This window comes from Lonchura striata, chromosome 25, assembly GCF_046129695.1.
Source record: "Lonchura striata isolate bLonStr1 chromosome 25, bLonStr1.mat, whole genome shotgun sequence".
In the NCBI taxonomy this organism is placed as follows: domain Eukaryota; kingdom Metazoa; phylum Chordata; class Aves; order Passeriformes; family Estrildidae; genus Lonchura; species Lonchura striata.
The window spans coordinates 8,379,556-8,444,814 of record NC_134627.1 but is presented as its reverse complement, the minus strand read 5'-3'; the positions used below and the strand labels follow the sequence as shown (position 1 = coordinate 8,444,814).

Genomic DNA, 65,259 nt, shown 5'->3' with positions numbered 1-65,259 from the left:
CGGGGCAGCTCCGGGCACGGAGCCCCGGGCATGGACCCCCGGGCACGGACCCCCGGGCACGGACCCCCGGGCACGGACCCCCGGACACAGACCCCCGGGCACGGAGCCCCGGGCACGGAGCCCTGGCATGGACCCCCGGGCACGGACCCCCGGGCACGGAACCCCGGGCACGGAGCCCCGGGCACGGAGCCCTGGCATGGACCCCCGGGCACGGATCCCCGGGCACGGACCCCCGGGCACGGAACCCCGGGCACGGACCCCCGGGCATGGAGCCCCGGGCATGGACCCCCGGGCACGGAACCCCGGGCACGGAGCCCCGGGCACGGACCCCCGGGCACGGAGCCCTGGCATGGACCCCCGGGCACGGAGCTCTGGCATGGAGCCCTGGCATGGACCCCCGGGCACGGAACCCCGGGCACGGAGCCCCGGGCACGGAGCCCCGGGCACAGAGCCCCGGGCATGGAGCCCCGGACACAGACCCCCGGGCACGAAGCCCCGGGCACGGAGCCCTGGCATGGACCCCCGGGCATGGACCCCCGGGCACGGAGCCCCGGGCACGGAACCCCGGGCACGGAGCCCCGGGCACGGACCCCCGGGCACGGAGCCCTGGCATGGACCCCCGGGCATGGAGCCCCGGGCACGGACCCCCGGGCACGGAGCCCTGGCATGGACCCCCGGGCACGGAGCCCTGGCATGGACCCCCGGGCACGGAGCCCCGGGCACGGAGCCCCGGGCACGGGCCGAGCTCCGCTCTCCGGCCGGGGAGCCCCGGGGGGCTGCGGGGGGGTCCCGTCCCGGTTCTCCGGGCCCGGCCCGGCCCCGAGCAGGGTGCGAGGGCGGCTCCCGGTGCCGCGGGCCGATGGTGTGAAGGAGATAAGGCGCGGTGCCGCAGCCTTATCGCCGCCTCATCTCCGCGTCTGCCCGGGCACGGGCAGGAAGAGCAGCCCCTGCCCACCGCCCGCGCCCCTCGCTGGGCACCGGCAGCTCCGGGGGACCGGAGGGAGAGGCAGAGCCGGGGAGGGGGCACAGGGGGGACACGGTGACCCCCCCGGGGAGGTGATGCTGCAGGGTCGGGTCCCCAAAGGCACCCGCGTGCGGCGGGGCCGTGACCGGATTGTCCCGCAGTTCGGACCGGGATGGGGGCGCAGCGGGGCCTGCCCGCGGTCCGGGGGTGCCGGGCCCCCCGCTTCTCCCTCCGCCCGCCTTTTCCCCCGGTTTTGTCTCTCTTTTTTTGAAATCACGTGATAAATGCCAAACGGCGCTGCCGTTACTCATCCCGGCACCGTCCCGGCACCGCCTCCCCCGGGGGCGGCTGCCGCTGACTCAGGACCCGCCCGGCTCCCCCCGCACCGCGGGGACCCCAAAACCGCGTCCCTTCAGGAGGTGTCACCTGCTGCAGCAGCGTCCCCGCGATGCTCGCCGGAGCCTGGGGGGCCCCGGCACCCCCGAGCCGCTGCCTGGGGGTGCCCCAGCTCATGGGGGGTCCCGGGGTGCTCGGTGGTCGTCGCTCGGTGCCACGCTGGCACCTTCCGCCAGCAGGGTGATGTCCCCGCGTCTCTGTCACCTGTGGGGACCCCCCCGTCCCCGTGGGGAGACTCTGAGCCCACCTCACTGCGAGTGGGAGCGGCTCCCACGGCTGCCGCCGTGCCTCAGTTTCCCTTTCCCACCCCGCCGCCTCGCACTGCCCAGCGCGGAGGGAAGCGGGGGTGCCCGGGGGGGGCGTTTGCGGCCCCATTTCCTGTGACCCCCCCGAGCTGCGCCCCGCCGGGGGAGCTGCCGACCGCAGCGCTGGGCTGTGCCTTCGGTGACAGCACCGTCCCACGGCGGGGGTGTCCTCCCCACGCGGCCACCGCGATGCCACCCCCACAGTGTCCCCAAAGCCACCCCGCAGCCCCCCTCAGCCGCCCCGAGGGGCTCCGGGGATGCGGCCCCGCTGTCCCCACGGTGCGGGGCGTGGGGCAAGGTGGCTTTGGTGGCTCTTGGTGGCGTCCCGAGTCCGGCCGGAGCCGGCAGGTCCCCCGCGTGGCCTGGCTGTGCCAGCTGCGGCGACAAGGGACGAGCCGGACCTGCCTCAGCCGTGACAGGGCCGGGCTGCGGGGCCTCCTTGCGGTGACAGGGGCCGGGGTTTGTCACCTCCCGCCTGTCCCGAGGGCGGTGGGAGCATCCCCGGGGGATTGTCCCCTCTAATTGTCCCCAGCAGTGGCACAGGGCACTGTCCCCAGGGCCACCCAGGGGTGCGCAGCACCCTCCCACCCCGGCTGTGCCCCCCACTCCTGGTGGGACACGCCTGGCTCCGTGTCCCCTGTGTCCCCCTGTGTCCCCCATGTCCCCTGTGTCCCCCTGTGTCCCCCATGTCCCCTGTGTCCCATGCGTCCCCACGCCAGTGGGTCACACCTCACCATTTCCTAGGTGATAACTTCATGGGTTTCTTTTGTTTTTCCCAGCAAAACCCCCTCTTATTTTGGGCACCTTTAAGGTTTCTTTTTCCAGCTTTCAGTTGGGTTGGGTTTCGGGTTTTTTTTCCCCCCTTTTCTCCGTGTTTTTATCATTTAGAGGAAAAAACGAAACAATTCTCACTGCTCGGGCCCCGCTGTCCCCTGCAGGGGGGAGGGACACGGGGACCGAGGGTGCTCTGGAGGGGTGGGACTGTCCTGGTCCCCCTGGCTGCAGGAGTCACTCAGGGGATTCTCTGATGTCCTCTGAGGTGAGATCCCTCTGGAATCTCATTCCCTCATTCCCTTTGTCCTTCCAGAGGGATCACCTGCCAGCACAAACCCAAAGCAGCGAATCCAGGGGGGCTCCAGGGACCCCCAGCTGGGCTCGGGGCACACGGCGGCACCTCGGCGTCCCCTCCGTCGGGGTTTATAGGAAACGGCTCGGCGAGGAAGTGCCCGGCTCTGGTGCCCGGGTGAGCGTTTTTTTCCTGCCGTGGGCGCCCCGAAAGGCCCCTGGCTGCGGGGGATCCGGCTGAGTCAAAGCGGAGCCCTGGGGTTTAACCACAGCCCCCAGAGCTGCCGTGTCATGGCAGAGCCGCTCCAGAGGCGTTTATAAGAAATGGAGGGGATGCCCTCGGGGGGAGGCTCCCCCCGGGACCCCCCCCCAGCTGCCACCGCACCCTGGGGACAGCTCCTCTGGCTCCGGGGCTCGGATCTCAGCCCGGCTTTTCTGCAAAGGGGCCGGCGCTGCTGCGCTTCAGCCTGGCAGCTCAGCCCCTCCCCGGGGTGCCTGGATCCCCCCAGAGTGCCCAAACCGCCCAAGGGTGCCCGTGTCACACTGAGGTGACCTCGGGTGCCTCATCCAGCTGGGTGCCTGGTGCCAGCATCACCCATGGGTGGCTGTGTCCAGGCTGGAAATGCATTGCCAGCATCACCCTGGTGCCAGCATCACCCTGGTGCCAGCATCACCCCAGGGTCCTCAGGTCGTTCTGGGTGCCTTCATCTAACTGGGGGTCCTGGTGCCAGCATCACCCATGGGTGGCTGTGTCCAGGCTGGAAATCCAATGCCAGCATCACCCTGGTGCTAGCATCACCCCAGGGTCCTCAGGTCCAACATCCAGTGCCAACATCGCCCCAGTGTCCCCTTGTCACCCCTGGGTGCCTTCATCTAACTGTGGGTCCTGGTGCCAACATCACCCCAGGGTGGCTGTGTCCAGGCTGGAAATGCAGTGCCAGCATCACCCTGGTGCCAGCATCACCCCTGAGTACCTGTATCCAGGCTGGAAATGCAGTGCCAACATCGCCCCAGTGTCCCCTCGTCACCCCTGGGTACCTTCATCTAACCGTGGATCCTCATGCCAGCATCACCCATGGGTGGCTGTGTCCAGGCTGGGTACCCACTGCCACCATCACCCTGGTGCCCACATCACCCCAGGGTCCCTTGGTCACCCCTGGGCACCAGCGTCCAGCAGGGTTGGGGGTTCCTGCACCATCCCTGTATCCAGCTGCGTTCCAGGTGCCAGCATCACCCAGGTGCCAACATCACCCAGGTGCCAGCAACACCCCTGGGCAGCTGTATCCAGCTGTGTTCCAGGTGCCAGCATCCCTCCAGGGTGCCCACATCACTCCCAGGTGCCTCAGTCCTGTCCCTGCCTCACCCTGGGGTGCTCACACCCCGAGCGGAGCTGCTCCTTGTGCCCCCCCTGTTCTCCTGCCCCCCGCCTGTCACTGCCCTGCTGTCCCCACTGTCCCTGTCCCGCAGCAGTGCCAGCATCTCCTGTCCTCTCGCAGATGCTCTTCCTGGAGGTTTCCACACCTCGGGGACAGGGACAGCGGTGGTGGCACCCGCGGTGCCCGGGCACCTCCTGCCCTTCCCAGCCGGGACACCGCGGCCTGGGGGAGGCCGCGCCGTGTCCCCTCCTGGCCGAGCCACCGCGGTGTCCCCGGTGCCCGTGGTGGGATCGGCTCCCTCCCTGTCCACGGCGGCCTCAGCTGACAGCTCGGGGGGGACGCGGAGCCCGCACAAGCGCGGCCCCGGCTGCCATGTGCCCAGCGCCATCATCAGCTGCGGAGCGACGAGCGCCGCCGGGCCCCGGGGAGCCGCGGGCCGCCCGGCCCCGCCGCCCCGCTGCGGGAGGTGACGGAGCCAACGCGCCGTGACACCGGGCTCGCCGACCCCCCCGCGCCACGGCCAGCGCCTCGCCAGCGCCCGCCGGGGGGGACTTGGCGGCTGTCACATCCCATCTGCGCTGGGGACAGCGTCTGCCGGCGCCGTAAGTGGGGTTAAACTCGGGGTCACCCCGATCGAGCATCCGAAGGGGGGGTCTGCTGGAAGGGCACAGCCCCCTCCCCAAATACCGCCGCGCCCCGGCACCCCCTGCCCCTGTTGTCACCAGGGGAGGGACGGTGAATGCGTCCCCCGGTCCCTGCGCGGCTCTCGGGGACAGCAGCGGTGGTGGCCGGGCGCGGCGCTGGCCCCGGGGCTGTCGTGTCCCCAGGGTGCTGCTCCTCAGCGCTCGCTGCGAGTCACCGCGGCCACGGGGACACGCGTGGCCGTGAGGGACATGACCCGCGGCTGGCCCCGCTCTGGCCGCCGGCCCAAAATCCGCCACCCGGGGGTCACGGACAGCGGCGGCCTGAACTCCCGGTGACCCGCCCGGACCGCGGCTGCGGCCGCCGCGGGGCCACCCCGGCACCGGGCCGCCCTCCCGGGATCACGCCCAGCGGTCCCGGGTGGGTCCCGCCCCGATCCCCCACGGGAAAGCCGGGGCTGTCCAAGAGCCCTCCAGGGCTGCGACAGCGGCGATTTGGAGACGATGTGGCCCCTCTTGGTGGCAGGAACGGGGTGCCAGCCGGGTGGGATTTGGGGCTGGGGTCCCACGGCCCTGGCAGAGCTCGTGGCGTGGGTGGCGCGTCCCCTTCCCCTCATCTCCATCGCCCCCTCCCTCCTTTCCGTCCCCCCCGCCACCGTCGGGGCTCTCGCGGTGCCCCGGGCCCGCGGGCGGCTCCTTTAAACCCGCGGCTGAAACGAAACCGGCTCCGGCTCCTTCCCCGCGACCTATTTTTAACATTTGATTGGAATTTGTTATTTGGCTCGGTTTTTTCTTATTATTTATTATTATTATTATTTTCTCCTCCTTTCCTTCCCTCTTCCCGGGTGCGAGCGCGGTGTCAGCCCCGCGTCACATCCATGAACGCGCGCGGGGCGTCATTTGTCACTTCGCATTTCCCCAAGGCCACCTCGCCGCGGCCGCGGCGGTGGCGGGGGGCGCAGCCGGGCTGGGGGTGACCCCCCCCGGGGTGACGGCGACGAGGATTCTCCTCCTGCCCCACGATTTTGGGAGGGGAGGGCCGGGACCCGGCTGCCGCTGCTGCTGCCGCCCACCCCGGCGGGGTCGCGGTGCTGGGTACGAGGGTCGCTGGCGGGGGCCGGGACACCGGAGTCCGGCCCCCCCCCGACCCCGAGCAGCCGGTGGCGACACCTCCACTTCCGTCGGCACGGCCTCCGCGGGTATTTTTAACTCTGCCGCTTGGCACGCTCTGAGCGTCCGTCCCCGCCTCCGGCCGCCTGGCCCGGCCCGCGCCGGGCGCTCCGGGGCAGCACCGGGCTCTCCGGGGTATCACCGGGCTCTCCGGGGTATCACCGGACCCTCCGGGGCGCCACCGGACCCTCCGGGGCAGCACCGGGCGCTCCGGGAAAAAACCGGACCCTCCGGGGCAAAACCGGACCCTCCGGGGCAAAACCGGACCCTCCGGGGCAAAACCAGACTCTCCGGGGCAGCACCGGGCTCTCCGGGGTATCACCGGACCCTCCGGGGCAGCACCGGACCCTCTGGGGCCGCACGGGGCAGGATTGGGACTGGTGGAGCAGGAATAGACCCCATCGGGGATGATCAGAGCAGGGTGCGACCCCACAGAGTGCGATGGGGACGTGCGGGACAGGGTGGGATCCCACGGGGCAGGGTGGGATCCCGTGGGGCAGGATGGGATCCCGTGGAGCAGGATGGGATGTTGTGGGGGTATCAGCCCCCAAAAAGTAGGATGAAACCCCACAGAGTGGGGCGGGACCCCACTCCCCAGGGAGTCAGGATGGCAGGACAGGACCCTGCAGCACAGGAGGGGAACGTCTGGAGCAGGACCGGACCCTATAGGGCAGGATGGGGGGCTGGAAAGCAGGAATAGAGTCCACGGGGCAGGATCAGATGCTGTGGGGGAACATGGGACCCTGCAGGGTGGGACCCTACAGCTCCTGCAGGGCTGGACCTTCCAAATCGTGGTGGGACGCTGGGACAGGGCGGGGTCTGACAGGTGGGACCGTCCCCCATGGGACAGGACCGGTACCTGTGGGGCAGGATTGATCCCAGTGGATCAGGATTGATCCCAGTGGGACAGGGCTGGTCCCCGTGGGGCAGGACTGGTTCCAGTGGGGCAGGACCGGTACCTGTGGGGCAGGATTGAGCCCAGTGTGTCAGGATTGATCCCAGTGGGGCAGGACTGGTCTCAGTGGGGCAGGACTGGTTCCAGTGGGGCAGGATTAATCCCAGAGGGTCAGGATTGATCCCAGTGGGGCAGGACCGGTACCTGTGGGGACAGGATTAATCCCAGTGGGTCAGGATTGATCCCAGTGGGGCAGGACCGATACTTGTGGGGCAGCATCCACATCTCCACCCCTTCCGCCGGGCAGGACCATCCTCAGCCCCATCCCAGAGGGGTCCAGCCCCACAATGTCCCCACGTCACCCATGTCCCCTAGCCCGCGGGACGCCTCCCTGGCCGGATCCCCGACCGGGGGGGGCTCTGGGGAGGGCGCTGGCAGCGGCGCGGGCGATCCCGCACACGCGTGTGCCCGCGGGGGCCGCGTGTTGTCAGAAGCTGTAGCCCGTGTCTCGCCCGCCGTCCCCCCGCCCGGGCAGCGCACATCACTCCCCGGCCTTCGCCTCCCGCTGACGAAGAGGAAGGGCCGGGGGCGCCGGCCCGGAGCCCCCCGCGCCCCCGTCACGCTAAGCCGGCCGGACAGGGGCTGCAGCCCCCCGGCGCTCCCCAGGGAGCCGCGGCTCTTCGCCGAGGATGCGGCTCCCGCTGAAGAAAATCGCCTCGTACAGGAGCGGGGCGAGGGGCCGCGGACGGCGGCGGGGGGTGACACGGACCCCCCGGACCCCCCCGGACCCCCCCGGACCCCCCGGAACCCCCCGGCCCGGCGCACGGTGTCGGCCTGATGCGCACACACGGGCACAGCTGCGTCCTTGCACACGCGTGGCTGCGACCCTTGCACACCCACGGCGGTACCCGGCACACCCTGACACCCACCCGGCCCCCTCTCACACTCGGGGACCCCCTCGCACACCCTGGCAGCCTCTTGCACACCCGAACCCCCTCAGCTCCCCTTTCACACCCCAGCCCGTGACACACCTTTGCACACCCGTGGACACCCCCAGCACGCTCTTGCACACCCACGCAGCCATTGATCCCCCCCGGTGTTCCCGCCCCACGCGCGGGGGGCACCCCGGCCGCGGTGTCACGGAGCGGGGACACCGTGGGGCGCTGCCCACGCACGCTGCCACCTCCCACGCAGGCTGCCACGGCCGGGGCGAGGAAGAGGAGGAGGGACCGGAGCCGAAGCACGGATCGGTCTCCGGGGCAGAGGGACAGGAGGGACCGGGGTCCCCCCGCCGCTGAGTCCCGGCAGCGGGACCACCCCAGGGAGGGGTTTTGGGGGGATCTCATGGCGGTGCCACCCAACGCCAGCGCTCCCGGGGGGACAGCGCAGTGACAGCGGGCACGGGGGGCACGGGGGACACGGGGGACACGGGGGGCACGGGGGGCAGCGGTGCTGGCGGCGCGGGGCTCAGCACCAGGAGGGTTTTGGATGGCAGCGGCTGGAACGATGTTAATGACTTTTCTTCCTGTCGCTCTCCTTTTACACCGAGGGCAGCTCCGTAACCAGAGCCGCTTCCTTCCCCGAGATTAAGGAGCCGTCTGCTCGCTCTCCCCGGGCCGCTGAGCCACCCCCCCGCCACGCGGAGCTGTCACCGAATTGTCACCCCCGGCTGGCCCGGGCCTGGCCCTGGTAGCGCTGGCGAAGCGACACCCACCCCTGTCACCCTTGGGTGCCCCTTCCCCGCGAGGTCCGGCGGGGCTGAGCATCCTCCCGGCGCTGCTCAGGACTTGCCCAGGGGGTTCGAGAGTTCTTTAGGGGCCTCGCCACGGCACCCCCGCGGGGCTCCTTCCCTCCGTCCCCCCGTGGGGGTCCCCCAAAGCGGGGCTGCCCGGGTGGGGCTGCGCGGGGTGCTTGGGGCAGGAAGAGGAGGGTGACAACGCCGGGCTGCAGCAGGAGGAGCCGCGGCGTGGGGGGGACAGCGGCTGGGACCCTCCACGCGGGGAGCTGAGCCCCCCCAAAACCACCACCGGCTCTGCTCGGCACCACCCGTGACTCGATTTCCCCGCTGGGACTCAGAGGACTTGGGGGACCTGGCCAGCCTCGGCAGAGGGGACAAAGTGCTTGGGGTGGGACATGAGGGGGCTTTGCAAGGTGGGAGCCGGGCGGGGGTCTTGGGGGGGCTCCCAGCGTCTCTCCGCTCCGGGGGGAAGCGGGGATGCGGCTCCGTCCCTCGCCGCCGGCGCAGGCTGCAGGTGGGCGGCGGATGCGGCCCCGGGCCGGGGGTCCCGCGGGTGGGTGGCAGGCGGCCCCGGGTGGGTGGCAGGCTGCCCCGGGTGGGTGGCAGGCGGCCCCGGGTGGGTGACAGGCTGCCCCGGGTGGGTGGCAGGCGGCCCCGGGTGGGTGGCAGGCGGTCCCGGGTGGGTGGCAGGTGGCCCCGGGTGGGTGGCAGGCGGCCCCGGGTGGGTGGCAGGCGGCCCCGGGTGGGTGGCAGGCAGCCCCGGGTGGGTGGCAGGCTGCCCCGAGTGGGTGGCAGGCGGCCCCGGGTGGGTGGCAGGCAGCCCCGGGTGGGTGGCAGGTGGCCGGGCCGGCCCGGGGGCCCTGCGGTTTGCAATTCAGGTTTCCATGAAGCGCTCGTCACCGCGCTGCCTTCGAGCAGCAGCGAGATGCAAATTCCTCTGGGGTGGGGGCAGTATTTTTGGTTTTCCCTGAGACCAAATTTAGCCCCCGCTGGTGCCCGGTGCCCTCGTGCTCATTTTAATAATGAAAACAGGAACAATGCCACTGACTAAGAAAATTACCGCCGAGTTTCCCCTCGTTCCCCAGAAGCCAAATTCCTGCCGCGTCCTTCCATGGCAGAGGCAGAACCTGCCCGGGGGCTGGTCTGGAGGGAGGGGACACTTTGGGGACACTTTGGGGACACTTTGGAGACTTCAGAATTGCAGCCCCGGCTGGGTGCGACCCTCTGCCCTGTCCCTCTGCGGGGTTTTGGGGACGATGCCCAGGAGCGGGGCCGTGTAGGATGCGACATTCCCCAGAGGTGACGGGGAAATCCGGGATAATCCCCCCACCAAGGGTCCAACCCCCATCCCGGCGCTGGAGACCCCAGGGATGGGGGAAACTGAGGAACGGGCGATGCCAGGCTGGGCTCAGGGATGTTTGGGATCCCGGGAATGCTGCCGGGCACGGGCACGGGCTTGGCACTTTGGAAGGGAGGTGGCCCGTGGTGACAAACGTGTCGCCAGCCCCGGGCGTGTCCTGCAGCCGAGCCACTTCCTCCTGGCTCCTCTGCGAGGGCGTCCGGCGAGTGCCAAAGCCACGAAGGTGGCCAGGAGGGACCGGGCACGGCGACCACAAGGTGCTGGCCTCGGCCACCCCGGGGACGCTCGGATGTGTGACGTGTGTGTCACCCACAGAGGGGAAACTGAGGCACGGGGCTGGGGAAGGAGGGGATTTAAGCCCGAGCAGGTCCCGGAGCTCTGGAAGGGCCCCGCGGGGGAGGACGCCCCTCTGCGGGGAGGGCTGGAGCCCAAATCCCGGTGGTCTCTCCTGGTGGAGGGCCGAGCTCAGGCTCAGAGCGCCCCATCCCAAGGGACGCTGTGTCCCAGGGGTGTCCGGGATGTCCCAGAGCATCCCTGTCCCCGGCCAATGGGACAGCTGGTGGCCGGTCAAGGTGATGCTCAGGACACGGCTTCTGTCCCTCCTGTCCCTCTGTCCCTCCTGTCCCTCTGTCCTTCCTGTCCCTCCTGTCCCTGCCGTTCCTCCCGTCCCTCTGTCCCTCTGTCCCTCCCGTCCCTGCTGTCCCTGCCGTCCCTCTGTCCCTGCTGTCCCCTCCTGTCCCTCCTGTCCCTCTGTCCCTCCAGTCCCTCCTGTCCCTCTGTCTCTCCTGCCCCTCCAGTCCCTCCTGTCCCTCCTGTCCCTTTGTCTCTCCTGTCCCTCTGTCCCTGCTGTCCCTCTGTCCCCTCCCGTCCCTCCCGGCCCTGCGCGAGTCCTCCCTGCACGGGGACACTTGTGACAACCATCTCCCCAGGAGTCCCGCCGCGCCTTCCAGTGTCCCTGGTGTCACTTTACCGTGGCAGGGGGAGACTCAAGGGCGTGACATCCTGAGGACAGGGCCACCACGCTCCTTGTCGCGCCCCTCCGGACCCCGCTGCCGGCGCCGTCCAGGACCGGGACCCTCAGGGCGAGGGGGACGCGGGGTGGCGGTGGCGGGTCCCCAGCTGCGGCCGCGCTGGGGACACTGGCGAGCCCGACACCCTCTGGGTGGCCACGGCGCTGGTCCCTCAGCGGGGGGGTGTCCCTGTGAATTCATCCTCGGCGGCGATGGCAAAACGGGAATGAATTAGCGCGCCGTGACGTTAGGAGCACTTGTGCCTCAGCGCTCGCTCCCCCCCCGTTAATGAGTCGCTCCCCCCGTCCTTAACCCCCCTCCGGCCTTTATGCTCCCTCCTAGAAAAAACAATTCTGGAAATTTCCTTGTTTTCCTTCTTTTCCTCACTTGAGAGCTCGGTGGGTGGGGAGGGGGTGGCAGCGCCCTGGCGGTCTGGGGGTGTCCCGGGAGGGTGGGGACAGCTGAACGGGGGATGTTGTCCCCCCTGCCAGCCTCATGGAGCCGGAAAAGTGTGGGGGGGGTCAGCAGGGGGGGCTTTGCATAGAGATTGAAGGCCGGGACCCCTCTGAACAACGGCAGCGCTGCAAAGCCGGCCCGAATGGCCGCTAAGCTGCGTCTGCTGGGCCAATCCACACCCCCCGGGACACCCCCGAGCCCCCCGCGTCTGCCCCGGCCCCACGGCCCGTCCTCCCGCCCGGCCGCCCCCCACGGCCGCCTCCTTAACTCCCCATTTCCTCCTGCCCCCAGCCGGGCTGTCCCCATTCCTCGTCCTCATCCCTGTCCCTGTGGCTGACCCGTCCCCGTCCCGGGCCACATCCTCATCCCTGTCCCCATCCTTAGCTGTGTTCCCATCTCCACCTCTGCCATCTTCATCCGTGTTCCTATCTCCAATCATGAGAGATCATCTCTGTCCCCATCCCTGTCCCCATTCCTGTTCCTTGTCCATGTCCCCTTCTCCATTCCTGTTCAAATCCCCATCCCTGTCCCCATTCCTGTTCCTTGTCCCCACCTCTATCCCCATTCCCATCCCTGTCCCCGTCCCCACCCCGCTGTCCCCGGGGGATCCCCACCCGTGACCCTGATCCCGGGAGTGGTTCCGGTGTGGGTTCGGTACCGACCCACGGCTCCCCCTTCTCCTCCTGCCCGCCCCAGCCCCAGGGGTGTCCCGGCGGTGTCGGGAAGGTGCCCAGCTGCCAGGAGAGGGGACAGTGGCAGTGCCACCCGTCCTGCTGCGCGGTGTGGGTGTCACCGAGCCACCGGGAATGGAAAGTATTGACGGGAGCCGGGCTGGGCAGCGGCCAAGGCCAAACGCCTCGGCGATGGCTCCGGGGGACACCGGGACTTCCCCGGGCACGGCGGGGTCAAGGACAGGTGCCGGGAAGGCCTGGCCTCGGGTGGCACGGGGTGGCACGGGGGGTGGCACGGCTCGGCTGAGCTTCGTGGGGATGTCAAACCACCCCAAAACCGACAAGGGGAGGGGGGACCAGGAGGCGCCGAGCTGTCAGCGCCACCCCTCAGGCGTGTCACCCCCCCAGCAGTGACCGCAGTGACACCAGGGCGGGGGAGGGCCCGAATTGTCCCTTCCCTGTGTCCCCCAAAACCCCGAAACACGGGCAGGAGCGTGGCCCCCCCTTGTCACTGCGTCCCCACACTGTCCCTGTCCCCTCCCGTGTCCCCACCCCCGCTCCCCCGTCCCGTCCCCGGCTCCCCGCGTGTCGCGGTCCCGCGTGGCCCCCTCCCCGCCCCCGGCCCGCCCCGCTCGGGGGTGGGGAGGGGTTGCAGGGCGGAGCTCCCGGTGCGGAGCCGCTTCTTTGGATAAGAGCGCGGGGCCGCGGGGATGGGCAGGTGGAGCGTGTGAGGCACCGGCACCGGCACCGGCACAGGGCACGGAGCCCCCCCACGCCACTTTTAGGGGTTTTCCGGCTGTTTTAGGTTAGTTTTTGCGGGGTTGGTTTTTTTCGCCCCCTCTCCCTTTTGGCTGTCCCCGGACCGCCGCCGCTCGGGGCTCCCCCGGTAGCACCGGGCATGGAGGGGGCGGCGGGAGCCGGTTCAGGCGGGCAGCGCTGAGCGGCGCCGCGTCCCGGGGCCGCCGCCGGCGGGGACCCCCATGAGCGGCTGAGCGGGGCCGGTGCCCCCCGCCCGTCCATGGGCGCGCTGGAGCCGGGCACCGGAGCCCCCCGGCCCGCCGCCCCCATGCTCAGCGCCGCCGCCAGCTTCGCCAAGGAGCCGCCGGGCCCCCGGGACGCCGCCGCCGCTTTCTTCGGTGATGGAGGGGGACCGGAACCGGGAGCCCCCCCGCTGCCTTACGGCGCTCCCGGCGGCTTCGGCGGCCGGTTCCTGGGGCCGTGCCCGCCGTACCGGGCGCCGCCGCCTCCCGCCGGGCCGGTGGAAGGTTACGCGGGCGCCGAGGGCGGTTTCGGCGGCGGGGGGGCCCCGCTGTGCCCCCCGCTCTGTGCCCTGCCCGGGTACCGGGCGGCCGGGAAGGTGCAGGTGATGCTCAACAATTACCCGCTCTGGGCCAAGTTCCACAAGCACCAGACCGAGATGATCATCACCAAGCAGGGCAGGTGAGCCGGGAGAACCGGGGCGGCTCCGGGCCGAGACCGGAGAGCCGGGGAGCACCGGGGAAAAGCGGGGCTAGGGGGCGGCGGGGCACTGGGAGGGACTGGAGGGGACTGCGGTGGGCTGGACGGGGGGGGACGGGGGATCGGCGGGACCGGGGTGTGCGGGGACCGGGAGCTGCCGGTGGGGACACCGGCAGTGAGGGGGGTGGGACAAGCCGGGGGGCTGGCACGGTGAGGGGCTGAGGGGTCCTGCCTCGTATCCCCAACGGGCTGGAAGGGTGGGAGGTGTTTGTGCAGTTGGGGGTGCAAGAGGGGGAGCCCCGTCCCGTGTTGGGTTTCAAGAAAAGCCTGCGAGGGGGAGGCAAAGCATCCCAGACGTCCCCTGGTGCTGTTGCCCTGGGGATTGAGGCTTGTGGGAAGGAGAAAAGGGTCTGGGGGTGTCCCCACGTGTACCAGGGAGGGACAGGGGGGTCCGGACCCTCGGTGTCAGGAAGGTGGCAGAGGTGCTGGCTGCTTTGATCCGGCCCCAGCCCACGGGCCGGATCCGGAGCTCGGCGCTGCAACAAGTGGCGAGGAGCTGCTGCCACCCCACAGCGCCGTGGGAGGGTGGTGGGTGACACCCTGTCCTCTCCCCGTCCCCTCGCTGGGGTGGGACCCCCCCTCTCTGTGGGGCAGAGAGAGCCCGGCCGCCCCACGTGTGCCCAGGGAAGGGGCAGCGTTTTGGCCACGTCCTGGCTGCCAAAAATGTCCTGGGTGACGCCACAGCCGGGCACTCGCTGTCCCCTCCGTGCTGGGCTGCAGCTGCCCGAGGCTGGGAGAGGACTGGGGGATTTTTGGGGTGTCTGCCAAACCCCAGTTTGGGGACTCTGGGTGTTCTGTGGGGCCGTGGAGTCGCCACAACTTGGCAGCAAGGGGAGCCCGAAATGCTGAACCCGTCCTTCAGCCCCACCCTGGGGTGATGAGGACGAGGGGAACCCCGCCCTGGGCTGCACTTTGGGGGTCTCGGTGAGAACGGGATCCCAGCAGGGATCACACACAGCTCCGCCTCCGCCAGATCCCCCCGAGGGGCCCCCAAAACGCCGTGCCAAGGGGCAGCAGGGCTGCCTCCCCCGCTGTGCCCTCGGCAGCTGGCACAGACCCCTCCTGCCGCGCTGCCCCCCCTGCCCAGCCCCATCCCCGCGCCCAGGGGTCCCTTTCTGCCCGGCGCCCCTCGGCTGGCTCGGCCGGGAGGCAGATGGTGTCACTTCGATGCTGAGCCCGACCTGCTGGATGTGCTGGAAGTCTAAACACGTTAGGGCCGCTCGGTTTGCCACGGCCGTGCCGGCCCCGCTCCGAGCCAAGCCTCGCCGGCACGGGTGGGGTGACACGTCCCCGGGGGGTGGCAGGGGTGGAGGGCACCCCAAATTGTTGTTTGTCGCCCGCCATCCCTCAGGCCTTGCAGGAATGTGCCGAAATTCTGCTTTTTTCCCTCTTTCCTCCGCTCTTTCCCGGCTGGGTGCTGGGGAAGTGTCACCCCTGCGGTGTCAGGACCTGCTGCTGAGGGTCTGGAAATTGGGGTGGCCCCACAGATCCCATCCCCCCTGCCCCGCTGCGCCTCTGCTTTCACCTCCCAGCCTGAAGCCGGCGGGTTTGGGGTTTTTTCCCAGCTCCATGCCCCGCGATGGAGGGGCTGCGGGCTGAGGGGGGGTTGCTCTGTGCAGAGGGGGCTCACGGCGAGCCCAAGCCCGTGGAGAGCGTCAAACCCAGAGCCACAGAACATCCGTTTCCCCCGACCCTGAGCTGCTTTTGCAGCGTGCAGGGCCGGGCTGCAGCGCTGCTGAGACAGGAAAAACCCCAGCGGGGCTCCAGGGGGACGTTGAGCCCCAAACGGGGACCCGAGGAGGGGACCTGAACCCCAAAACGGGGACCTGCCAGGCCGGGGGGCTCTGGGGCAGGGCAGGGGACGCGTTCCCATCCCGCTGTTGGCTCTGCAGCCCCATCCCGCCTCTCCCTCAGCACTGTTGGGGTGCAGCCCCCCCCGTGGACCCCCGGGGAGGAGCTGAGGCTGGGGGGGACGTGGTGGCACCGGGGCGAAGCTGGCCAGGCACTGGGATGGACCCTGCTGGCACCGTTCCTGCTGTCCCGTGCCATCCTGAGCTGTCCCGTGCCATCCTGAGCCATCCCGCCCTGTCCTGGGCCACCCCCCCCCAACCATCCCGGTCCGGACCATTCCCGGCCGGTTTCCCACGCCTGTCCCCGCTGTGTCCCCGCTGTGTCCCCGCTGTGTCCCCGCTGTGTCCCCGCGCTCTCGGGGCTGGGCAGGGCAGGATTCCTGCGGAAAGCCCCAAGGGCTCGCCGGCACCCCGGCAGCGACGGGCACGGGGAATTCCTGCCCTGGGGTTCTGCAGCAGGGCCGGGGCTGGCTCTGCAGTTTTGGGGTGACACAGGGGCTGGCCCTGCCCTTTGGGGTGACACGGGGCCCGTCTTTGCGTTTTGAGGGGACGCAGGGGCTGGCTTTGGCTTTTGGGGTTGCACCAAGGGCTGGCGCTGTGTTTTGGGGTTACACGAGGGGCTGGCTTTGCGTTTTGGGGGGACACAGGGGCTGTCCCTGTCATTTGGGGACACACAAGGGCTGTCCTTGCACTCGGGGGTGGCTCAGGATGGCACAGCCTCGCTTTTGGGGGCTGCAGGGCTCTGTCTGCATTTGGGGACACAGGGATGGCTTTGCCTTCGGGGAGGACACTGGGGTGGCTTTGGGGACACAAAGTCCAGCGGGTGGCTTTGATTTGAGGAGGGACAGCAGAGGTGGCAGCGCCTTTTGGGGACACTGGGGATGGCTCTGCCGGGCTGGCAGTGGCTGTGCCCGGCTGGCAGCTCGGCGGGGTCGGTGCAGACATGTTGTGACTTGTCACCGTGCCCGGCTGCGCTGTGACATTTTAGCTGTGCCCCGTCACCCATGCGGGCAGTGCAGCTGTGCTGTGCAGATGTGCCGTGCCAGGCAGCAGTGCCACCGGCGTCACCGGGACTCGTCCAGCTGTGCCACCGTGCTGTGGCACCACGGCGTGCATTGCCATGTCACCGTGCCACGTCCAGCAGCTGTTCCATGTCACCGTGCCATGCGTTGTTGTGTCACCACTGTGCCGTGTCACCGTACCGCGTCCAGCAGTTGTTCCATGTCACTGTGCCATGCATTGGTGTGTCACCATGTCATGTCACCGTGCCATGTGCTGGTGTGTCACCTTTCAATGTCACCACGCCATGTCCAGCAGCCATGCCATGTCACTGTGCCATGTGTTGGTGTGTCACCACTGTGCCATGTCACCGTACCGTGTCCAGCAGCCATGCCATGTCACCGTGCCGTGAATTGGTCTGTCACCACACCATGTCACCGTGCTCTGCACTGCCGTGCCACCACCGTGCCGTGCCACCCGCCCCTCCCGTGCCCGCCGTGCAGCGGGGCTGGCCCGTGTCCCACGCGGCCCCGGTGGCTCCCGCGGTCCCCGCGCTGCCGCCGGGGCAGGGGGAGGCTCTGACCCCCTGCACCCCTTCCCTCGCACCCGACACCCTCCCCGTGTCCCCAGTGTCCCCGCTGTCCCTTCGGTGTCCCCGCGCCGCCGCGAACCGAGGGGGTCACGCCGGGACAAAACCTCCGAGGGCGAACCCGGCGGTGCCCACCCGCTGTTTTTGGGGGGAGGGCACCTCCCAAACCGCAGTGCCCGAGCCCGATCCTGCCTCGAGCGCCGACGGGGGTTAAAAATAAAGGCGAGGCGAGCGCGGTTTGGGGTTTTGCCCCCACCCTGCCGTGCCCGGCCGGGCCCGTGCGGTTTCCCCGCGGCGGCGGCAGCGTGCGAGCGCCGGGGCTGCGCTGGCAGCGCCGGGGAGCTCGCTGTGGGAGCGGAGGGCAAAAAAAAAACCCCAAAAAAACAACCCCCCCAAAAAAAAGCTGTTTTTAAACTCTCCGCTCCTTGCAGAGCTGGGGCTGGTGCAGCAGCCGCGCTGCGAGCTCGGCGCGCCCGTAGCCGGCGCCTCGGCCGGTGCCCCGGCGGCTCCCCGGTGGTTTTTCATGCGGTCGATGTTTTCTCAGCGGCCGGAGCGCCCCTGCCCCAGCGCGGCCGGCCGGAGCTCGCTGCACAGAGGATGTGAGCCCGCGGGACGGCCCCTCGGGGCACACCGGGGGAAAAGGGGGCTCGGGGGTCCCCGGGGCTCCGGGATGCTCGGGGCCAGCGCCGGTCCCGAGCACGTGCAGCTCCTCGCCACGGCTGCCGCTTTCTCCGCTTCTTTCTCTTTCTGCTTCTCTTTTTATCCTAATCTTTCTCTGTATCTTTAGCGTTCTCTTTATCTTTTACTTTTTCGTTTTCTTTATCATATTTTCATTCTTATTTTTACTATTTCATGTTTTTGTTTTTAGTCATTATCTTCTCCTTCGTTCTCTTCTCCACCTGATTATTCTTCACTTTTCCTCTTCTTTTTTTTTCAGTTATTTTTCATTTTTCTCTTCCTTTTTCTTATTTTTATTTTTTTATCTACCTTTCCCCCTCCTTCTTTTTCTTAATCTTCATTTTCATCTCTTGTCTTTTTCTGTCTTTTTTTTTTCTTATTATTTTTTTCTTTCTCTTTCTATTTTTCCTTTTTTCTTCTCTTTCTTTTTCTATTCCTCACCCTCTCGCAAGGGCAATTTTGAGTCAGCCTCCACCCGCTGACTTTTCTTTCCACTGCTCTTCCCCCGGCGCTGCCCCAGCCCCGCTTCCTGCGGGGGCCCGGACCCCCCTTTTCCCCTCGCGTCCCCTCTCCCCCCAGGAATTCGGGGTGAATAATCCCAGTTTGGGGACACCCCCGTGTCCCCGTGCGGGTTTGAGGGGTGCCCGGTGGTGGCTCTCAGCGGGGGGACATGCCCGGGGTGGCCGGGCTCCAGCTCCGGCCATCGGAGCTCCAGGAATTGCCAAAATTCCACGGCTGGGAACCGCGTGGGGGCCGAGCCGCTGCCCGCAGCCACGGCTGGAGGCCCCGCTGCCAACCTGGGCTGGGGCTACTGGGGCTACTGGGGCTACTGGGGCTACTGGGGTACTGGGGTACTGGGGTACTGGGGTTACTGGGGCTACTGGGGCTACTGGGGATACTGGGGAGCCTGGGGCTACTGGGGTACTGGGGTTACTGGGGCTACTGGGGCTACTGGGGTACTGGGGTTACTGGGGAGCCTGGGGATACTGGGGTTACTGGGGCTACTGGGGTTACTGGGGCTACTGGGGCTACTGGGGATACTGGGGCTACTGGGGCTACTGGGGCCACTGGGGATACTGGGGCCACTGGGGCTACTGGGGCCACTGGGGATACTGGGGCCACTGGGGCTACTGGGGCCACTGGGGCTACTGGGGGCTACTGGGGTTACTGGGGATACTGGGGATACTGGGGATACTGGGGTACTGGGGTTACTGGGGCTACTGGGGCTACTGGGGCTACTGGGGAGCCTGGGGTACTGGGGTTACTGGGGTTACTGGGGGCTACTGGGGTTACTGGGGTTACTGGGGGCTACTGGGGCCACTGGGGCTACTGGGGGCTACTGGGGTTACTGGGGATACTGGGGATACTGGGGATACTGGGGTACTGGGGTTACTGGGGTTACTGGGGCTACTGGGGCTACTGGGGCTACTGGGAATACTGGGGCCACTGGGGTTACTGGGGGCTACTGGTGCTACTGGGGACCACTGGGGCGAGCGGGCAGGGATGGACGGAGCCGGGAGCAGAGATCTCCCAGCGCAGCGCTGCGGTTTGAGGGGACCCCCGGGGGTCGGGGGGGTGCGGCCCCCGGGGGGGTGGCAGCTGCCGCCCCGTGGTGCCCCCCGGTGCCACCGTGTCCCCTTCCTGCCCTTGGCGCGGGCTGGCGCCCAGCCCGAAATAGCAGCGGTGTTGGTTTCCGATCCGGAAGGTGCTTGGGGAGGGGGAGGAAGATGCCGGGAGGGGGGGGATCGGCCCCGACAGCATCCCCCAGCTGCCGGGGTCACTCAGCTCCTCACGGGCACCCCGCCGGCCGCGGGAGGGGCGGGGGGTGGGCGCCGCGCTGCCTCAGTTTCCCCCAGCACCCCCCCAAACCGCCCTGTGCGCCAAGGGCCGAGCGGGGTGGGGTGACAGTGTCCGTGCCTCTGTCCCCTCCCCAGGCGAATGTTCCCCTTCCTCAGCTTCAACCTGTCGGGGCTCAACCCCGTGGCGCACTACAGCGTCTGCGTGGACGTGGTGCTGGTGGACCAACACCACTGGCGCTACCAGGGCGGCAAATGGGTGCAGTGCGGGAAAGCCGAGGGCAACATGCCAGGTACGGGCCCTCCATCCCGTGCTCAGCCTCCTGCTGCTGCCGGGAGCGGGGCTGACGCTGTCGCCGCTGTCCCCTCCCCAGGGAACCGCCTGTACCTGCACCCCGACTCGCCCAACACGGGCGCGCACTGGATGCGGCAGGAGGTTTCCTTCGGGAAGCTGAAGCTCACCAACAACAAAGGAGCCTCCAACAACGTCGGGCAGGTGAGGCGAGGCTCCTGCCTCCGTGGCAGCTCCCTGGGACCCCCCCACGACCGCTCGCTGTCTCATTTTACCCCCCCAGATGATCGTGCTGCAGTCGCTGCACAAGTACCAGCCGCGGCTGCACGTCACGGAGGTGAAGGAGGGCGAGGGGGAGGACGGGTACCCCTCCCCGCACACCCACACCTTCGCCTTCCCCGAGACCCAGTTCATCGCCGTCACCGCCTACCAGAACGCCGACGTGAGTACGAGACACCCCCCCGCAAAAAAAAAAAATCCCCCAACAGCGCAAAAACTCCAGCAACCCCCTCAGCATCCTCCCAGAAACCAGGCAGGATATCCCAGTGCCAGCACAGCCCCCCAAAACCGCGCCAGAGCAGCCCCGTTAACCCCCCAGCATCATCCAGGGTGTCCAGCTTCGGGTGGCCTCCCCCCTGTCTGCCAGCACCTGCAGCATCCCTGCCACCTCAGCATCCCAGGATCTTCCCCTGCATCCCTTCAGCATCCCAGAAGCCTTCCATGCACCCTCAGATTTCCAGAGCTTCCCCCTGAATCCCTTCGGCATCTCAGGATCTTCCCCTGAATCCCTTCAGCATCTCAGGATCTTCCCCTGCATCCCTTCAGCATCCCTTCAGCATCCCAGAAGCCTTCCATGGACCCTCACATTTCCAGAGCTTCCCCCTTGGATCCCTTCGGCATCCCAGCATCCCTCCCAGAACTGTCCCACAGCATCCTGCAGCATCCCAGGATCTCCCCCTGCATCCCTGCAGCATCCCAGGATCTCCCCCTGCATCCCTGCAGCATCCCAGAGCCTCCCAGTGCCCCCAGATCCCCTCAGATCCCCAGAGCCTCCCCCTGGATCCCTTCAGGCCACCCCTGGATTCCCCGCTACCCCCCAGGACCGTCCTACAAACCTAGCACCCCCTGCCCTGGCAAAGGGTGGGATTCCGGTGGGATGGGGGCAAAGGGACAGGGGGGGGACACCCCGGAGGAGGAACAAGCTGCCGGCAGCCCCCCCAACCCCACGTCCCCCCAGATCACCCAGCTGAAGATCGACCACAACCCCTTCGCCAAAGGATTCCGGGACAACTTTGACTCGTGAGTGCCACCCCCTCTCCTCCCTCCCGTGCCCCCCCGGTGCCCTCCCGGCCTCATGAGGCTGGAACAACCCCCCAAAACCTCACGGTGTGCCCCCCCCCCACCGCAGGATGTACGCGGCCTCGGAGAGCGACCGCCTGACGCCGTCCCCGCCGGAGGCCGCGGGCTGCCAGCAGCTGCTGCCGGCCCCGCGCTTCCAGCCCTTCGTGCCCGAGCAGTACCCGCTGCCCCCGGGCCGCTTCTTCGGGGGGGACCGGGGGGCTGCGCTGCCCCTGCCCCCGAAAGACCCTCCCCACTGGTACTTCCCCCCGCAGCAGCCCCCCGGCCCCGGCGCGCTGGAGTACGGCGGCTACGACGGGGGGTACGGGGGTGGCAAGCTGGTGCCCTACGGGGTGAAGCCGCTGGCGCTGCCGCCCGCCCCGCACCCGGCCCTGCCCTACTACCCCGAGGCCCCGGCGGGTTTCGGGGTGACGGGCGGCTGGAGCCCCGGGCAGTACGGCCCCAAGGGCGGCGCCGCGGCTCTGGGCTGGTACCGGGAGCCCCGCGAGGAGAAGGGCAAGGAGCTGGAGGGCTGGGCCGGCGAGCCGCCCGCGGCCGCGGGGGACTCGCCGGACTCGGGGCTGTACGAGTGCAAGCGGCGCCGGGTGTCCCCGTACCCCTCGAGCACCGAGAGCTCCTCCCCGCCCCGCAACGGCGACGCCTACGACAAGGAGCCGCTCACCGACGGCGGCTACTACGGCTTCTACGGCAACTGAGGCACGGCGGCCGCGGGCAGCGAGGGCTCCGAGCGCCCCCGGGCACCCCAAATCCCCCCACAGCACATCCTGGGACGGCCGGAGCGGAGGGGGCTCAGCGCGACAATCAGCCCCCGGTGCCACCCCGGTGGGGCCGCGGGGGCGAGCGGGGAGGGGACGGGCGGGGAGGGAGGGATGATGGTGACGTTTTTGGGTTTTTTGGTTGTTTTTTTTTTTTTTCTTTTTGGTGTAGGTGGTTTTTAAGGGGGGGGGAGTTGATGCTGAAGTATTTATTGAGTCCCCCCCGCCCCGCGGCCGGTGTGGGGGGCAGCAGCATATCGCAATAAAGGGGACATTGTGGGACGCGGCTCTGTGGGCGATTCTGTGCGTGTGGGGAGGGAAACTGAGGCACGGGGTGGGGGAGGGACTTGCGCATCCCCAGCCTGATTTGGGAGGAGGGTCCTGAGCCCCCCCGGGGGTGGTGATGGTGGCGGGGTGGGGAGAAGGAATCTCTCTGCACACCCCAACTCTTCACAGCCTTTATTAGAGCAGCCCTGTGCACAATTTGGGGTGGGGGGCAGTGGGGTCTCCCCGCCCGCGGGCACCCTGCGACCCCCTAAAGCCCCCCATTATCATCCTGTGCCCCCAGGGCAGGGGGGCACTGCCAGCCCCTGCCCCAAAGTGCCTCAGCTGTGCCCAAGGCTCTGCCCTGGGCCGGGGGGAGGCATTGCCAGTGCCCCCCTCCCATTTTTGCATCACAGTTTTACCGAAACAGCGGCAAAATGGCTCGGAAAGAGGAGGGGGGGATTCTGCACCCCCAGTGCTGGGGGGACCAGCCCCATGCTGGGCACTGCTGTGAGGAGCTGGGGGGGCTCAGCACCCCCAGTTTGGGGGTGGCTACCAGAGCACTGCGCTGTCCAGGTGCGAGAAGCCGGGGTCCAGGCGCAGCTTCCAGTAGGTGTTGTTGGTCACCCACGACTCCTTGCCACTGGCATCCGTCACACGCCTGGGCACGGGGTGGGCACGGTCGGGAATTCCGAGGGGGGGGTTTCCCATTCCCTGAGAGCCCCACGCTCCTCTGAACCATGAGGTCTCCAGAGGGTCTCACCATTCCCTTGATTTCCCACACCCCCCTGAGCCATGAGGTGCCCTCAGGACTCCCATGGGGGGGTTTCCCTATTCCCTGACAGCCCCCCACCCCCTTGAGCCATGGGCTGTCCTCAGGGTGGCACCCACAGGGGTTTCCCCTTCCCTGACAGCCCCCCACCCCCCTGAGCCATGGGGTGTCCTCAGGGTGGCACCCACAGGGGTTTCCCCATTCCCTGAGAGCCCCACAGCCCCCTGACAGCCCCCCACCCCCCTGAGCCATGGGGTGCTCCCAAGACTCCTGGGAAGGGTCTCCCCACCCCATAAGAGCCCCACATCCCCCCGAGAGCCCCACGTCCCCCGAGCCAAGTGGTGCCCTCAGCACCCCCAGAAGGTCTCCCCACCCCACAAGAACCCCTCATCCCCCCACTCCGCGGGTCCCCCCAACCTGAAGAAGCGAGCCTGGTGGGCGATGTTGTTCTCCTCCATGACGCGGCGCCGGTCCCGCTGCAGCTGCTCGATCTGGCGCTTCTGGGCCTCGGCCGCCGGCACGTTCCCCTCCTCCAGGTACCTGGGGGACACCGGACAGGGCCGTGAGAGCCTGGCCGGCCTCAGCCCGGCCCGGCCGCACCCCGGGGTGCCGCTGACCGCTGGTCCGGCCGCAGCCGCGTGTCCGTGGAGGGCAGGACGCGGCGCAGCTCTGGCGTCAGCTCGTTCAGCTCCAGTGCGAACTGCGTGAAGCCGTAGTTCCTCTCGTGGTCGCGGGGCATGGGGTCTGCGTGGAGGGGCGTGGGGACAGTGAGAGACCCCCCTGGGCTGGGGTAACCCCCCCAGAGCTGGGATAACCCCACTAGGGCTGGGGTAACCCCCCAGGGCTGGATAACCCCCCCAGGGCCGGGGTAACCCCCTCAGGGTTGGGATAATCCCCTAGAGCTGGGATAACCCCCCCAGGACTGGGGTAACCCCCCCAGGGCTGGATAACCTCCCCAGGGTTGGGGTCACCCCCCAAGGCTGGGGTAACCCCCCCAGGGCTGGTGTAACCCTCCCAGAGCTGGGGTAACCCCCCAGGGTTGGGATAACCCCCCAAAGTCAGGGTCACCCCCCCAAGGTCGGGGTAAAACCCCAGAGCTGGGGTCACCCCCCCAAGGCCAGGGTCACCCCCCAAGGTCAGGGTCACCCCCCCAAGGCCAGGGTCACCCCCCAAGGCCAGGGTCACCCCCCAAGGTCAGGGTCACCCCCAAGGTCAGGGTCACCCCCCAAGGCCACGGTCACCCCCCAAGGCCAGGGTCACCCCCCAAGGTCAGGGTCACCCCCCAAGGTCAGGGTAGCACCCCCCCAAGGTCAGGGTCACCCCCCAAGGCCAGGGTCACCCCCCAAGGTCAGGGTCACCCCCCCAAGGCCAGGGTCACCCCCCAAGGTCAGGGTAGCACCCCCCCCAGGGTCAGGGTCACCCCCCAAGGCCAGGGTCACCCCCCCAAGGCCAGGGTCACCCCCCAAGGTCAAGGTCACCCCCCCAAGGCCAGGGTCACCCCCCAAGGTCAGGGTCACCCCCCCAAGGTTGGGGTAAAACCCCAGAGCTGGGGTCACCCCCCAAGGCCAGGGTCACCCCCCAAGGCCAGGGTCACCCCCCGGTGGTCTCCCCGGGTCCTCACTGGCTTTCCAGACGCAGTGGCCCGGGCTGGGCCCGCGGTGCAGCCCCTCGTGCCACTTGCCCGCCAGGCGCTCCACGGCCGTCCCGGCGCGGCTCAGCACGGCGCCCTGCACCTCGTTGGCCCCCGCGCCCCAGTACCGGGCCTGCGGCAGCGGCGCCTGAGCGCGGCGGCCCCGGCCAAGGGTGGGGCCGGGACGGTGAGGCGGGGTCAGGGGAAAGGGTGTGACTGTGATGGGTGGGGTCATTGGGAACGGGTGGGGCCATGGGGAGGAATCTTCTGGAAAGGGTGGAGTAACTGGAAAGGGGCGTGACCACAAGGGTGGGGCCAGTGGGAGAGGGCGTGGCTATTGAAAAAGGGAGGGGCAATGAGTGCTGGGTGGAAATTTCCAGAAAGGGCGTGGCTGTGATGGGTGGGGTCATTGGAATGGGCGGGGCACTGTGGAAAGGGCAGGGCTATTGGGAAGGGGTGGGGCCAGACGAGGGGCGGGGCGACAACGCGGCGTTTAATTAGCGAGGTGGTTTAATTAGGGGGTGGGGCCAGGCCGCTATAATGCAGATGGGAGGGTTCAGAGCAGCGTGTGGGCACGAAGGGGCGAGGCGGGGTGGGGCGGGGCGGGCACACCTTGCAGAAGGTGAGCTTGCAGTGGAAGGAGGCGTCGCGGGTGTTGCGGATCAGCACCTCCCCATAGTGCTCGATCCAGCGGGGCCCGCTCAGCACGTTGTGGATGCACGTGGTCACCTTGTTCCACTCGTAGTGGTCCCCGGTCCTGCGGGCACCGGCCCCGTGGGTGGGCATGGAGGGCGGCGGGGCACGGGGGTGCACTATCGGGGGGCTGTCTGTGGGGTTGGGGTCTCACCTGGGCAGCTGGACATTGACGGTGCCCATGGGGACGATCTCCAAGGATTTGCCCCAGAATTTGTTCTTCCACCTCATGTCTGGAGGAGAAGGAGGAGGAGGTGAGACCCCCCAGTCCCACCTTGGGGGTCCTCTCCCAGCGCCCAACGCCGTCCTGGGCTCTCACCTTGCCAGAAGACAAAGTTGTCGGACTCGGCGTGGCAGGCGGAGATGGGAGGGTGGTGGGACACCTGGGGGGACAAGGAGGGACATGCCAGCACCCCGCCCAGCTCCGGGGTGCCCCCCAAGGACCCCCCGGTGCCCACCTGCTCGCTGATGAAGCGGAAGCCGCGGTCGGGCCGCACGCACTCATAGGTCTCACCCAGCACGGGGTTGAAGGGTTTGCTGCCCGCCCGGTAGTAGGTGGAGGCGTAGGCGGACACGGCGAAGGCGGCCACGTACACCTGTCACCACGGCCACCCCCACGCTGCCACCACGGCCACCGCCACGCTGTCACCACGGCCACCCCCACGCTGCCACCCCACCCGGGCCGGGCACACGCGTGCCCTCCCCCGTTGCCACAAGTCCCAGGAGTCCTGTGTGTCCTCAGACACCTCTGAGCCCACTAAATCCTCCAATTCTCCTTGTCCCCACCTGTCCTCGGGGTCCCCCATGTCCTCTAAGTCTCCCTGTCCCCTCATGTCCTTGGGGTCCCCCATGTCCTCAAAGTCTCCCTGTCCCCTCATGTCCTCGGGGTCCCCCATGTCCTCAAAGTCTCCTTGTCCCCACCTGTCCTCGGGGTCCCCCACGTCCCCAAAATCCCCAAATTCTCCCTGTTCCCACATGTCCTCGGCTTCCCTCGGTACTCCCAGCTCCCTCCCAGTGTCCCAGCTCCCCCCATCGCCCCGGTTCCCCCGATGTCCCAGTTCCCCCGGTGCCCCCAGCTCCCCCCGGTGTCCCGGCTCCCCCCAGTGCTCCCGGTTTCCCCGGTGTCCCGGCTCCCCGCGTTGCCCCGGCTCCCCCCGGTGCTCCAGGTTCCCCCACTGTCCCGGTTCCCCCGGTGTCCCAGCTCCCCCCGGTGCTCCCGGTTCCCCCTGATGTCCCGGTTCTTCTGGTGTCCCAGCTTCCTCCAGTGCTCCCGGTTCCCCCGGTGTCCCGGTTCCCCCGGTGTCCCAGTTCCCCCGGTGTCCCGGTTCCCCCGGTGTCGCGGCTCCTCCCGGTGCCCCCCGCTGCCCCCGGTGTCGCGACTTCCCCCGCTGTCCCAGTTCCCCTGGTGCTCCCGGTTTGCCCGGTGCCCCCGGAGCCGCGGCTCCTCCCGGTTCCCCCGGTGTTGCCGGTGCCCCCGGTGCCGCGGCCCCCCGCTCACCAGGCGCTGCCGGGGGTCGCGGGCGCGGCTGGCCCTGTCGAGCAGCTCGCTGTACTCCAGCTCCTCGCAGAGCCGCTGCAGCGTGTTCAGCGGCTCGTTCAGCTGCACGGGCAGCGCCACGCGGGACAGGTCCTTGCCCACGCTGCTCCGCAGGAGCCCCCACAGGCTCACGTCCCCCGTGGGCGCGGGGGGCGCGGGCAGGCGGCTCCTCCGCCGCGGGTCCGGCCCCGGCAGCTCCAGCGGCGGCTCCAGCGGCGGCGGCTCCGCCGGCAGCCCCGGGCGCTCCGCTCCTGCCGGGCAGCGGCCGGTGGGATGGAGCCGCGCCCCTCCCCGGAGCTCTCGGGGAGCGGAGCCGTCCCTTCCCCCCGGTTCTCCCCGTCCCGTGTTCCCGTGTCGGGAGGCAGAGCTGCCTCCGCCGCGGTTCTCCCCTCCCGCACCTATCCGGGGGTGAAGCCGCCCCCTCCAGCGGTGCCCATTCCGCGCCCGGTGCCCTCCCCGGTGCTCCCGGTACCTGTCGGGGGGCGGCCCGGCCCCCCCGGCTCCGCGGGCTCCTCGCAGACGCCGGCGGTGACCTCGCTGATGCACGACTCGTCCTCCGAGGGCTGAGGAGCGCAGGGACCGTCGGCGGCTTCGGGGGTCCCGGGGGGATGGGGGGGATGTGGGGGGCGCCCCGTGGAGGGGGCGCTACTGGGAAGGGCCCCCCCGAGAGGGTGGGATGAGCCGCGGGATCCGGGATGGGGGTGTCGGGATGGGGGGCGGGTGCCGGGGGGGGGCACCGGCAGCACCCGGCCCCGGGCTCAGAGACTGCGGAGACCCCGGGAGCGGGGAGGGAGGGGGCTGCGGGGGGCTGGGGGGGACACGGGGAGCGGGGGGGATCCAGGGGCTGGGGGGGACACCGGGAGCGGCTCTCGGGCTGGCTAATGAGGTGGGACGGGGGAGAGAGAGGGGAGCGATGAACCCAGAGCAGCGAGGAGTGACGGGGGCTCCGCAGAGCCCCCCACCACCAACAGAGCCCCCTCCCCAGCAGAGTTCCCCACCAACAGAGCCCCCTCCCCAGCAGAGTTCCCCACCAACAGAGCCTCCTCCCCAGCAAAGACCCCCTAAGCCCCCTCACCTCGTTCTCGGAGGAGCTGGCGGAGAGGAAAACCTCGCAGGCATCGAAGAACTCGGTGTGCGAGTCGGCCAGCGAGACGATGCTGCGGTTGGAGAGCTGCTGCTCCCGGCCCTTGGCGGGCAGCGCGTCCGGCTGCGGGGACAGCACCGGCTCAGCCCCCACGCCAGGGGGGCCACAGCTCCCCCAGAGCGCCCCACGCCACCCCCCTGACCTCATCCGGGTGCAGCGAGGCAAAGGAGTCCAGGGTGGTGTCGGAGGACGCCGACAGCGAGTGGAAGCGGCGCAGGGCGGGCTGCGGGAAGGGCGAGGCTGAGCCGAGCCCCCCCGGCCGGTCCCCTGCAGCCAGGGACGGGCTGACAGGGCCGGGGGACACCCAGCACCCCGCTGAGACCCCAGAAGCAGCACCCGAGGTCCCCCGCGCTCCCTCACCCCGGCGGTGCCGGCGCTGCCGGGGCGCGGGGCCGGGCCCTGGCGGTGCAGCGCCTGCCGCATCTCCTCCAGACGGGCCCTCTCGGCCACCAGCGCGGCCACCACGCTGCTCAGCGAGCCGTGCACTGCCGGGGGACACGGCCGGGAGTCAGCCTGAGGGTCGGCACCCCAAAACCCGCCCCGGGAGCCCGCCCCGAACCACCTTTTTGGGCCAGGACCCAGAAGCTGCGCTGCAGCTGGCTGTACTCCGGGGGGACGCTGAAGGGCAGCTGGCTCTGCGACGACTCCAGGTAGCGGGACAGGTTGGGGACGGAGCCGTGCAGGCGGCCCACCTGGGGGGACACGGGGCTCTGCGGGGTCACCTGGGGGGCTCCGTGCCCCCAGGCAGTGGCCGAGCTCGGGGTGGGGGCTCCAGCTCACCCTCACCCTGCCGATGGTGTCGTCCTTGGCGAAGCTCTGCGTGCACCAGATCTTGGTGCTCCTCCGGCCCTTCTTCGGCCTCTCCGTGGCGGCCGAGGGCTGGCAGGGAGAGGAGGGGGCTGCAGCCGGACCCTCGCCAGGAAGGGGGGACACGGGACCCCCTCCCTCAGCTGGCTGAGCCTCTCACCTGGCTGCCGGAGATGAGCGGGGCCGAGGGGATGCGGTGCAGGGCCTCCAGGTGTTGGAGCATTCCCGTCAGCTCCTGCAGCTTGGCCTGGCACTCCGACAGCTCTGCCAGGGGCACAGAGGTCAGGGAGGGGCACGGGGACCCTGCCCGGCCCCGCACACCCCCTCGGGCCCCGCTCACCGGCAGAGCAGCGCTCCAGCCCCTCGCTGTCCTTCAGCCAGGCGTTCACCTTGTCCCGGGAGCTGGCCAGCGTGGACAGGGCAGGGGCACTGCCCGAGGGCAGGATCCGCGTCCACTGGCCCTGCAGCCGGGCACAGAGGGCATCAGTCGCTGTCAGGAGACACTCGCCCAGGCGTTGTCACCCCGAGCTGCCACCCACCTGCGTGCTGGTCCCTGTGGGACCCCCGGGGGGACACGGCTCCGGCCGCTCGCCGCGGTGGTGGGCGCACAGGCTGCTCACCCAGCTGGAGAACGCCTCCGGGGACTTGATCTGGGGGACAGGGCTGAGTTGCAGGGGACACGACCTGATGTCCCCAGCCCTGTGCCAGCCCAGCTCCAGAGCCCCAGCGGCACCTTGAGGTGATAAATGTTGTCCTCTGTGTCCAGGTCAACCCTCTGCGCCTTCTTGTTGACGGACATGACGGACTGCCGGACGTCGATGGCACCGTGCAGTTTGCCCTTGAGGACCTGGGGGAGCCCAGGGACGCCTGTCAGGGGGAAGACCCCCCTTTTTCAGGGGGGCCACGGGGGTGTCCCCAGCCCTGAGCCCCCCAGGAGGCTGCGTGGCCGCAGCCTGGGCACACACTCACGTCCTGGCGCGTGGTGGAATATTTCAGAATCCCGTTTTCCAGCACGAAGTACCGCTGGGGATGGAGGGGAAAAGATTTTTTTGGGAGGGGGTGCAGACAGCAGCTGCTACAGCCAGCACCCCCTGCCCAAATCCCGCCAGGACCAGCCGGGATCACGGCTCCTGGCGCCAGCTCTGCCCGTTACCTTGTGCCAGCCCTTCAGGGGCCATTTCCTCTTCTTGAGCAGGTACCCCTCGTGCCGCTGCGGCTGCTGCCCGGGGCTGCCCCGGGCACGGGGCTCCTCCACCACCTCCCAGCTCTCCGAGCCCTGCGGGGACGGGGCTCAGCGTGGGGGTCCCTGAGCACCAGAGGCTGCTGCCCACCTTGTCCCGGGGCAGGGACATTTGGTACCCACAGGGGCATCATCGTAAAGCAGGGGGAAGCCCCCGAAGCCTCCCCGTGCTCCTTCTGAGCCCCCCAAATCCAAATGCAACCCCTCCAACCTGCTGGACGCTGCTGTGCTTGGAAGACACGGTGCTGCTGGAGCGGGACAGGGCCCTTTTCGGAGAGCACGGGTCCTTCTCGTGGCTGCCCATGGCCGGAGGGCAGAGGGGGCAGGGGGCACCGGGCCGAGCCCCCCCTCCCGCGCGGACTGCGGGGCCGGGGGTCCGAATTCGGTTGTCACGGCGGGAGCCGCTGCGGGGAGGGGTCGGGGAGCTCAGGGGTGGCGGCCGCAGCCTCGCCGGGACCGGGGGGCTGGCAGGGGTGGTCCCCAGCTCCCGGGGGGCTCCGCACGGCACCGCCGGCGGCACCGAGAAACTTCTGCGTCAGCCGGAGCCTTTGACCCTGCCCGCGCTATCTCGGCTGTGCCACCCAGTCCGGGTCCAGAGTCCGGCCCCGCCGCCCCGCGCACCGGCTACCGCGGGGCAAGCGCGGCACGGCCGGGAGGGTGGCACCGGGACAAGGACCGGGATTAAACCCTGCTCCGGCCCGCAGCCCCGAGCCAGGACGCGGCCCCTCCACAGCCCCGCGCCCTCCCGGCGCGGCGTTTGCTCCCTTTGCCCTTCCCGAGGGGAAACTGAGGCACGGGGAAGCTTCTCCCGGCCTTGCCGTCCCCCCTGGCGCTGTCCCTGGTGGGGCAGCCGTGAGTCCCGGCCGCTGCCGTAGGATGGATCCCGGGATAACCCCGGGACAGCGGCCAAGCCCCGGCACCGGTGACCACCGCGCCGGTAACCGCGGCACCGGTCCCCGCGGCACCGGGCAGATAAGCCCGCTGCCATGGATAACCCGGCACCGGTAACGGCGGCGCCGAGGGGAGGGCACCGGGGGTGTCCCGGCTCTCTCCCGCAGGCGCTGCCGCGGATCGGCACCGACCCCTCGCAGCGGAGCGGGGCTGTGCCGGTACAACCGGGAGTCTCCGTCCCTCCCGCGGGGCAAAGCCCATCCCCGTGTCCCCGCGGCGGTGTCACCCCCCGGGGCAGCGGGGGCCGGGGGTCGCGGGGCCGGCCGGACCTCCCCCCCGTGCCGGTCGCCGGGGCTCACCTGGGCGGGCGGCGGGCGGGCGGCGGGAGCCGGTCGCATCCTGCCCGGCGGCGGCGGCGGCAGGAAGCGGAACACGGAGGGCGGTCCGGAGCCGCTCGGCTCTGCCCCCTGCTCCGTGGAGGACCGGAGCCGCCAGCGCCGGGAGCCGCCGGGACACCGGGAGCCGCGGGACACCGGGAGCCGCGGGACACCGGGAGCCGCCGGGACACCGGGAGCCGCGGGACACCGGGAGCGGGCAGCGCCCGAGTGCCCACATGGAACCGGGGCAGCCCCGGGGAAAGGGGTGGGGAGACCCCCGCGAGAGGCAGCGCCGCACGGGGGTCCCGGGAATCACCGACCCCTGAGGATCCCGGTAATCACCGATCCCTGAGGATCCCGGTAATCACCGACCCCTGAGGATCCCGGGAATCACCGACCGGCGGGGGTCTCGGGGATCACCGACCCCTGAGGATCCCGGTAATCACCGATCCCTGAGGATCCCGGTAATCACCGACCCCTGAGGATCCCGGGAATCACCGACCCGCGGGGGTCTCGGGATGGATGTCTGAGGGTCTCAGCAGCATCATCCCATGGATAGCTTGGGGACTGCCAGCCCCCGAGGGTCTCAGGGACCCCTGACCCACCGGCATCCCGGGAATCATCATCTCACGGGGGTCCCTGGACTCACCACTCCATGGAAGCCCTGGGAATCACCGACCCACGGGGGTGTCAGGGACCACCCCCCAAGGTGGTCCCGGGGCATTCCCAGCCTGGCATTTCCCTCTCCCACCCCCAGCTCTGCTCCCTCAGAGCAGCCCTGGCCTCTCCCCCCACGCCGGGGGGCAGGAACACCCCCAACCCACCCCCCAAAATCCCAGACGAGGCCTCGGCATCTCCACGCAGACACTTTAATGGACGGGACAGCGATCCCGGGGTGGGATCAGTGTTACAGCACACCCCCATTCCCAAGGCACGGGGCTTGGAGTGCCCAAAATCCCCCCTGGAGGCTCCATCCCGTGCTCCTCCTCCTGCTCTGGCTGATCCCAGAGATCCCCGATCTCTGCTGGGATGATCCCAAAGGAGCACAAGGGAATGGCCACCACTCCCTGCTGGGACTGGGGGGGGCCACAAGACCCTCCGTGTCAAACCACCAGTCCCTGACACCCCTCTGCGGAGCTGGAGAATTCCATGGGAATTGTGTCCATGATCCTTGAACCCCTCATCTGGGGGGGCTCCCCGTGTCCCAGAGCCAGGGAGGAAGCGGTTCCCGGTGTCCAGCGTCAGCTCCCCGCAGCGCTCCGGCCCGGGGGAGGCCCCGCGGCCGCCGCCGCGTCCCGCAGGCGCCGGACGTGCTCGTCCAGGAGCGCCGTGAGGCGGGCAGGGCCCCGCTGGAGCAGGGAGGAGGTCTGGGAGCACAGCTGGGACAGGGCTGCCACCGTCTGCCCCCGGGACACCTCCAGGGATGGCAGCCGGGCGAAGTTCTCCACGCCCTGGCGGCTCAGGATCGTGTCGTCGATGCAGGCGCCTGCCAAGAGGGAGCTTGGGATGGGCATGGAATTCCAGAGACCTCTGGGGAGGGATTGCTGGCTCCTGCAGGCTGCCCACCCCTTGCTGGATGGGCATGGAATTCCAGAGCTTTTTGGGAAGGGATTCCTGGCTCCTGCAGGCTGCCCACCCCTCGTTTGCATGGATGCAGCCCCATCAGGGGGCCTCATTCCCAGGCCTGGCCTAGCATTCCCAACCCTGGATGAGCCTCCCGAGCTCTGGGTCCCCATTCCCATCCCTAGGCCCTCAATCCCAGTCCTGGATGAGTTTCCGAAGCCCTGGGCCCCCATTCCCAACTCTGGGCCCCCATTCCCACCCCATGCCCCCATTCCCAACTCTGGGCCCCCATTCCCACCCCATGCCCTCATTCCCAACTCTGGGCCCCTATTCCCATCCCATGTCCCCATTCCCATCCCATGCCCCATTCCCATCCCCAGCTAACCCCAGCCCGGATTTGGGGTCTCACCCAGCAGGATGACCTGTGGCACCCCATTCCCATTCCATGCCCCACTCCCATCCCCAGCTAACCCCAGCCCGGATTTGGGGTCTCACCCAGCAGGATGACCTGTGGCACCCCATTCCCATCCCATGCCCCATTCCCATCCCCAGCTAACCCCAGCCCGGATTCGGGGTCTCACCCAGCAGGATGACCTGTGGCACCCCCTTGAGCACCCGCAGCATCTCCCTGGCCCGCGGCTCCGGGCTCACCAGCAGGACGTTCCGGCACACGAACAGCGGCAGCAGATTCCGGAGCTTGGACTGTGCCAGCACCGGCCGGGCAACCTGGGAGACAGCCCGGGATGAGCACCGGGGCACCGGGACACCCCGGAGCCACCGGGATAACCCTCACCGGGACACCCTGGAACCACCAGAACACCCCGGAGCCACCAGAACACCCCGGAGCCACTGGGACACCCCGGAGCCACTGGGATACCCCAGAGCCACCAGGACACCTCGGAACCCCTGGGATACCCCTGGAACCCCCGGAATACCCCTGGGATATCCCCGGAACCACCGGGACACCCCAATACCACCGGGACACCCATGAACCCACGAGGATACTCCCAGAACCCCTGGGATACCCCTGGAACCATCACCATACCCAGGGATACCCCCTGGAAGCACTGGGATAGTCCCAGAACCACCAGGATACCCCTGGGATATCCCCAGAACCACTGGGATACCCCTGGGACACCCAGGACACCCCAGGATACCCCAGAACCCACGGGATACCCCTGGAACCCCCGGGATAGCCCTCGAACCCCCAGGATAACCCCAGGACACCCCAGAACCCTTGGGATACCCCCAGACACCCCAGAACCCTCAGGATAGCCCTGGAACCCCCAGGACACCCCAGAACCCCCAGGATAGTCCCAGGATACCCCAGAACCCCCAGGACACCCCCAGGACACCCCAGAACCCCCAGGACACCTCAGAACCCCCGGGATACCCCTGGAACCCCCAGGATAGCCCTGGAACCCCCAGGACACCCCCAGGACACCCCAGAACCCCCATGATTCCCCCAGGACACCCCAGAACCCCCGGGATACCCCTGGAACCCCTCGAGCCCCTGCGAGGGGCTGAGCCCCACCTCGTTGAGCACGAACTTGAGGTGGATGCCGTGCCTGCGCAGGAAGTGGCGCAGCGTGGCCACGTCCTCCTCCGCCATGGAGTTGTAGTGGCACACGGCCACCATGCGGCTGGCCCGCAGCGTGTCCTGCAGCTGGCCGCGCAGCACCCGCGCGTAGCCCTCCTCCTGGGGACAGGGGATGGGGGACACAGGGTTTGGGGACAAGGCGGGACCCCTGGGGACACCCACATGTGGGGTTTGGGGACAGGGACAGCCCTGGGGTCACAGCACCTGCAGGGAGCTGTCCTCCTGGGGACAGGGAGTGCGGGATTTGGGGACAGGGAATGTGGGGTATGGGGACTGAGGGACAGCCATGCTCCCATGGATCTTGCAAGTGTTCCCATGGATCTCAAGGTGCCCTCACAGATGTCAAGGTGTTCCCATGGATCTTGAGGTGTTCCCATGGATCTCGAGGTGCTCTCATGGACCTCGAGGTGCTCTAATGGATCTCGAGGTGCTCTCATGGACCTCAAGGTGTTCCCATGGATCTCGAGGTGCTCTCATTGACCTCGAGGTGCTCTCATGGATCTCGAGGTGTTCCCTCCCATGGATCTCGAGGTGCTCTCATGGACCTCGAGGTGTTCCCATGGATCTCGAGGTGTTCCCATGGACCTCGAGGTGCTCTCATGGACCTCGAGGTGATCCCATTGATCATGAGATGACCCCATGGACCTCGAGGTGCCCTCACAGACCTGTCCATCCCGCACACGGCGTCTCGGCCGTTTCCCACTCCCACCCCGGGTCCCGGCCTGCGGATGCCGCGTGTCCCACGTTCCCGGGCCGTGCCGGGCTCACCTGGGGCGCGAGGGGCGCGGGCGGGGGCTGGCAGCGCGGGGGCAGGCTGGGCCGCGGGGGCAGGTACTCGGTCAGGGCCAGCAGCTTCTGCCGCTGGAAGTGCATGGCCTTCCAGTGCCGCGTCACCGCCTTGGAGCCGCGCCGCAGCAGCTGCAGGGCGGGCAGCCAGGCTGCGGGCAGCGCTCAGCGCCGGGGGAGGCTGGCACCAGCCCCCGCCATGCCCTGGACCCTGATCGTGCCCTGGACCCTGATTGTGCCCCATTCCTGATCGTGCCCCGTTCCCGATCGTGCCCTGCTCCTGATCGCTCCCCAGTCCCTGATCATGTCCCCAGTCTCTGTCTCCTCTCAATCCCTGGCCCAGTCCCGTTCCCATTCCCGTTCCCATTCCCGTTCCCATTTCTGTTTCCATTCCCACTCCCATTCCCATCACCATTCCTATCACCATTCCCACATTCCCGTTCCCATTCCCCATTCCCATTCCCATCCCAGCCCTGTTCCCACTCCCATTCCTGTTCCTCTCCCATCCCACTCCCATTCCCAGCCCCATTCCCGTTCCCATTCCCATTCCCATTCCCATTCCCGCCCCTGTTCCTATCCCCATTCCCATCCCCGTCCCCGTACCCATTCCCATTCCCATTCCCATTCCCAATCCCATTCCCAGCCCTGCTGCCATTCCCATTTCCATTCCCGTCTCCATTTCCGTCCCCGTTCCCATTCCTGTCCCCATTCCCATTCCCGTTCCTGTCCCCGTTCCCGTCCCCATTCCCGTTCACATTCCCATTCCCGTCCCCATCCCCATCCCCATTCCCATTACTGTCCCCGTTCCCGTCCCCGTCCCCATCCCCGTCCCCATTGCCATTCCCGTTCCCGTTCCCGTCCCCATTCCCGTCCTCATTCCCGTCCCCATTCCCATTCCCATTCCCGTTCCCGTCCCCATTCCCGTCCCCGTCCCCATTCCCGTTCCCGTCCCCATTCCCGTCCCCATCCCCGTCCCCGTCCCCGTCCCCATTCCCGTTCCCGTCCCCATCCCCGTCCCCGTCCCCGTCCCCGTCCCCGTCCCCATTCCCGTTCCCGTCCCCATTCCCGTCCCCGTCCCCATTCCCGTCCCCATTCCCGTCCCCGTCACCATTCCCGTCCCCGTCCCCATTCCCGTCCCTATTCCCGTCCCCATTCCCGTCCCCATTCCCGTTCCCGTCCCCATCCCCGTCCCCATCCCCGTCCCCGTCCCCGTCCCCATCCCCATTCCCGTCCCCGTCCCCGTTCCCGTCCCCGTCCCCATTCCCGTCCCCGTCCCCGTTCCCGTCCCCTTTCCCGTCCCCATTCCCATTCCCATTCCCGTCCCCATTCCCATTCCCGTTCCCGTCCCCATTCCCGTCCCCTTTCCCGTCCCCATTCCCATCCCCGTCCCCGTCCCCGTTCCCGTCCCCGTCCCCATTCCCGTCCCCGTCCCCGTTCCCGTCCCCATTCCCGTCCCTATTCCCGTCCCCATCCCCGTCCCCATCCCCGTCCCCATTCCCATCCCCATCCCCGTCCCCGTCCCCATTCCCATCCCCATCCCCGTCCCCATCCCCGTCCCCGTCCCCATCCCCGTCCCCATTCCCGTCCCCGTCCCCGTTCCCGTCCCCTTTCCCGTCCCCATTCCCATTCCCATTCCCGTCCCCATCCCCGTCCCCGTCCCCGTTCCCGTCCCCGTTCCCGTCCCCGGTCTCTCACCCCGCCGCCACCGCGCCCCGCCGCTGCCCAGCGCCGCCATCTTGGCGGTGGCGCGCAGGGGCTGCTGGGAAGGGGCGCGCGGCGCTTCCGGCGGGCCGGTCTCCATGGCGGCGGGCCGGTCTCCATGGCAACGGCGCCGGCGATCGGCGTTGGAAAGCCGCCACCATCCTTTCCCCACTGACACCCCCAGCCCGCAGCTTTGTCACCTCTGTCCCCTCAGACTGTCACCCCTGAGGAGGGGACAGGGACCCTGCGGTCATGGCTGAGCGAGGGGACAGCCTTGGTGGGGGTGAGTGAGATTTTGGGGGGCTCCTCCTGGGCAGGGGGGGGCTGCACCGCTGGCCTGGACCCCCACCCTGAATTCCCACAGCCCCCGAGGAGCCGTCCCCGGGAGTGACCCTCAGTGACAGCCTCGTCAGCACCCGCAGCCGGTGAGGAGCCACGGGGCACCCCAAAACCCCACAGAGCCCGGGATGGGGCTCAGAGCACCCCAAAATCCCACATAGCCAGGGCTGGGGCTCAGGGCACCCCAAAACCCCACAGAGCCAGAGCTGGGGCTCAGGGCACCCCAAAACCCCACAGAGCCAGGGCTGGGGCTCAGGGCACCCCGAAACCCCACAGAGCCAGAGCTGGGGCTCAGGGCACCCCAAAACCCCACAGAGCCCGGGCTGGGGCTCAGGGCACCCCAAAACCCCACAGAGCCAGAGCTGGGGCTCAGAGCACCCCAAAACCCCACAGAGCCAGAGCTGGGGCTCAGGGCACCCCAAAACCCCACAGAGCCCGGGCTGGGGCTCAGGGCACCCCAAAACCCCACAGAGCCAGAGCTGGGGCTCAGGGCACCCCAAAACCCCACAGAGCCAGGGCTCAGGGCACCCCAAAACCCCACAGAGCCAGAGCTGGGGCTCAGGGCACCCCAAAACCCCACAGAGCCAGAGCTGGGGCTCAGAGCACCCCAAAACCCCACAGAGCCCGGGCTCAGGGCACCCCAAAACCCCACAGAGCCAGAGCTGGGGCTCAGGGCACCCCAAAACCCCACAGAGCCCGGGCTCAGGGCACCCCAAAACCCCACAGAGCCCGGGCTCAGGGCACCCCAAAACCCCCCTGGGCTGGCAGGGAGGGGGCTCAGGGCACCCCAGGGCTGGCAGGGAGGGGGCTCAGGGCACCCCAAACCCCCCCGTGCCCCTGCAGCCCCTCAGGGCCGCTGCCCACCGGCACGCTCCGCCTGGACCGGGAGCAGATCTCCTCCATCGGGCGGCTCCGCAGGTGGGGGGACATCCACAGCCTCTACCTGCAGCAGGTACGGAGCTGGGGGGGCAGCCAGCACTGGGGGGCACAGAGACCCGGTTCTGATCCCACTGAGACCCCAAATCTGATCCCACAGACACCCCAGTTCTGATCATGGGGGGCACAGAGATCCCAGATCTGATCCCACAGACACCCCCAGTTCTGATCCCACAGAGACCCCCAGTTCTGATCCCACAGACACCCCAGTTCTGATCCCACAGAGACCCCCAGTTCTGATCCCACAGAGACCCCAGATCTGATCCCACAGAGACCCTCAGTTCTGATCCCACAGAGACCCCCAGTTCTGATCCCACAGAGACCCCAGATCTGATCCCACAGAGACCCCAGATCTGATCCCACAGAGACCCCCAGTTCTGATCCCACAGAGACGCTCAGATCTGCTCCTGGGGAGCACAAACACCCCCGGTTCTGTTCCTGGGGGGCACAGAGACCCCCAGTTCTGCTCCCACAGACACCCCCACTTCTGCTCGAGTTTTCCCTCCCCAGTATCCAGACAGGGACAATTTCTCTCCATCCCAGAAGGTTTTGTCCCAGTGACCCTCACGGAGGTCTCTGAGCCCCCCACCCTGGTGGGTTTCGTCCCAGTGACCCCCCAGTCCCCTCACAGGGGTCTCTGAGCCTCCCCCCATTCCATCCCCCCTGGAATTCCCGTGTTCCCAAGCCCCCATGAGGATACTCAGCTCAGGGCCCTGAATTTTGGGATCTCTTCATGTTCCCCGCTACCCCATTCCCTCTCCAGAATCTCCAGAATCTCCTTGGCTGCCCCCAGGGTTGGTTGGAGCAATCCCAGAGCGTTCCCAAAAATGTGAATTTTCATTCAGTAGGCAGAAAAATTAAACCAAACCAACAAAAAAAAAAAAAAAAAAAAAAAAAAAAAAAGAAAAAACCACACATTGGTTGTTTGTTTTTTTTTGTTTTTTTTTTTTTTTTTCTATTTTATTTTCCAGAACCAAATTGAGAAGATGGAGAATTTGGAGGCTTTTCCCAACCTGAGGTCCAGCAGCTTCTCCCTGCTCCCAAGGATTTCCTAGGCTGGGGAAGCCAAGGGGGGCTGTGACATCCCCCCAAAACCCTCCCTGTGCCCTCCAGGTTTCTGTGCCTGGCTGGGAACCGCATCCAGAGGGTGGAAAAGCTGCAGGGGCTGCCCCACCTGAGCGCCCTGGACCTGTCCCACAACCTGATCCAGGTGCTGGACACAGGTGGGAGCGCAGGAACCCCCCCAGGCCCGTGTGGCATTCCCATCCCCACTCCCTGCCTCAGTTTCCCTGGGTGTGAGGGGAATTGCTGCTTTGGGGGGTTGCCTCAGGAGTGAGGGAAGAGCTCAGGGGGATTTGGGCGAGCAGGAATTTTGGCTCCCAGCCCCTCTGTGCTTTGCCTTTGTCCCGGCAGAGGAGCTGCCCCGCAGCCTCCGGATCCTCGACCTGACCGGGAACCGGTGCACCCGGCAGGAGGGATACAGGTGGGTCAGGGGGGGCAGAACAGCCCCCCAGAAACGGGGAGAAGCCTCGGGGTGATCTCACGGTGGCCTTTGGGTACCTCCAAGAGAGCTGGGAAAGGGATTTTGGACAAAGGATGGAGTGACAGGATAAGGTGGGGATGGATTCACATTGCCTGAGGGGATTTTGGGAAGGAATTCCTGGCTGGGAGGGTGGAGAGGGGATGGAATGGAATGGAATTCCCAGGGAAGTTGTGGCTGCCCCTGGATCCCTGGAAGTGTCCCAGGACAGTTTGGAGCAGCTGGGATAGTGGAATGTGTCCCTGGATGGGATTTAAGGTCCCTTCCCACCCAAACCATTCCATGAAATCTCAAGCACAGCCTGTCCCACCAAACTTCAGGGATGTGAATCCCTGCTCTCCGTACTCCAGGGATGTGAATCCCTGCTCAAACCCCAGGGATTTGAATCCCTGCTCTCCTCCCTCAGGCTCCGGTGGGCTGAGGGAGGATGGGACACCCACTCCCAATCCCACAGCTGCACAAAATTTGGCTTTTCCTTCATTTTCCCACAGGGATCTGGTGGTGGCAGCCCTGCCCCAGCTCCTGCAGCTGGATTCCCAGCCCGTGCGTGGAAACACGGCCGAGCAGGAGGCGGGAGGAGGCTCCTGCAGCAGCAGCGAGGAGGAGGAGGAGGAGGAGGAGGAGGAGGAGGAGGAGGATCTGCTCCCTGAGCTGAGGATTCCCTTCACCGTGGACAGAGGTGCCGGGATGGGGCCGGGGCAGGCGGCACTCGGGGCTGGCAGTGCCACAGCTGCTGGAATGCTGTCCCGGCAGATTTCCTGCTGGATCTGCGGCGGGAGCTGGCGGGGCGGGCGCGCTGCAGGCGCAGGACGAGCCTGCAGGAGCACCGGGCCCGGCTGCAGGAGCTGTGCGAGCGCCGGGCTCTGCTGCTGGGCCCGGGGCAGGACGGAGCCGCCACACCCCGCTGTCCCCAGGGCAGCCCCGGGCCACCGCTGTCACCTCTGCCGGCAGCCAGCGGGTCCCAGCCAGCTCCCGGGGCCATCCAGCCCCCAGGCAAGGCTCTGGAGAAGGAGAGTCGTGCCAAAGGAGCGGGGAATGGGCAGTTATCCCAAATACCCTGCAGCAGCAGCAGGCAATAAAGGCTTTATTCCCACCCCGGTCCAGCTGGATGCCACCCTACAGCCATCCCGAGGGGCTGGAAATGGGGGAGAGCACACACAGGGTTGTGGGCAGGACTCCCAATCCCATCCCACATCCTTGTCCTTCCCCTGGCACCTCATTCTAGGCCGAGGGCACCTCTCAGTGCTTTCTCCAGGCTAAACTGAGGGCTGGGACCCACGGGGGGAGTCAGAAGAGTCAGGGTCGGGCTCTGGGAATGTTTTGTGATTCCCTATCCAAGAGAAACGCCGTGGGGGAAGCCCAGCCCACCCACCTGTGTGGGGTTTAGGTGTAAAACTTCATCTCGGCCTCCACGCAGTCGAAGAAGAGGTCGGCCAGTTCCTCGGGGCAGGGGCTGGCGGTGCCCTCCAGCAGCTCCCGCATCGCCTGCAGGCCCTGCTTCTCCAGCTCCTGCAGCGTGTCCAGGAGCTGCTGGCCCCGCTCCTGCGGGATCGGGGTGGGTCAGAGAGCTCAGAGCCTGATCCCATTGCAGGGTGGGGTCAGAGAGCTCAGTTTGATCCCATTGCAGGGTGGGGAAGGGTCAGTGAGATCTGTAGGGTCTGCAGGGTCTGTGGGGTCTGTGGGTTCTGAAGGGTCTGTGGGGTCTGCGGGGTCTGTGGGGTCTGCAGGGTCTGTTGGGTCTGTGGGACCTGCAGGGTCTGTGGGATCTGCAGGGTCTGTAGGATCTGCAGGTCTGTGGGATCTGTGGGACCTGCAGGTCTGTGGGGTCTGTAGGTATGTGGGGTCTGTAGGTCTGTGGGATCTGTGGGATCTGCAGGGTCTGCAGGGTCTGTGGGATCTGTGGGACCTGCAGGGTCTGTGGGGTCTGTAGGTCTGTGGGATCTGTGGGACCTGCAGGGTCTGCAGGGTCTGTGGGATCTGTGGGACCTGCAGGGTCTGTGGGGTCTGTAGGTCTGTGGGATCTGTGGGATCTGCAGGGTCTGTAGGTCTGCAGGGTCTGTGGGCCCTGTGGGATCTGCCGTACCCGGTCCCGCTCCATGAGCTCCAGCGCTGCCTGATGCCGGCGGTACAGCTCGTGACGCCGATCCACGGAGCTCTGGAATCTCGGGATCTGCTTGGCGGGATCCTGCAGGAACTCAGGGGATCTCACCTGCGGCACCGGCTTGATACCAGCCACGAACACGAAGGGCTTGAAGACAGACCTGGAGGAGAAGCTGGGCTGAGAGAGCAGAATTCAGGGAGCGCCACGTCCCCGTCCCCAGCGCCGGCCTCACCTGGAGGGGTCCGGGGTGGCAGTGAAGAAGTGGACGCAGGGCAGGGCGGGGTCGCGGGGCAGCACGGACACCATGCTGCCGGCCGTGCGGAACCCCTCCGCGTCCACGCAGATCCCGCTGGCCTTGTCCCGCAGGATGGACATCACCGTCTCCACTGTGATGTGACCTGGAGGGACGGGCAGGGCCACCTCAGCGCTGCCAGCTCGGCTGTGGGGACATGTTCGGGGGAGCCGAGGGTGGCTGTCCCCACCCCAGGCCCTGTCCCCAGGAACTGGGGATGTGCCAGCACAGATGCAGCCCTTGGTGAGCCGTGGGATCCCTGTCACCAGCCCTGTCCCCACCTGAGTTCTGCCACAAGAGCTTCTTACCAGTGTGGAAGCAGCCCTTGGGGAGCCATTAATGGGTATTCCCATCCCTGTCCCTGTCCTGTCCCCATCCCTGTCTCCGTCCTATCCTCCTTCCTGAACCCATCCTGTTCCCATCCCTGTCCTTGTCCTGTCCCTGTCCTCTTCCCATCCCCATCCCTGTTCCTATCCCAGTCCTGCCCTCATCCCCATCTCTGTCCCCATTCCTGTCCCCATTCCTGTCCCTATCCTGTTCCCATCCCTGTCCCCATCCCTGTTCCCATCCCCATCCCCATCCCCATCCCCATCCCCATCCCTGTCCCATCCCCATCCCTGTCCCATCCCTATCCCTGTCCCCATCCCTGTTCCCATCCCCATCCCCATCCCCATCCCCATCCCCATCCCCATCCCTGTCCCATCCCCATCCCCATCCCCGTCCCTGTCCCTGCCTTGTCCCCACCTTGTCCCCACCCTGTCCCATCCCCATCCCCATCCCCATCCCCATCCCCATCCCCATCCCCATCCCTGTCCCATCCCCATCCTCATCCCCGTCCCTGTCCCCACCTGCGTGCTGCCGCAGCAGCTCCCTGCCGGCGCGGAGCCGCGCCTTGGCCGCCTCCATGCGCGGGGGCTGCTCCTGCAGGGAGAAGGCCCGGGCGAAGCTGAACTCGCCGGCCCCGCTCCACCAGCCCTGGCTCCGCGCCCGCTCCCGCAGCCCCGGGTGCTCGGCCGTGATGTCGCTGCCGATGCTCAGCTGGTTGGAGATGTTGCGGCTGCCCTCTGCGCCAGCCGGGCCCGGGGGTCAGTCGGGGCGCTCCGGGACCCCCCGCGCCCCCGGCCCACCCGCTCCCCGCTCACCGCGGATGCGCTGCGCCGCCCAGTAGCGCCCGGCCGTCTCCAGCAGCCAGGCCTCGCTGCGGTCGGCCAGCAGGAAGGTGTTGTGGTACACGAAGGGCACCGGCTCCTCCTTGCAGCTCCCGCCTTGGCCGTAGCGCTCCAGCAGGGCCGTCATCACCTCCAGGGCCTCCCGGGCCGAGCCGCCCCGCTCCAAACCCAGCCTGTGCCAGGAGGGTTGTCAGGGAGTGCTGGGGGCTGGCACAGCGTGGGCACGGGGCTGGCACAGCGTGGGGACACGGGGCTGTTTTCATCCTCACCATCCTCAGCATCCTCAGCATCCTCACCTCACCAGGTCCATGCCCAGCAGCGCCTCAGCCTCGCCCACGGGCTCGCGGGTCCACACGCCCTCGTTGCCTACGCAGACGCCGCAGTCGTTGGCGCCCATCTCGGCGCCCCAGAGCCAGGCCGGGCGGCTCAGCACCACAGCGTGCGTGCGCTCCGCCTGCTCGATCTCCAGGTATGTGCACTGCGGGGACACGGCGGGACACGGTGTGACACCTGGCACGCTCAAGGCTCTGTGCCTGCAGCCGCCCTGGCACACCGAGGGGACACCTGGCACGCTCAGGGCTCTGTCCCTGCAGCCACCCTGGCACACACAGGTGACACCTGGCACACCGAGGTGCTCAGGGAGACACAGACGTGACACCTGGCATACTCATGGCTCTGTCCCTGCAGTCACCCTGGCACACTGATGTGCTCTGGGGGACACACAGATGACACCTGGCACGCTCAGGGCTCTGTCCCTGCAGCCACGGTGGCCCTGCACAGTGGGGGGACACACACGGCTGACCTGGCACCTGATGCACTGATCCCTCTGGCCCCTTTGGCCCAGCACGGCTCACCTGGACTTTGTCCCCAGGACGGTGGCTGGCAGCGGGGACATAGACGATCTCCTGGACCTCGTCTCGGGGACGATCGGCGTTCTTGCCGAAGATGACGGCGGGGGACGCCGTGTGCGGTGGCAGTGCCACGAAGCAGTCGCAGGACGAGGGCACAGCACCGTGCCCGGCCATCCTAAACCGCGTCGGGATGGGCACCGAGGCCGATGTCACCCCCCTGTCCCTGCCCCGGGTGTGTCCCCGGGTCCCTTTGGGGCTGGGCGGGGGAGTCTGGAGGGGCGGCCGGGGGGTGAAGAGGTGCCTGGAGCTGGGGGACACCAGGGACCCCACGGCGGGGTGACTTAGGGGCACCCCCCGCCCCGGGACCCCTCAGCTCCGCACTGACCGGAGCCACCCCCCCTCGCAGCCCCCGTAACCGGGACCTTCTCAGCCCCGACCGCGGGCGGGACCCCCTCCCTCGCAGCCCCGCGGGAGCCTCCCGTTCCCACGGACCTGCCGCTGTTTCCGCACCTCCGCCGCTGCCCGGGCCCGCCCCGGTCCGCCCGGTCCCGCCCCGGCCGTGCGACGGCGGCGCCCGGTGGCCGGAGGCCGCACGGCGGCAGCGGCGGGGACCGGCCGCGGCACCGGCACCGGCACCGGCACCCGAGTGGGTCGGGGGGAAGTTCCCAAAAGAGCCCGGGGACGGGGGTCCCGAATTTCCTCCCGTGGATCAGGAACGGCGGACCCGGGTGTGTCCTGCGGGGGTCCCGTGGGTCAGAGCCCCGCGTGGGCAGCACCCCCGTGGGCACCCCCGCACCTCCGTGGGCGGCACCGGCGTGGGCGGCACCGGCGTGGGTGGCACCTCCCGTAAACACCCCCGCGCCCCCGTGGGCAGCCCCCGCGTGGGCAGCAGCCGCGTGGGCAGCGCCCCGCCCGGCCCGCGGTATGCGGCCGGACCTGCCGGGCAGCGCCCTGCCCGCGGGGGGACCCGGCCCGGGGGGTGCAGGGCGGCACCCTCGTGGGGGGCTCGGCTGGTCCCAGCCCGTGTCACCTCCACAGCCAGCAGCCCCCGGACGGTGTCCCCGTCCTGGGAAGCCTTGGAGAGCCGAGGACAGGCTGGGGGGCCCCTGAGCCCCTCGGTGGGGATGGTTTGGGGTCGGGATCCCAGACCCCTGGGTCCCTTATTTGGGGTCGGGATCCGAGACTCCTGAGCCCCTCGGAATGAATGATTTGGGGTCGGGATCCCAGACCTCTGGGTCGCTTGGTGGGGATGATTTGGGGTCAAGATGCCGGACCCCTGAGTCCATTGAAAATAAATTATTTGGAGTCAGGATGCCGGACCCTTGGGTCCCTTGGTGGGGATAATTTGGGGTCGGGATGCCAGACCGTGAGTCTCTTGGGCAGGGCTGATTTGGGGTCGGGATTCCAGACCCCTGAGGCCCTTGGCAGGGCTGATTTGGGGTCGGGGTGCCCGAGTGCCTTGACAGGGATAATTTGGGGTCGAGTTGCCGAACCCCTGAATCATTTGACAGCGAAAATTCGGGGTCAGGGCGCCGGACCCCCGCGTCCTTCGGCAGGGATGGAGCCGGAGAGCCGGAGCGTGGAAAACACGCGGCGTTTATTCCAGTACAAAACCCAAACCCCACAGCCCCGCAGCCTCTTCTCAGCACAAACTCTCCCCTCGCCGGGCACCCCCGGGGCCGCCCCGCTCCATCCCCGCCGCAGCCGCCCCCCAGCCCGGGGCCCCGGCCGGGCCGGTCCCTCCCTGCCCCGGGGAGGCGGCCCGGGGGTGGATGGGGGACGCGGCGGTTCGGGGCGCGGGGCCGGGATCCCCACGCCGCAGCAGGCTGGACTGGTTTCCCGGCCGCCGTCCCTCCCCACCCGGTTTTACAGCCTTCATTGCCCCATCGCGGCAGGCAGAGCCCCGGGGCTGCGGGGGCTGAGCGCACCTGGGGGGGCTGAGCGCACCTGGGGCCCCCTCGCAGCCCCCCGGCTCTGAGCCAGGCGGGGACAGCTCGCTGAGGCTGGACCCCGAGGCCCGGCGTGGCCGTGGGACCTCCCCTGCCCACCCGTGGGGTGCCCCTGCTGCAGCCCCCCACAATCTGCGGCTCCCCAAAAGGCCGGAGCCCCCCCAGATGCTGCTGGAGCCGGGCTCGGCCGCTAAAGTCCCGTCGGTGCCGCACTGTGGGACACTGGGGAGGGTCCTGAGCCCCCCCCCGGGGTCCCTTTGGGAGATGGAATCCCACCTGGGGGACACCGAGGGGGAATTTTGTGCTGGAAAAAGCAAATTGCGGAGTCGGGGACGTCCTTCGAGAGCTGCGGACAGCCCAGGTCACCCGAGTGCTGCGGAGGGACGGCGGTGGCCGTGCTGGGGCTGGGGCCACGTCCTCGCAGACCCCCCCAGCGAGACTTCACCTCGTGCTGGGGGGTCCCGGCCCCACGGCCCGCCCCTGCCCCACGGCGCGGGGGGGCTGCTGCCAGCCCCTCGCGCATCCCTGGGGACGGGGATGGGGACAGGGACAAGGACGGGACCCTTTGAGGGGTCCGAGCCCTCCCCATCGGCACAGCCCACGGCCACAGCTTCGGCCTGGGACATCCACTCTGCCCGAGCGGCAAAGCCTGGCTTCACCTTAATAAAATAATAATAATAATTAATAATTAATAATAATAATAATTAATAATTAATAATTAATAATAATAAAACACTCAAAACCGAAGGCCTCGGGGCGCCCTCTGGGCACGGACCCCACTCGACTTCACCTCTACCCCTTCCCCCCTGACCTCGGGGTGCTCCAAGCCTGGGCAGCCCGGGGGGTCAGCGCCCCCCAAATCTCCCCCCCTCCCCAGATTCCCAACTGGTTTGAACTGCTGTTGGCTGGGGGGCAGCGCCGGGGGGACCCCCGGGTGCCTTGAGCAGCCAGTGAACCCCCCCCCAAAAAAAAAAAAACAACCTCCCCAGGTCCCGGGTTTAGCGTCTCCTTCTGTGTCCGAGGGGTTCTGCCAAAATCGGGGTGTAAGACCCCGAAAGATCTAAAAACCGAGATTCGTGGACCCCCAGCCAGGGGTGTGGGACAGATACGGGGTGCCCTGGGGACAGGGGGTGACCCCAGGGCAGGAAAACCACGGGGTCCCTGGTGGGGGAAGGCCCGGGGGTCCCCGGGAGGTGCAGGGAACTGGGAAGGGGCAGGCGTGGGGTCCCCGGGGGGGACGGGCAGCATGCACGGGGGGCCAGGCAGAATTCCCTGGAATTTCGGGATCCCGGGGAGGGACGGCTACGGGACCACGGGGGGACAGGCAGCATGCACGGAGGGGACACGGGGTCCCTGAGGGGACGGGGGGATGGCTGCGGTCCCCAGGAGGGACGAGGGGGGCACAGGCAGCTCGCCCGGGGCTGGGGGATGCCCCGCAGGGAGCGGCGGGGGGCTCGGGGCGGCGGGCGGGCAGCGCGGCCGTGCCGGGCCGGAGGAATGCGGCCGTCCCGGCTCTCCCGGGCCCGCGGCCGCCCCGGTGCTTCCCGCCCGGGGCCGCGGCGGTGGGTGTGGGAAAGCTGCAGGTGTGCGCTTGGGCAACCGCCCGCCGCCCTCCGCTCGCCCGCCGCGGCCCCCCGAGCTCCCCACGGCTCACATTCACGCGGGACTCCTCTTTTTGTGGGTTTTTCCCCCCGCTTTTTCCCCATTCTAGCCACGATTCAGGCCGAAAATGGGTTTCACATCCTCAAGCCCCACAGCCAAAGCGGGGATCCAAGGGGTGGGGGGACCCCCCGCCAGCTCAGCATCCCCAGCTGGGGCAGGGGGATGTCGCCAGCCCCCGACCCCCGCGTGTCGCCCGTGGGTGGTGGGCGACAGGAGAACGGGGCTGGCACGGGGCAGGGGCTGAGCCGGGGTGCCACGGTTTGGAGGGGACCGTGGGGAGGGCGCCGGGGGGCTGCGGCCGCCCCCCTCCCCGAGCGGAGGCTCCCGGGTTTCTCCTCTCCTCTCTCCCTTTCTCCTTCTCCTTCCTCCCCTTTGGGCTGGACGTGCCCGGGCAGCTCCTGCTCCTTCGGCTCCCATTGATGTTCCTCCCAAACAGCCCCGCCGCCTGCCAGCAGCCTCCCGGAAAAAAAAAAAAAAAAAAGATTTGGGAAGCCGGGGGAGGATGAGTGGGGGTGGGGGGGGAGCGGGAGGGAGAACCGGGGCGGGAGAGCGGGAGCGGGACAAGTGAAACCGCCGCGGGGCAGCTCCGGCTGCGGCGCTCCCCAACGGGCGGCGGGGACGGGGCCGCGCCACCGGCGCCGTCCCCGGCCTCGCCGCCGCTCCCGGCACAAGGTGCCAGCCCTGCGCCCACCCCCGCCCGAAATCCCTTCGGAGACCGGCCCCGAAGGCTCCCCCCGGCCCCCGCCCCACCTCCATCCGCGTCCCCCCGGGGCTCAGCGGCTCAGTTTGTGGGGGCGGCCGTGCCCCCCTCCGGCTCCCTCTTGCCTCCCTTGGCCGCCGACGGGTCCCCGGCGCCTTTGCCCTCGGGCTCGGCCCCGTCCTTGCCCCCGTCGTGCGTCTTCATGTGCTTGCCCAGGTGGTCGCTGCGCATGAAGACGCGGCCGCAGACGGGGCAGGAGAATTTCTTGGCGCCCGTGTGGGTCTGGAGGTGCCGCTGGAGCTCGTCGGAGCGGGTGAAGCGCTTGCCGCAGAAGAGCCAGTTGCACACGAAGGGCCGGTCGCCGCTGTGCCAGCGCAGGTGGGCTTTCAGGTGGGAGGTCTTGGCGTACGCCTTGCCGCAGCCGGGGATGTGGCAGTTGTGCAGGTGCTTGCGCTTCGCCCCCTCGGGGCACGGGCCCCCTCTCTCCGCCTCCTGGCAGTTGGGGCAGCGGCACGCCGCCTGCCCCCCGCCCCTGGGCACGGCCCGCCGGGCCCCCTTGGGCCGCCCCCCGGCCTCCCCCTCCGGCCCCCGCGGCTCCGGGGGCCCCTCCAGCGCCTTCACCCCCTCGGCCGCCAGCAGATGCTGCGGGGGCAGCAGGTGGGCGGGGGGCGCGCAGAGCTGGTGCTCGGCCCCGCCGTACCCGCCCAGCCCCGCGGGCAGCCCGGGGTGCCCGGGCACCTGCAGCCCCCCGCCCTGCCCGGGCGGCAGCTCCATCCAGCTGGCCCCGGCGTGCAGCTCCCACCAGTTGACGCCTCCGCCTTCCTCGCCGGGGGCTCCGGGGTGCGGGGGCCGAAACCAGGGCTCGTAGGGATGCGCCATGTCCGGGGCGGCCGGCAGCAGCTTGGCGTAGGCTCCGGGGGCGGCGGGGCCGTCGGGGGGCAGCTCTAACCTCGGGGGGCCATGCGGGTCGTAGGCGCCGGCGGCGGCGAAGGCGGCGGCGGCGTCGTCGGGCCCCGGCAGCGGCAGCTCGGGCGGCGGCAGCGGCGAGGCGAAGTCGGGGGCCCCCGGCGCGGCGGGGCCGTGGGGCTGGAAGGGCTGGAGCGGCTGCAGGTCCAGGTGGGTCGGGGAGGCGCGGGGCGCGTCCGAGGGCTGGGATCCCAGGGAGCCGCAGACCGCCGTCAGCATCGCGGGGCGGCGGCGCGCACGGACCTGCGGGGCCAAGCGGGGCGGGCGGGGAGCGGGGAGAAGAGCGGTGAGAGGAGGGGGGGGCGCAGCTCCGCACCCCCGTCCCTGCGCGCACCGGCACCGGCACCGGCACCGGCACCGGCACCGGCACCGGCACCGGCACCGGCGGCTCTGCAGCGCCCGGCAGCCGCGGTTCGGGGGTCGGTGAGCCCCCAGCGAGGAGGTCGCGCTGCTCTGCAGCACCGCTGTGACACCGGGATGGTGGCGCCCGTTTAGGGGGCACCCCTTACACCCGTCCCCGCCCCCTGCGGACCCTGTGCCAGCCCCTGGTGCCGGTGGGTCACGTCAGCAGAAGGGATCTGTCCCCGATCCCAAAATCGGAGGAAACCTCCAACATCTGCTTGGTCGCCCCCCCGACTGCGTCCCTCAACACTGCCTGGGTCCCCAAGGGGACATAGGTAGCATCCCCAAGCCCACGGAGGGGACAGGGCACCCACGGGGGGACACGGTACCCACGAGGCCAACCTGTCTCTCCCGCATGGCAGCCGGGCTGGGAAAGCATCACCCCCTCTGCTCCCGCCCCAAGGCCAGGGCCCGGCTGGGAGCCCTCGGGCTGTTTTTTGGGGGGGCTGCACCCCCGGGCTGGTTGGCAGCGGGATGAGGCAGCGGCGCCGCGGGCCGAGCCCCCGGCAGCGCTTTGAAGCCGGGCTCGGGGCTGGGCTTGGCCCGGGGCACCCCCGGGCACCCCCGGGGCACCCCCGGGCGCCCCCAGACCCCCGGGCACCCGCGGGCTCCCGGCAGGGCGGCCGTGACTCAGCGGGAGCTGTGCAAACCCCACGGGGCTGGGGACGGGCCCCACCCCGGTGTCGAAATCCACCTGCCGCCACCGGCTCCCGCCACCGGCTCCCGCCCCCCGGCTCCCCGCGGCGAGGGGCGGCCGCGACCCCCGCCCCGGAACCCCCCTCGCACCCCCGGCCGCTCTCGTCGCCATCCCCTTGTCCCCGCCGCCCCCACGCTGCTCCCCCCAGCCCGCGGGGGACACGGGCAGACCCTCAGGGACACCCTCGGGGGGTGCTGGAAGATTTGGGGTGGGGGATCCCCTAAGGGACCCCCAGCGCCCCCCGATGCCAACGCTGTGATTCCAGGGTCCCCACAATGCTGGAGACCCCTCGGCTGCGCGGGGGCAGCGGCGGGGACACCGAATTCCCCTGCCAGGTGTCGCCCAGGAAGGCAGGGGGACCCCAAAGGTCGGGGTGGGAGTTTGGGGGGGTCCCAAAATCCCCTTATGGGACCCAGCTGTACCTGTGCTGCGGGCACAGGTGGGCGCTGGCAGGGAGAGCCCCCCGGGGTGGCAGCTGAGCAGATTTTGGGCTCCTGCTCCCCCGTGGGGGCTCAGCTCTGCCCACCCCAACCCTGGGGACGCCCTCCTGGGGACTGTCCCCTCCTCCTGGGGACACCAGTGGGGTGGGAGGGGGCTGGCACTGCCGGGGTGCATCGCTCCCCCCGCAGTGCTGCTCGGTGGGGTCCTGAGCCCCCCAAATTGGGGTCGAACCCACAAAGCGCCGCGGTGCCAGCCCCTCACGGGGCTGTGGGGGGGGCAGCTGGCACGGACCAGATCTGGGGGTGTCCCCCAGCCCCCCTGACCCCCACGGGATGGGGGGGACCCTCCTCGCGGTCCGGGGGTCGTTCCCACCCTGTCAGGTGCAGCACGGGGCTCTCCTGGACACCCCAATCCCAGCTCGGGGATCCCCCCCGTTTCGGGGGTCCCACGGACCCCCCGGTGCAGCCCCACCGTGACCAGCGGCACCATCCCCCCCCCCTCCCGTACCAGTTCCAAACCGGGGCAAAAGGGCCACGACCGGGATGGGGGGAGCGCAGGGAGAACCCCCCCGCACGGGCCTGCCTCGCCAGGCACGGAGCCTCCCAGGACATTTTTCCATCCGGGAATGATGACAAAAATCCCCAGGGGCCCCCAGCGTCCTCCCTCCCTCCCTGGCGGGGCTCAGCGACGCGTTGGCCATTTCACCGCAGGGAAACTGAGGCAGCGGCGGGTGAAGCGTCCCGTGAGTCACGGCCCGGGCTGGGCAGAGGCGGCCCGGCCCCGTCTCCCGGCTCCGCCGGTGCCTCGCCCCGCGGCGGGGCCGGGCGGGCGCCGCTGCCCCCAGCACCGGGAGCCCCGACGGGGGGCACGGGGGCGGCGGCGGGGCCGGGCCCGGGGGATGCCGCGGGTTTGGGGGGGATGCCGCGAGTCCCGGGGGACGCCCCGGGGCCGGGGGGGGTGCGGTGGGTTCGGGATTGTCCCCCCGGCCCGACCCAGGGCAGCGCTGCCCCGGGGACGTTCCGGGAGGGGAACGGGGCCGCACCGGTGGCGGCGGGGGGGTCCAGCCTGTCCAGCCCCCCGCAGGACTCGGTGCCACGGGAGGGGTCTCAGACCCACGGGAAGAGTCGCGGTCCCGAGGGGAGGCGGTCGCGCTGGAAATTGGAGCGCGGGGACGCGGCGCGGGGTCCCGGGAGGTGGCGGGGCCGGGAGCCCCGGCGCTCGGTGGCCAGCGGACGCGGCGGGGTGGCGAGCAGCGACTCGCCGGGGCCGGAGCGGCCGCGACCGCGTCCCTGCCGTCGGTCAGCGCGGCCCCGTCCCCGAGAGCATCGCGGGGCTCGCATCCCCGCGGCCGGTGGCACCGGGGGTACGTACGGGTCTAGCGGCAGCGAGGTCCCGGCGGGTCCGTCCTCATCGGCGGGGCGCGGGCGCTGCTTCCCGAGGGGACCCCGAGGGACCCGCGCGGCTCCCCAGGGACGGGGCACCCACTGGGCCGGGCGAGCAGGAATGGCCGGGTCCCAGCCCGGCCGCCGGCTCTTCCCTCCGCCCCCCCGCCCAGCTCCACCCCCGGCCCGGTGATTTTAACCCTTGGAGGCAGAGCCGCAGCCCCGCCGCTTGACAGGAGCCGGCTCCGGTCCCAGGATCCGGCGGATGAAAGCGGAGGGAGGGGACGGGAAGTTCGCAGCAGACACCGCAAACAGGGGGGTAATTAAAGAAGAAAGCAACAACCGCCTCCCTCCCGCGCCCGTGGCCGCCTCCTCCTGCCACCCCCCCACTGCCCGGAGACCCCCCGGCGCCCCTTGGGTCCCCACCCCCGCCCAGGCACCGCAGCTGTCCCCCCCTCGCCTCTTGGTGACACACGGGGGTGGCCGCCCCCTCCTCCTGCCACCTCCGGGGACCCCCAAGTTGTCCCCGCACCCAGGGGTGGCACACAGGGGTGGCCGCCCCCTCCTCCTGCCCGCAGGGGTGTCACCTGTCCCCGTGGGGGGCTCAGTGCCCCCGTTGCGCCTCGGTTCTGAGCCGTGGGGTCAGTGGGACGCGGGTGGGCGCCGGGGACAGTTTGGGGGTCAGAGCCGGCAGGAGGGGGTGGGACACAGGAGGCACCGATGGATTTGGGGTAACCCAAAACCGCCCAGCAGGTGCCGGCCGAGCCTGTCCCCGCTCGGCCGGGGGTGTCCAACCCCCCTGTCCCCCGTGTCCCCCCACGAGGCTGCCGGGAGGGACAAACCCGGGTGACAACGCCACGGCCAGCGGAGCCACTTCTTCACCGCCGCGTCGTGTCCCCATTTCCACCCCCCGCCCCCGGCCGGCGGCCACCGGTGGGACTCCCCGGTCCCCAAATGCCACGGGAGAAGGCGGCGGTGGCCCCGCGGGGCCGCGCCAGGGCCGGGATCGCGGCTGGCGCTGGGAGCCCGCACCTCCCGGCCGGCCTGGCAAGCGCCCGGGCGGGCGGAGGGAGCCGGGAGCTCCTCCCTGGCCCCGGGGAAAACTCTCCCGGTTTTCATCATCCCAGCAGGGACGGCTCCGCCGCCGCCGCCACCGAAACGCGGCGGCCTCGTGCGCTGAGCGCGGCCCCGCGGCCCGGCCCCGCCGCGCTCCGGGAGGGGCGGCCCGGGGGGACACCGGGAACGGGGACACGGGGATGGGGACACGGGGATGGGGACACAGGGATGGGGACATGGGGATGGGGACATCAGGATGGAGACATCAGGATGGAGACATTGGGGATGGGGACACGGGGATGGGGACATGGGAATGGGACACTGGGGTGGGGACACTGGGGTGGGGACATGGGGATGGGACCAGGGGATGAGGACACCGGGAATGTGGACACTGGGGATGAGGACATGAGGATGAGGACCTGGGGATGGGGACACCGGGATGGGGACATTTGGGATGGGAACATGGGGATGGGGATATGGGGATGGGGACACTGGGATGGGGATACTGGAGTGGGGACACAGGAATTGGGACCTGGGGATGGAGACACGGGGATGGGGACGCTGGGATGGGGACCCTCGAATGGGGATCCCGGGATGGGGATCCCACCATGGGGAGGGGGGTTCTGCCATGGGGATCCCGGGATGGGAAGGGGCAGGACAAACCGCTGCTGGGGTTTCTGGTTCTGCAGAAATGGGGGTGAACACACGCCTGGGGCTCTGCTGAGGGGATTTGGGTGCACCCCAATCTCGGGGTCCCACTGTGTCTCCTCTCTTCTGCCTGCCCGGGAGGATCCGGGGCTGTTCCTGTGGCTGCTCCAGCTTGGGGACCCCCGAGTGCTGTTGGGGTGGGGGTGGTGGCCCTGGGGGCCGGATGGTGGCCACCAAAGCCCTCTGGGGCAGACCTGGCGTGTGCAGCTCCAGCCATCCCAATTCCCATCCCCAGTCCCCATCCCAATCCCAATTTCCATCCCCAATGCCCATCCCAATCCCAATTCCCATCCCCAGTCCCCATCCCATCCCCAATTCTCATCCCAACCCCTGTCCCCATCCCTGCTGTGCCACCACAGGGAACAGGGACGGTGTCTCCTGGTCCCCAGCTGCCCCTCAGCCACCCTGCACACGTGGCCTGTCCCCGTCCCTTTGCTTCAGGGGCTTCTCCCAGTGCTCCCAGTGCCCTCAGTACCCCCAGTGTTCCCAGTGCTCCCATTGCTCCCAGTGCCCCCAGTGCCCCCAGTGCCCTCAGTGCCCCCAGTGCCCCCAGTGCCCCCAGTGCTCCCAGTTCAGGATGATCCCAGGCTCTCCCACCCAGCCATTCCCCACTCCAGGAAGGGGCTGCAGGGTGGGAGGATGTGGGGGACACGTGGGGACAGGGATGGGGATCCGGGAGGGCCACGAGCACCTCATCCCACTCGCACCGCACCCCAAAACTCCACTGGGACCGTCTGGACCCATCCCAAAACTCAGATCCAGGCTGGGACCCTGCTGGGATGAGGCTGGGAGCAGCATGAGGGGGTGGCACAGGACTGGGGGCACTGGGAGCACTGGGAGCACTGGGAGCACTGGGAGGAGCAGGATTTGGGGTCTGGGGGCTCCTGGACCCCCCCCAAGCAGAGCTGGGACCACCCAGGGCAGGGAATCACGGCGCATCCCAGGGGGGATCTCCTCTCAGCACCGAATGTCTGAAACCCCGAGCCGTGCCTTGAAATTACTGCTAATTACAGAGCTCATTTGCATAAATTATGAGGCAAGAGGCAAATGCCTCCAATCCCTCCGAGTGATCAGGCAGCGGGGGAGGGGGGACGGGGGGGGACAGAGGGGGACAAGGGGGTCGGTGCTCCCCAAAACGGCAGCGGCACCTCGGGGTGTCCCCAGAGCCTGCCATGGGGGGACACGGCCCTCGGGGGGTGACAGGGAGGGGGACAGGGGCAGGATCGGGCGGGGGGTGGCACTGGGGGTTGGGGACAGCGCTGTCCCCAGGGGAAATGGGGGTGGGGATGAAGGGACAGCGGGACAGAGGGACACAGGGACAGTGGGACAGAGGGATGAAGGGACCGAGGGACACAGGGACAGAGGGACAGCGGGACAGCGGGACAGCGGGACAGAGGGACAGAGGGATGAAGGGACAGAGGGACGGAGGGACAGAGGGATGAAGGGACCGAGGGACACAGGGACAGAGGGACAGCGGGACAGAGGGACACAGGGACAGTGGGACAGAGGGATGAAGGGACCGAGGGACACAGGGACAGAGAGACAGCGGGACAGCGGGACAGAGGGACAGAGGGATGAAGGGACAGAGGGACGGAGGGATGAAGGGACAGAGAGGGACAGAGGGACAGCGGGACAGAGGGACAGGGGGGACAGAGAGACAGAGGGGACAGAGGGACAGAGGGACAGCGGGACGGAGCAGCGCGGTCACCTCGCGCTCCCCGCAGCCGCCGGTGGCCGGGGAACAGAGGCACAGCGATGTCCCCCGGGGGACGCAGAGGGGACAGAGGGACATCGCGGCCCCCTGGCAGCCCCGGCCGAGCACTCCCAGCGCTCCCGGCTCCGGGCGGGCGGCGATTCCCTCCGGGGCCACCGAGGAACGGCTGAGGGGAGCGCGGCGTGTCCCCGTCGCCGTGTCACACGGGGGGTGACAGCGCGGCTCCCGGCTCATCCCTGTCCCCGAGCACGTCCCTGCGCGGCCTCCCACGCGCGTGGGTGCGGATCGCGCACTCGGGGTGCCCCGGGGGGGCTCTGCCGCGGCTGCCGCGGGGCTGCGACGTCTGGGTCGCCGCACGCCCCGGGGACAGCCCGGGGGTGGCCGCGGGGCCCCAGACGGGCACAGGCGGAGCTGCCCGGATCCTCCCCGCGGGTTTTGGGGGGCCCCACGCCCAGACGGCCCCGAGGGGGTGACGCCGGGGTGATGTTGAAGCTGCTGAGCCTGGGGGGGACCCTGCGACTGCTGGAGGTGGCACGGTGGGGACGATGCCAGGTGAGGAAGGGATGGTGGTGGCACTGGGTGGGAACAGCCCTGCGGGGTGGGCACAGTCCTGGGGGGGTGTCACAGCCACCATAGGGGTGTCACTGCCACCCACGGGGTTGTCACAGTCCTAGGAGGGTTATCATGGTCCCCACAGAGATGTCACGGCCAGCACGGGGGTCTCACAGACACCACGGGGGTGTCACAGCCCCCACAGAGATGTCACAGCCACCACAGGGGTGTCACTGCTACCACGGGGGTGTCAGGGTCCCCACGGGGGTGTCACAGCCCCCACAGGGGTGTCAGGGTCCCCACGGGGGTGTCACTGCCACCACGGGGGTCTCACAGCCCCGACGAGGGTGTCACAGTCCCCACGGGGGTGTCACAGCCCCCCGGGGGTGTCCCCACAGCTGCTGGGACACCAGCCCCTCCCTGCCCTCCAGCTGTGCCCCCACAAGGTGCAGCTGGCGACAAGAACGGAGCCACCCCCGTGCCAGCCGCAGCGCCCAGGGCACCTCTGGCACATCTGGCACCGCTGGTACCTCTGGCACCTCTGGCACATCTGGCACCGCTGGTACCTCTGGCACCGCTGGCACGGCTGGCACGCCTGGCACGGCGCTGCCCACCCGCTCCCCGCGGCCAGGGCCGCCCGCCAGCCGGCAGAGATCTCTATCGCGATTATCGCGGCGGGGTTGCCCTGCCCGCAGCGCGGCCGGGTCACGGCGCGCCCGCGGGCGGCGTTTCCCCGGCGGAGCGGGAGCCGCTGTCGGGACTCGGCCTCGGCGACGGAGCTGGCGGCTCGGCGGAGGCTTCAATGGCGTTTTTAATTGGAGTTTTAATTAGTCCCGTGCTAATCGCGCTGCCGTATCTGCGCCCAGCCGGCCCGGCTGTCAGTCACGGCCCGGGGAAACCTGCGCGGCGCGGGGCGGGGAGCGGCGGCGGCGGGCACGGGGACAGCGGGGACAGAACGGGGACAACGGGGACAGAACGGGGACAGCGGGGACAGAACGGGGACAGCGGGACAGAACGGGGACAGCGGGGACAGCACGGGGACAACGGGGACAGAACGGGGACAACGGGGACAATGGGGACAGGGACAGGAACGGGGACAGAACAGGGACAGAACGGGGACAGCGGCGACAGTGGGGACAGAACGGGGACAGCGGGGACAGAACGGAGACAACGGGGACAGAACGGGGACAATGGGGACAGCGGGGACAGGACGGGGACAGCGGGGACAGAACGGGGACAGCACGGGGACAGCGGGGACAGCGGGGACAGAACGGAGACAACGGGGACAGAACGGGGACAATGGGGACAGCGGGGACAGGGACAGGAACGGGGACAGAACAGGGACAGAACGGGGACAGCGGGGACAGTGGGGACAGAACGGGGACAGCGGGGACAGCGGGGACAGGGACAGGAACGGGGACAGCGGGGACAGCACGGGAACAACGGGGACAGAACGGGGACAACGGGGACAGAACGGGGACAACGGGGACAGAACGGGGACAGGACGGGGACAGGACGGGGACAGGGACAGGAACGGGGACAGCGGGGACAGCACGGGGACAGGGACAGGAACGGGGACAGCGGGGACAGGAACGGGGACAGGGATGGGACAGGGACAGGGTTAGGGGATTTTGAGGGTAGATTTTGGGGAGCGGGGCGGGGCCGGGGTGGATTTTGGGGAGCTGGGGTGGGTGAGTAAGCGGGGCGGGGATGGCAGCGGGAGGCTCCCGCCGCAGCAGCTGCCCACAAATGGAGGCCCCGCGGCCACAGACACGGCACAACAAAGCACCGGCAATTATTTGGCTCCAGCGGGAGGGAGCTGCCGGGCCTGGGGGGGTGCAGCCAGCCGGGCACCCCCGAGCACCCCTGAACACCCCAGGGCACTCCTGAGCACCCCCGAGCACCCCTGAACACCCCCGAGCACCCCTGAGCACCTCCGAGCACCCTCGAGCACCCCCGGGCTGGCACCGCGGGCCCCAGGGGGAGTGGGAAGGTTCAGGGACCCCCATGGGTTTTGGGGACCCCGAAATCTGTGAGGGGATTTGGGATCCCCATCGCTTTGGGGACCCCAAAATCTGTGAAAAATTAGGGGTCCCCATCGCTTTGGGGACCCCGAAATCAGTCAGGGATTTGGGATCCCCATGGGTTTTGGGGACCCCAAAATCTGTGAGGGGTTTGGGGATCCCCATGGGTTTTGGGGACCCCAAAATCTGTGAGGGGTTTGGGGACCCCACTGGGCACCCCAACCTCTGCTGGAGACCCCCGAACCCTACAAGGGAACAGGGCACCCCCAATCCTTCCAGGCACCCCGATCTCCACCAGCACCCCCACTCTGACAGGGCGCTGGGGACCCCCATCCCGGGGGGAGACGGGGGGAACCCCAAATTCCGCAGAGACCCCCCCAAATTCCGCAAGGACACCAAATTCCGCAGGGACACCAGATTCTGCAGGGACCCCAAATTCCGCAGACCCCCAATGCCGCAGGGTCCCACAATTCCACAGGGACCCCCAATTCCTCAGGGACCCCCAGTTCCACAGGGAGCCCCCAAATTCCAAAGGGAGCCCCCGACCCCCGCCCGAGGAGCCTTTAACGGGTGGGGGGCGAGGGGGATCCCCGGGACTCCCCCCCGCCGTGACGTCATCCGCCTCCAACCGCTCGGGCTCCCCCTCCGCCAATCACGGGCGCAGCTCGTGCGCCTCGCACCTCCCATTGCTTGGTTGAGCTGTCGATCAAAATCTTTGACCAATCATAAGGCGTATTTCGGGTGGGTCCCGCCCACGAGGCTGTCCGCCCCTCTTTGACGGGCTGTCAATCAAACAGCGGCTGGGCTTGCGGCCATTGGCTGTCTGCGCTGTCAATCAGAGATCTGCGCTTCTATTGGCTTCCCGCTGCCGTCCATCACCTCAGATCTCCGCGCCCATTGGCGAAACCACCCCTCCATCACCATCCTTACCGCTCAGCGCAGCTGCCAATCAACCTCCATCCCACCTCTGATTGGCCTCTTCTCCCCAATCTCACCGGCTATTGGCCAGCTCTCAAAGGACCGTTCGGCGATTGGTCCGAACGCGGCCAGGGGGCGGGCGCAGCAGGGCGGTGCCGGGCGGAGGAAGATGGCGCCGTGAGCGGTGGGAGCCGCCGCCGCCGCCGCCAGCCGGTCAGTGCGGGGCCGCCGGGGCCGGGCCGCGGCCGCCGCGGGGCCGCCCGGCCGGGAGCGGCCTCCCCGAGCCGCCCCCCCGGCAGCGCCCGCCGGGCGGGCCGCGCTTCCGGCAGCGGGGCCCGGTCGGGGGCGGACCCGGCCTGTGGGACCCGCCCCCCCCGGGACCGGCGGGGGGGATGTGAGGGGGTTTGGGATGATTTGGGGAGGTTTGAGGGGGGTTTGGGGGTGTTTGGGGGGATTTGTGGGGGTTTGGGATGGTTTGGGGGTGTTTGAGGGGGGTTGGGGGGATTTGGGGGAGGTTTGGGGGTGTTTGAGGGGGGTTGGAGGGAATTGGGTGTGTTTGAGGGGGATTTGGGGGAGGTTTGGGGGAATTTGAGGGGGTTTGGGGGGATTTGGGGTGTTTGGGGGAGGTTGGAGGGGTTTGGGGGGATTTAAGGGGGGTTTGGGATGGGTTTGGGGAGGTTTGAGGGGATCTGGGGGGATTTGAGGGGTTTTGGGGGGGTTTGGGAGGGTTTGAGGGGGATTTGGGAAGGATTTTGGGGGGGTTGAAGAGGATTTTGGGGGGTTTGGGGGAATTTGGTGGGGGGGAGGATTTTGGGAGGGTTTGGGGGAAGGTTTGGGGGGAGTTTGGAGGTTTGAGGGGGTTTAGGGGGAGCCAAATTTCCCCTGGGGATCTGGGGCTGGGATCTGGGGATGGTCCCTGGGATCTGGGGCAGGTCCCTGGGGATCTGGGGCTGGGATCTGGGGATCCGTGGATCCCTGGGGATGTGGGGCTGGGATTTGGGATCTGGGGCTGGTCCCCGGGGATCTGGGGCTGGTCCCTGGGGATGTGGGGCTGGGATTTGGGATCTGGGGCCGGTCCTGATCCCCTCCTGGCCTGTCCCACAGCTGCAGGGACAGCATGGCTGCCACGGCCGCCGTCAGCCCCAGCGAGTACCTGCAGCCCGCCGCCGCCTCCGCCCAGGTGAGCCCGGCCCCGGAGGGGCAGGAAACTCCCAGGGGATCTCCCGGGGGCTCCTTCCTTCCTCCCTCCCGGGGGTCTTCCTCCTTGCTGAGGGTCTGTGCTGTTCCCAGGCTGGGCTTCCAGCTGTTTGTGATGGTCCCTGGGAAACCCCAGGGAGTTTTCGGGATGTCCACAGCTTTAGGGTGGTTCTAAAGATGGTTCTAAGCTTTTTACAGTGGTTCTAAGGGTGGTTCTAAGCTTTAGGGTGGTTCTAAGGATGGTTCAAATATTTAGGATGATTTTAAGCTTTAGGGTGGTTTTAAGGACGGTTCAGATATTTAGGATGATTTTAAGGATGGTTCTAAGGATGGTTCTAAGCTTTAGGATGGTTTTGAGGATGGTTTTAAGTTTTAGGATGATTTGAAGGATGGTTCTAAGTTTTAGGATGATTTTGAGGATGGTTCTAAGCTTTAGGATGATTTTAAGAATGGTTTTAAGCTTTAGGATGGTTTTAAGGATGATTCCAAGGGTGGTTCTAAGCTTTAGAATTATTTTAATGATGATTTGAATATTTAGGATGGTTCTAAGGGTGGTTCTAAATATGGTTCTAAGCTTTAGGATGGTTTAAGGATGGTTCTAAGGGTGGTTTTAAACTTTAGGATGGTTCTAAATTTTAGCGTGGTTCTAAGGGTGGTTCTAAGCTTTAGGATGGTTCTAAGCTTTAGGATGATTTTAAGGATGGTTTTAAGTTTTAGGATAATATGAAGGATGGTTCTAAGCTTTAGGATGATTTTAAGGGTGGTTCTAAGCTTTAGGATGGTTTTCAGGACACAAGGATGGGATTTTAAAGGATTTCAGGGCACAAGGATGGGATTTTAAAGGATTTGAGGACACAAGGATGGGATTTTAAATGTCCCCACTGCTGAAAGCAGCGAGGTGCTGGACATGGGGAGGAATTCCTTCACAGAAAAATTGGGAATTGGGATGAACTGCCCGGAAAGGTGCTGGAGTCACCTGGGGGTGTTTAAGGGAAACCTGGACGTGGCCCTCAGTGCCCCCAGGTGGGACTGGACAGTCCCAAAGATCCTTTCCAGCCTCATTTTTTGGGGAATTCCCACACACGGGTAATTAATCCTCTCCCTTAATCAGGGCTGAGCTCTATTGTTTTGATTTTTAAAAGTGCTACGTTTTCTTTTCTTTTTTTTTTTTTAAGTTTTAAAGTTCTTATAAAACTCCTTCAGCTTTCTGATAATGTTTATGTATTTGAGAATCAGAGTTTTTACACATTTTATGTGGAAATAGATTAGTTTCCATATTTCTGTGTGGGTGGAGAGAAATGATTGATTGATTGATGGATGGATGGATGGATGGATGGATGGATGGATTGATTGATTGATTGATCTTTGGACCAGTGTGGTTGGAGAGGTGCTGATTCCATCCTCCAATCCACGGTCACTTCTCGAATTCTATAAATACCAGATCTTTGAATAAAACTGGTATTTTTTGGTATCTTCTGAACTTAAAAAAAACAAACAAAAAAACAATGCAAAAAAATCCAAGAAAAACTGCAAAAAAAAATCCCAAGAAAAACCGCAAAAAAATCCCAAGAAAAACCGCAAAAAAATCTAAGAAAAACTGAAAAAAAATCTAAGAAAAACTGCAAAAAAATCTAAGAAAAACTGAAAAAAAATCTAAGAAAAACTGCAAAAAAATCGCAAAAAACCCCAGAAAAACTGCGAAAAACCGCAAAAAAACCCAAGAAAAATCACAAAAAACCCCAAGAAAAACCACAAAAAAACCAAACAAAATACCAAAAAAAAAACCACCCAAAAAACCAAACGAAAAACCGCCAAAAACCCCAAAAATGGTAAAAAAAAGGTAATCTTTTTAAGATTCAGAAGAGCAGAGCTGTTCCTGCCGGGGCTGGCCCTGACTGCCCTCTCTCCCCAGGACTCGCAGCCCTCTCCCCTGGCCCTGCTGGCCGCCACATGCAGCAAGATCGGTCCCCCGGCCGTGGAGGCGGCCGCGGCGCCGCCGGCGCCTCCCCAGCCCGCCCCTCGCAAGCTGGTGCCCATCAAACCCGCCCCGCTGCCGCTGGGCTCGGCCAAGGGCGGCATCGGCATCCTGTCCTCCAAAGGGAACCTCTTCCAGATCCAGGGCTCCCAGCTGGGCGCCTCCATCGCCGGCGGGCAGCTGGTTTTCGCCATCCAGAACGCGGCCGTGCTCAACAAAGGCTCGCGTTCCTCCTCGTCCTCCTCGTCGTCCTCGTCGTCCTCGTCGTCCTCCTCCAACATCCAGTACCAGGCGGTGCCGCAGCTGCAGCCCGGCGCGGCTCAGACCATCCAGGTGCAGCCTAACCAGATCCAGATCATCCCGGGCACCAGCCAGGCCATCCTCGCTCCCTCCTCTTCCTCGCACAAACCCGTGCCCATCAAACCGGCCCCGGCGCAGAAAGCGGCGGCGGGCGGCGGCGGCGTGGTCAAACTGCCCGGCGGCGGCAACGTCACCCTCACCCTGCCCGTCAACAACCTGGTGAGCGCCGAGGCGGGCGGGCAGCCCCAGCTGCTGACGGACAGCCCTTCCAAAGCGGGCAAGAAACCTCGGAAAAAGGCCACGGCGCCGGGCCAGCCCGCCGCCCTGGCCGTGGCCGAGCAGGTGGAGACGGTGCTGATCGAGACCACGGCCGAGAACATCATCCAGGCGGGCAGCAACCTGCTGATCGTGCAGAGCCCCGGCGCGGGGCAGCCGGCCGTGGTGCAGCAGGTGCAGGTGGTGCAGCCCAAGCAGGAGTCGCAGGTGGTGCAGATCCCGCAGCAGGCGCTGCGCGTGGTGCAGGCGGCCTCGGCCACGCTGCCCACCGTGCCCCAGAAATCCTCGCAGAACTTCCAGATCCAGGCGGCCGAGCCCACCCCCACCCAGGTACGGCCTCCCTGGAGTCTGCTCCCTCTTGTTCCCCTCCGCTGCTCGCCCAGGGTTTGGGGCTGGAGGGTTTTGTGAGATATTCCCAGCTTGGGGGTGGTTCAGGCGTTGCTGAGTGGATTCTCTGGAGATCAGGGGTGCAGCTGTGCCCTCTGCAGGGATTTAGGAGCTCCAGCTCCTTTTTCAGGGTCCTGAAGCCTCCCCAGTGCCACAGCTGGGGTTGGGAAGAGCCAGCTGGGAGCCCCTGGGACACGAATGGGGGAGGGAGAGGGGTTGGTGTCTTTGTGTTGCCTTGGGCAAAATCCAGGAGTAAATCCAGGAGCTTTCTCCTTTCTCCAGCGGTCCCACAAAGCTCCAGACTCACTTCCCAGTGAGAGGGAGGAGGGGCTGGGATGCATTTCCCAGACAAGCTGTGGCTTCCCCATCCCCGGCAGCATCCAAGCCCAGCTTGGACCACCCTCCTCCAGCAGAACCAAGTTAAAACAAGACAAAAACTCCAAACAAAACCCCACCAACCCCAAACCATCCCACCACTCCCGAGCTGCACGGGGCCCATCAGATCCCTGCCAAATCCCGCTCCTCTTCTGCGGGGGCGCCGGGCTCCAGGACAGTTTGGGTGGATGGAGACCAGAGATCTCTGAAGCTGCTCTTAGAATATCTGGTTTATTAGAGAGGGTGGAAGGCCCTGCTTGGAGTCACCAGAGGTGACCCGTGGCAGGCCCTAGGGAGTGGGGGCAGGGAGAAGCAAGGGGTACAGGGAGATAAGAGGATGCTCCAGGAGAGGGGGGAAGTTCCAAGAGGGTGGGAGTTCCAAGAGAGGGGAAGTTCCAAGAGAATGGAAGTTCCAAGAGAGTGTCTGGCTCCTCAGGGACTCCTTATCAGGGGCTTCAAGGTGGGCTGGAACAAGACTTGGGCCAATGGGGTCACAGACTCCTGATTCTTCAGGGGAGGGTTACAGGTGTGGGATGAACCACACATTGGGGTGAGATCGAACAGTCCATCTGACCCTTGGACCTACTGTAGGTAAGGGCATTGTTCAACCAGAAAGGGGATTGTTTTCATCCTGGCTGTATTATTGTCTTCTACTTGTGCAGTAACTAAGGTTTGGTATGTCACAAACAAAGTGGGAGTAGGAGTAGGAGGAGCAGGAGGAGATGTTACCATCTCAATCGCTGTATGTCCTAAATCCTTTACCAGGCAATCCTATTTATAAGGCTTTTCTTGTTCCATCTTCCCCAACACTTCCCTCCTGGCCTGCAGGTGTACTTCAAGACGCCGTCGGGCGAGCTGCAGACGGTGCTGCTGCAGGACACCTCGTCCATCCCGGTGCTGCCGCCGTCGGGGCCGGCGGGCGGCCCCGCGCCGCGCAGCCCCGGCCGCAAGCCGGCCCCGCGCAAGGAGCGCCCGCTGCCCAAGATCGCCCCGGCCGGGGGCATCCTCAGCCTGAGCGCGGCGCAGCTGGCGGCGGCCGCCCAGGCCATGCAGACCATCAACATCAACGGCGTGCAGGTGCAGGGCGTGCCCCTCACCATCACCAACAGCGCAGGTGGGCGCCAGCGCCGGGGGGCTCCCGGAGCTTCCCGAGGGTGGGCATGGGTGGTGGGATCAGCCCTGGAGCAGAGCAGATCAGATCCTGAGGGTGACAGGGACTGAGCTTCCCGAGGGTGGGCATGGGCGGTGGGATCAGCTCTGGAGCAGATCAGATCAGATCCTGAGGGTGACAGGGGACTGAGCTTCCCGAGGGTGGGAATGGGCGGTGGGATCAGCCCTGGAGCAGAGCAGATCAAATCAGATCCCTCCTGCTCCTGAGGGGAACAGGGAGAGTGTGCAGCTCCCGGAGCTTCCCAAAGATGGAAGGTCCTTGGATCAGATCAGATCAAATCAGATCCCTCAG

At 67.9% G+C, this 65,259-nt stretch overlaps 7 protein-coding genes across 8 annotated transcripts in view; 3 read left to right on the top strand and 4 right to left on the bottom strand.

The window, feature by feature from the left end:
- Positions 1–13,065: 13,065 nt before the first annotated feature.
- On the top strand, positions 13,066–21,898 carry TBX21 (T-box transcription factor 21). The gene is made up of 6 exons (XM_021545478.2): positions 13,066–13,487; positions 19,616–19,770; positions 19,852–19,973; positions 20,053–20,211; positions 21,007–21,068; positions 21,178–21,898. Exons 1-6 carry the CDS (start codon positions 13,066–13,068, stop codon positions 21,821–21,823), a joined length of 1,566 nt encoding a protein of 521 aa, XP_021401153.2. The 3' UTR covers positions 21,824–21,898.
- Positions 21,899–22,328: 430 nt separating this feature from the next.
- Positions 22,329–31,262, bottom strand: OSBPL7 (oxysterol binding protein like 7). The gene is made up of 23 exons (XM_077788343.1): positions 31,221–31,262; positions 30,182–30,374; positions 29,884–30,006; positions 29,700–29,753; positions 29,464–29,577; positions 29,270–29,380; positions 29,071–29,191; positions 28,891–28,994; positions 28,704–28,802; positions 28,486–28,615; positions 28,274–28,408; positions 28,066–28,163; positions 27,855–27,986; positions 27,252–27,342; positions 26,741–27,030; positions 25,701–25,838; positions 25,562–25,625; positions 25,397–25,475; positions 25,162–25,306; positions 24,541–24,682; positions 23,537–23,663; positions 23,337–23,459; positions 22,329–22,808 (listed from the first exon to the last, which is right to left on the bottom strand). Exons 2-23 carry the CDS (start codon positions 30,272–30,274, stop codon positions 22,700–22,702), a joined length of 2,622 nt encoding a protein of 873 aa, XP_077644469.1. The 5' UTR covers positions 30,275–30,374; positions 31,221–31,262; the 3' UTR covers positions 22,329–22,699.
- An 831-nt stretch (positions 31,263–32,093) lies between these two features.
- MRPL10 (mitochondrial ribosomal protein L10) lies at positions 32,094–36,929 on the bottom strand. Its single transcript, XM_077788344.1, has 5 exons — positions 36,883–36,929; positions 35,170–35,339; positions 34,336–34,500; positions 33,383–33,527; positions 32,094–32,724 (listed from the first exon to the last, which is right to left on the bottom strand). Exons 1-5 carry the CDS (start codon positions 36,920–36,922, stop codon positions 32,480–32,482), a joined length of 765 nt encoding a protein of 254 aa, XP_077644470.1. The 5' UTR covers positions 36,923–36,929; the 3' UTR covers positions 32,094–32,479.
- A 100-nt stretch (positions 36,930–37,029) lies between these two features.
- LRRC46 (leucine rich repeat containing 46) lies at positions 37,030–40,796 on the top strand. The gene is given in 8 exon segments (XM_077788342.1): positions 37,030–37,171; positions 37,253–37,313; positions 38,071–38,179; positions 39,135–39,181; positions 39,277–39,386; positions 39,577–39,646; positions 40,195–40,409; positions 40,412–40,796. Coding segments are annotated over 8 exon segments (1,014 nt in total). The 5' UTR covers positions 37,030–37,140; the 3' UTR covers positions 40,783–40,796.
- Positions 40,772–44,639, bottom strand: SCRN2 (secernin 2). The gene is made up of 8 exons (XM_077788341.1): positions 44,609–44,639; positions 44,120–44,291; positions 43,562–43,743; positions 43,239–43,438; positions 42,945–43,160; positions 42,037–42,202; positions 41,787–41,964; positions 40,772–41,245 (listed from the first exon to the last, which is right to left on the bottom strand). The coding sequence occupies exons 2-8, from the start codon at positions 44,288–44,290 to the stop codon at positions 41,087–41,089; spliced, it is 1,272 nt and encodes a 423-aa protein (XP_077644467.1). The 5' UTR covers position 44,291; positions 44,609–44,639; the 3' UTR covers positions 40,772–41,086.
- A 3,869-nt stretch (positions 44,640–48,508) lies between these two features.
- Positions 48,509–49,612, bottom strand: SP6 (Sp6 transcription factor). Its single transcript, XM_021545482.1, has one exon. It carries the CDS (start codon positions 49,610–49,612, stop codon positions 48,509–48,511), a length of 1,104 nt encoding a protein of 367 aa, XP_021401157.1.
- Positions 49,613–59,434: 9,822 nt separating this feature from the next.
- SP2 (Sp2 transcription factor) overlaps positions 59,435–65,259 on the top strand; it is an 11,096-nt gene continuing 5,271 nt past the window's right edge. Inside the window, exons 1-4 of one of the 2 annotated variants that reach the window (XM_077788434.1) lie at positions 59,435–59,500; positions 60,392–60,467; positions 62,397–63,365; positions 64,626–64,911. In XM_077788434.1, coding sequence (XP_077644560.1) covers positions 60,405–60,467; positions 62,397–63,365; positions 64,626–64,911 — 1,318 coding nt within the window. In that variant the 5' untranslated portion in view covers positions 59,435–59,500; positions 60,392–60,404. Of the gene's footprint in view, positions 59,501–60,312; positions 60,468–62,396; positions 63,366–64,625; positions 64,912–65,259 lie in introns of those variants that run through there. The other variant, XM_077788435.1, reaches the window with a different exon arrangement.

What these genes read in the sequence shown, in the direction of transcription:
- SP6 (XM_021545482.1), bottom strand. Translation starts at nt 49,612, where the DNA reads ATGCTGACGGCGGTCTGCGGCTCCCTGGGATCCCAGCCCTCGGACGCG.
- OSBPL7 (XM_077788343.1), bottom strand. Translation starts at nt 30,274, where the DNA reads ATGGGCAGCCACGAGAAGGACCCGTGCTCTCCGAAAAGGGCCCTGTCC. An exon ending in CTGGGTCCTGGCCCAAAAAG is followed by an intron (nt 28,409 to 28,485) that starts GTGGTTCGGGGC and finishes GTCCCCCGGCAG; the next exon opens with TGCACGGCTCGCTGAGCAGC. An exon ending in GCCGGGCCGCCCCCCGACAG is followed by an intron (nt 27,031 to 27,251) that starts GTACCGGGAGCA and finishes GCTGCCCGGCAG; the next exon opens with GAGCGGAGCGCCCGGGGCTG.
- SCRN2 (XM_077788341.1), bottom strand. Translation starts at nt 44,290, where the DNA reads ATGGCCGGGCACGGTGCTGTGCCCTCGTCCTGCGACTGCTTCGTGGCA. An exon ending in GGCGGCGCAGCGCATCCGCG is followed by an intron (nt 43,161 to 43,238) that starts GTGAGCGGGGAG and finishes CGGCTGGCGCAG; the next exon opens with AGGGCAGCCGCAACATCTCC. An exon ending in AGCTCATGGAGCGGGACCGG is followed by an intron (nt 41,246 to 41,786) that starts GTACGGCAGATC and finishes CCGATCCCGCAG; the next exon opens with GAGCGGGGCCAGCAGCTCCT.
- MRPL10 (XM_077788344.1), bottom strand. Translation starts at nt 36,922, where the DNA reads ATGGCGGCGCTGGGCAGCGGCGGGGCGCGGTGGCGGCGGG. An exon ending in CGGGGCGCGGTGGCGGCGGG is followed by an intron (nt 35,340 to 36,882) that starts GTGAGAGACCGG and finishes CGCTGCCCGCAG; the next exon opens with CCTGGCTGCCCGCCCTGCAG. An exon ending in GCCACAGGTCATCCTGCTGG is followed by an intron (nt 32,725 to 33,382) that starts GTGAGACCCCGA and finishes CCCTCTTGGCAG; the next exon opens with GCGCCTGCATCGACGACACG.
- TBX21 (XM_021545478.2), top strand. Translation starts at nt 13,066, where the DNA reads ATGGGCGCGCTGGAGCCGGGCACCGGAGCCCCCCGGCCCGCCGCCCCC. An exon ending in CCTCCAACAACGTCGGGCAG is followed by an intron (nt 19,974 to 20,052) that starts GTGAGGCGAGGC and finishes TTACCCCCCCAG; the next exon opens with ATGATCGTGCTGCAGTCGCT. An exon ending in TTCCGGGACAACTTTGACTC is followed by an intron (nt 21,069 to 21,177) that starts GTGAGTGCCACC and finishes CCCCCACCGCAG; the next exon opens with GATGTACGCGGCCTCGGAGA.